Here is a 72,089-nt window from a genome sequence, read left to right as displayed (position 1 = left end):
TCCAGAAGCAACTGTCACTCCAGACTCTGAAGAAATTAAATCTCCAGAAATTCCAAGGAAAGTCAAGAGTCGTAGCAACGTATCTGAAGATTTGATTTTGGGAAACAAAGATGAACCTGTTAGAACCAGATCTACCTTCAGAACTTCTGAAGATATTCCTCTGGGACTAGTGTCTCTGATTGAGCCTACGTCCTGTGATGAAGCTCTTCAAGATAACGATTGGGTGGCAGCTATGCAAGAAGAGTTAGATCAATTTTCCAAGAATGATGTCTGGGATCTCGTTCCTAAACCCAGAGGCACTCATGTCATTGGAACCAGATGGGTGTTCAGAAACAAACTGAACGAGAAAGGAGAAGTTGTCAGAAACAAAGCTCGACTGGTAGCTCAAGGTTATAGTCAACAAGAAGGTATTGATTATAATGAAACTTTTGCTCCAGTCGCAAGGTTAGAATCTATTCGTCTTCTTGTATCTTTTGCTATTAATCATTCTATCAAATTATACCAAATGGATGTCAAGAGTGCATTTCTTAATGGTTATATTTCAGAAGAAGTGTATGTTAATCAACCTCCTGGTTTTGAAAATTCAAACTTTCCAGAACATGTTTTCAAACTTAAAAATCTTTATATGGACTAAAACAAGCCCCCAGAGCTTGGTATGAACGTCTGAGCAATTTTCTTCTGGAACAAAATTTTATCAGAGGGAAAGTTGATTCTACACTCTTCTGTAAAAATCATAAAAATGATCTCATGATATGCCAAATTTATGTTGATGACATTATTTTTGGTTCTGCTAATATCTCTGTTTGCCAAGAATTTTCCAAGTTAATGCAGGCAGAATTTGAAATGAGTTTAATGCAAGAACTAAAGTTCTTTCTGGGAATTCAAATCAATCAAACTCCAGAAGTCACGTACATTCATCAAAGCAAGTACATTAAAGATGTTCTGAAGAAGTTTGATATGTCTGAATGCAACTCTGCAAAGACTCCTATGCACCCAACTTGCATTCTGGAAAAGGAAGAGGTAAGCAACAAGGTTTGTCAGAAGCTCTATCGAGGTATGATAGGCTCTCTTCTCTATCTGACTGCTACTCGTCCTGATATTCTCTTTAGCGTTTGTCTTTGTGCCAGATTCCAATCAGATCCTAGAGAATCTCATTTAACAGCTGTTAAGAGAATTCTTAAGTATCTGAAAGGAACTCCTAACCTGGGCCTGATGTATGAGAAAACATCAGAGTATAGGCTTTCTGGTTATTGTGATGCAGATTATGCAGGAGATAGAATAGAACGAAAAAGCACATCTGGAAATTGCCAGCTTCTGGGAAACAACTTAATCTCCTGGGCTAGCAAAAGACAGTCAACTATCGCTCTATCAACTGCAGAAGCAGAATACATCTCAGCATCACTGTGCACAACTCAGATGCTCTGGATGAAGCATCAGCTAGAAGATCTTCAGATATTTGAGAGTAACATTCCTATCCTTTGTGATAATACTGCTGCTATTTGTTTGAGTAAGAATCCTATTCTACATTCCAGAGCCAAACACATAGAAATTAAACATCATTTTATTAGAGACTATGTTCAGAAAGGAATAGTAACGCTGAAGTTCATTGATACAGAACATCAATGGGCAGATATTTTTACTAAGCCTCTAGCTGAAGATAGATTTCGTTTTATATTAGAAAATCTGAACATTAAAAATTGCCCTGAGTAAAATTTGGCTTTGAACATGTAAAATGAGACTCTGATAAAAACAAATACACTTCTGCCTCTGACTCTGATACTTCTACCAAGTTAAGAAGATATCTGAGTTAGAAATCTTCAGAAATCCTTTGGTATTCCTGAAGATCAGATACATCAACACGTGGGGAACATGCGTCTAACCCTAGAACTTCTAGACAGCTGTCAAAAGAAATCAAAGGTCAGAACGCTTGAAATCTCCTCGAGCAGTGTGCTTACTGTTGGGATTAGACATTCATTAATGAGCTGTAATCATTTTTCCCCCAAACGTGCTATTTTGGTTTTTGTGCTAACGCTGGTATGTGTGTCGTTTTGCATGTGTTTTTACCCTTAGTATATAAACACTTTTCTCACATTTCACACACTTATCACTCTTCACTCACTCTTAAACCCTAAACCCTCTCTCGAAGTTTTCTCTGCAACCTTCTCAGTTCTTCATCTTCTTCATCAATTTTCTTCATGAATCCTCAAGAGCAAGCAGTTTTTAACTTCTCCCAACAAATGGAAGCCGCTTCTAATCCCCTTCCTCTGACCAAGAGTTATCTGATCATGAGTCCTCTGATCAAGAACACTCTGACCCAAACTCCCCAACAATAGCTGAAATCTATGCTAAAAATTTCGCCCCACAAACTCAAACACAAACTGAAGTAACCTCTCCCCTCCAAACTTCACTTCCACCACAACAAACAACAACCTTACCCTCTGAAACTCAACCATCTGATCCCTTCACCTCTAATATCACTCCACCATTTATTCCCGCTGTACCTGGACCAGACTCTGACCCTTTAGACCTAAATCCACTATATGCTTCATCCCCTAGTCTTCAACCAGACGCAGATTCTGAACTTCAAGCAGAATCTGAACCTCAACAAACTGAACCTCAACAAACTGAACCTCAACAATCTGAACCTCAACAAACTGAACCTCAACAATCTGAACCTCAACAAACTGAACCTCAACCTCTAAATCTCAGCCCTCAAAACTCTCCACCTCATTCACCTGAACCTGAACCTGAACTTACCATACCTACCCTTGAGGAGGCCATTATACAGGTTGCAGAAGCCTCAGTCCAGAAGATCAAGTCTCTGGCTAAAAACTCTGAAGTAAGTGATGATCCTAAATCTGTTAGGACACACTGGAACAGAGTCATTAGTTGGATGACCTCTGAGTCTTATAGGCTGAAGAGTATCTCTGAACAAGTCAGAAATGGCTACATCAGAGACTCTGAGGAAAGACTCCAAGAGAGACTGGCTAGAGAAGCTGAGGCCAAGAGATTAGAGGAAGAAAGATTGGCTAGGGAAGCTGAAGAAGAAGCAAAGAGGTTGGAAGAAGAACGCCTGGCAAAGGAAGCAGAACTTCTAAGGATTCAAGAAGCTGAAGCCAAGGCTAAGGCAGATGCAGAAGCCCAAGCTGCTGCTGAAGCTGAAGCTCAGCAAGCTCTGATTCAGGGGGAGTCTTCCTCTGCGATCCCTCTGATTCTTAACACTCTGAAGGAGATCAAGCAAGATCAGCAAGAGATCAAGAAAGATCAGAATGAGCTTCGTGCCAGGATGGACAAACAAGATGCCCTGAATGAAAACATCCAGAACATGTTTGCCATGCTGCTTCAGAGACTTCCTCAACCTCCAAACCCTTAGGCACTTAGGATTTATTTTTGTTTGTTTGCCTAAGTGTTTTTGCTTCTGTCTTTCTTTTTAGCTCTGATTTTCTGTTGAATCTAATGTTTTGACTGCTGTTTGCCTTTGTGCTTTTCAATGAAGTGTTTTTCTCTTTATTATTCTTTTCATTTTTTTTATGCCTTTTTGATTATGCCAAAAAGGGGGAGAAATTATTAAATAGCTCTGATGAAAATTATGTCTAAAACCTTAAGCATTCTGAAACAATTATAAAAATAGTTCTGATATAAATAGCTCTGATTAAATAATAGCTCTGATTAAATAACTCTAACATTAAAATTAAGAAATTGCAGAAAGTCTTCAGAAATCTTATTGCTTGGAAAGCTCTGGTAAGAACTTCTGAACTCCCTAGTACTAACTCAGGGGGAGCTTTTGTCTATCTGATCTAATATTTTTCATGTTTCATCTGATAATTTTATTTGTTTTGTCATCATCAAAAAGGGGGAGATTGTAAGAACAAAAAGTGTTCTACAACAGACTCCATGATTTTGATGATAACAAAGGATGAAACCAAAAATGGCACCCTAACGAAAAGTTTCTAAGTGTGCAGGGTTCTAAAGAAAGAAGAAATAAATCTGATGATGTCATCAGATGCATAACAAGATCAGATGCAAAATCTCAAGTATCAGAAGCATCTAAAGTGGAATCTCGTTTCAAGAAGCTCTGACTCTGGACAAAACTACAAAGTATCAGAAGCATCTGAACATGAAGTAAAGTCTAGAAGCTCTGACTCTGAACAAATGCCTTCTGTAAATTCTGAAGTTATCAGCGCCATCTGAACTTTCAAGAGATAACATCAGAAGCCAGTTTCTCCAGATACACAAAGACTCTAATCAGAATTGTTAATCATGATGAAGTAACATTTAAGCCAAGTTAAAGTTCTGCAAATGGATTTCCTCAATTAGAAAGAGACGTTAATCTCCACTTCCAAGAGAGAAGATACTAATTGTGGTAAGTAGTCACTTCTAAAAGAAAAAGTCTACTGCAGAAGCTATTAATGGAATGGCGTAACTACATCTCAATATCCAACAGATTCAACGCTACTTCAACTCTACTTCAACTCCTATAAATAGAGAAGAAATCTCATTCAGTAAACACACAAGAAGAAATCACTAGCCAAAACTATACTGAAATTATATCACGCTCAAGAAAAACATCTTTGTTCTTCAAAGATTTTCACTAAGCTGTTGCTTATCAAGTGAAAAAATTTGTTCTTAAGTTTGTAATATTTGCTTTCTTAGAAGCACTCTAGATTACACATCTTGTATCTAATTTTTATTTGATTTCCTCAAGTGACTCTTTGTAGTCTGTAGACTTGAGAGGACTAAGAGATTTTCTTCTCTCTTAGGGGTTGTTTGTAATCTTTCAAGATTAGTGGATTAAGTCCTTGTTGAAGGCGAAATCACCTTGGCCGGGTGGACTGGAGTAGCTTTGTGTTATAAGCGAACCAGTATAAAATCATTGTGTGATTTCATTTTGCAAAAGCGCTTATTTTTCAAACAATTCAAACCCCCCTTTCTTGTTTTTCTCACCTTCATATTTGTTTCTTGCTTTTCCAAGAAATCGCACCTCCAGCTAATGTGAATATCCACCCAGTTGTAGATTTATAATCTCCAACACTTGATATCCAACTTGCGTCGATATATCCTTCTAGTACGGCAGGAAACTTACCATAATGAAGGCCAAGATTTTTGGTCTTTAACAAATATCCGAAAATCCTAGTTATGGCCTTCCAATGTTCATCATTTGGATTGCTAGTAAATCTACTCATCTTACTAACTGCAAAAGCTATGTCAGGTCTGGTGCATTGCATTAAGTAAATTAGACACCCAATTGCACTTGCATATTCCAGTTGTGCCACGGTTCTCCCATTGTTCTTTTGAAGTTTGACACTAGGATCGAATGGAGTGTTTACTTCCTTAAAGCTTAGGTGTTTGAACTTTTCTAACATTTTCTCAATATAATGTGTTTGATTAAGTTCATAACCACCACTATTTCGTTTTACTTTGATCCCTAGTATAGTGTCAACTAATCCAAGATCTTTCATCTTGAATGTGGAAGTCAAAAATTTCTTTATTTCCAATATTCTATTCATTTCATTGTTGCTAATGATCAATCATATAATCAATATGAATACGAGTGAATATCACAATATTCTCACACAACTTTGTGTACAAACACTTGTAACAAGAATTAGATGAATGATCTTTTTAGATAATCATGCATGATGATGTAAGAAGGTTTTTAGATGAAGTGAGAAATGAAATTATGAGCAATTTAAATTAGTATAAATTTCAACGAGTACCTTACTTATGTTCACTTGTCACAAATCTTCACTTGAATTTCTATGTTCAACTTTCTTAATCAACTTCATCATTGATGTGCACGAACCTTTTGAACCTTTACTGCTTTGATAATCTTTGTCTTCATCAAAATTGAACTAGATATAAGATTTATTCCTCACAATCTCCCCCCTTTTGATGATGACAAAATATTGTCTCCTCTTAAGTTGTGTGTCTTCCCTAATTAATTGGTGAATCTTACTATGACATTGTCAAACTTTTGATGTCATTGTTTCGGTGCTTGTTTGAATTCATACAAGGATTTGACAAGCTTTCATACCTTTTATTCATAACCTTATGGTTGGTTCATGTAAATCTCGTCATCAAGATCTCCATATTGAAATTTCATTTTGACATCCATTTCATGAACTATAAAGTCATGCAAAAAAGCTAATGCAAACAATGCTCTAGTTTTGTTGTGCTTGCTATTAGTGCATATGTATCAAATGATAAACACATTTTTTATTTAAAACACCATTGGTCATTAATCTAGACTTGTATGTGTTTAGTGTACCATCACAATATGATACTTCCTTCTAAATAAGATGAGTCCCTTGAAGTTGTTGATTCCTTCCTTTTAAGTCATAGGATCATCTTCCACTTGAAGAATAATAAGAATCTTACGAACAAAATTCTTACTATTTCCTTCCATTAGATAAAAGAAATAAATTGATTATCAATTTTGTTTGATCCTAGATCCTTAGCCTTTCAGACTCTCTTTCTTATTTTAATTTAGGATTATGTTTCAGCAATCCATGAAGAAATTCTGGTTTGTGTTTCAACAATATGTGGAGAACCCTCCTCATAAGGGTCTTCATTGTAGGAATATCAAATTCCTTATTCCTTGTGATAAGGTTCTCAAAAATTTCATATATTAGAATTCAATAGTAACATTAGACTTCAAATTCAAAAGTTTATATAAGTCATGATTCATCTTTGAATAATCTTTACATACCTTATTGAATCACAAATTATCCTTTATACAAATTAATTTTAAAAATAAACAAAGGAACATCCCGTATTTTTTTTATTTTTATTTTTAAAATAATTTCATACCAACTTGAATTGTTATGCAACATACATATAATATACATATAATAAGTAGTATTTATATGTCACCAAAATAAGGCATCGTATGGCAATCGATATGCCGGAAGAAGACAACATAGAACCTGTTATATGTTTATATTGTAAAACCTTTTAAAATTGTATATATAATTCTGTTTCCTTCAAAGGGCATAACATGTTTCTCTATTTCTTAAAGTAAAACAACATATTGTCATGCACTTCTATCATGGAACAAATTTACATATCATGAATTCTATATCCCATACTGGAATGAAAACTTTTCTATTATGTGCAATACCGATGTGGAAATGTACATATTTCTTCCTATTATGTCCAAGACCCTTCAATTTCTATTCATATGGAAAATAGGTTACATAATCAAGTATAATATAATTGCGTAATCATGATTTATTCATGTATTGTCAGATGCATATCATTCAACCATCAATATGTAATAATTTGTCCAACAAATGGAAAATCATGATACAGATATTGTTTTTCTATTAAAAATCATGAAAATCATTAAATTAAGTAATACTATAGTTATTAAAGAAATCTAATTCAAAATCATATCAATTAGTTATTATCAAAAAATCACAATATCAATAATCTGACTCTGATCCTAATTGATAGAAAACTTTTATATTTAGATCTTGATATCATGATTTTCACGGTGCTCTAATTAATATGAAGAATAATAAAATCATACCAGATTTCGTAATACCGATTCTTCTTGTGTTCTTTCTTGAGTTTTTCTTTTTGATGCTTGAAACTGAAGCCTTGATAACCATTATTTGAAAGTACTATAAGATTGTCAGAAAATTTTGGAAAGATTAAAGGGATCCAGGCTTGAATCGTGAATGCAACACTTTCCTTATAGTATTTTAAGCACTCTCGATTGTCTTAGAGTTCTGATGCAGGAATACCCAGGATAATTCAGCCTTATCGAGTTTGCGCAAGACCGGCGAAAACCCGAATGCAGCGAAGAGCGTCTGGAATTATTTAGAGGATTTTCGGATTTTATGTATTGTATTCTGAATCCAGATTTATGCTTTTATAGGCCATGTTGATATTGTTTCACAAGGTAGCGACCCTTGGTGAAGCAATGTCCTTTTCCAATAATCATAATGGTTGGCCTGCAGCATGTTTCACCAACAGTTGCATGGTTTCTCCTTTGCAACATCTCATGAAGAGTTACAATCTCCGAATTCAAAATTCAAAATTCAAAATTCAAAATTGATGAAGAGTTATCTCATGCATTTATTAGCATTAACTCACTTCCACCATTTGTCATTTTGGAACACACTTGTATTTAATAAATTACAACAGTTGTTGTGAGAGATCCAACAACAAGTGAATGTCATGATAAAACTAATTGAAAATATTAGGATAGATATATTAACTACATTATCTACTTTAGACATAAAGATCTACAATCATAGAGGACATTCAAAACAATCCACACATGCATTACAGTTACAAGCGAGACTTAGAGATTTGTCCCCCTACTTTACTGTATATGTTTCTGATGCTATAAAGATACACCACAAGATTGCTTTCTGACCTCGTCTAGCACGTCATAACACATCATGTACACACAATACACAAGTTATATTAACAGAGTATTTCCCAACATGCTCTCCGCTATTGAACTCATTTACTCTTATTAAACTGTTTTTGCCATTTTTTACTCCAAATCTAAACATTTGACAATCATAAACAATTATTATTTCTTCCTCATGCTCATTTACAAAAGGAGGTTTTTTACAAATCAATCTAAGATATTTACCACTCTCAGTGGGTTCGACATCCTTACTATTCTATCACTTGCTACTTTAAACATACATGTATACTTGCATGTAACATCATACATTTTCGAGCCACAAAACCTCCAGAATTCAACCTCATATCTTGTGTATAGAGTTATATGTCCAACAATGTACAATTGAGTTTTATGACCATATTATGTGTGAGTAGCATCATTAATCGAAGAGAATCGAGAATGTGGAACCATGAGCTAACAAAGCTTCACGCACAATGATTGAGTCAATGGAACACATCAAGAAGCTGAAGATGACAAGTATGACGTTTGGTGCCACATATCACAAAATAAAGGGAGCACTCGGGCATTATCTGTAAAATAATCTAACGAAGCAACATTTTTTATATGCCATAATTCTATGATAAGTAGGATATATTGTTTATACGTATCACACTTTGTATATTATTTAAAACAGTCAATCAATCAATAAAACTATTTTATGCAATTTATCTTATTTATTTATTTATTTGTTTATTTATTTAGTTTTTAGGCTAATAATTCAACTTAGTTTTTATATATATTATTTAGTAGGATATATATATTATTTAGTTTTTATTCATTATATTTTCTTTATCATTTAGATAAACTATAAATTAATTAAATTGGATTCAATCTATTAAATACTTTGTATGGATATGGTGGACTAAATTTAAATGTCTTCGTAGTTGAAGTTATCTCACTAAATAATATAAATTTATTGAATATTTTTTATTCCTAAACTCTAAACTCTAAAATGGGATTTCATAAATAAAAAATTGAGGGGTGAACAGAAGCCAAACCCAAGAGTTTGGAATGGAAAGAGGTCTCAGCGAAGGAGATGCATTATCTCCTTTCCTCTTCCTAGAAGAAGAAGACCTTCATATGCTAATGACAAAAGCAGTTTATCGAAACCTCTTTGAGGGTTATTGATTTGGAAGTGAAGGAAAGATAGTATCACATTTATAGTATGCAGATGACACAATCATCGTGGATGTCAAAAGTTAGAAAAATGTTCAGGCTATTAAAGTAATGATGCATCTTTTCGAAATGGCGTTTGGGATAAAGATAAACTTTCATAAGAGCCTTCAAGGTTCGAATGTTAGAAAAATCAATTAGGTCTAGTGGAAGAAAGTCCGTCATAAAAAGGAAAACGGGGCCTTGGGATTAAAAACCCGAGGGCCTTCAACTTAGCTCTGTTAGGGAAATGGGAATGGAGGATGTGAATAGAAAAATAGCTTTTGGTGTAGTGTAACAGTGAGTAAATATGGAGATAGTAATGGTAGTATTAATATAAAGGGTAGGTTATATTCAAAATGGTGGAAAGGCATTTTGAGTAAGTCTCAATCGGGATGTTCTGTATAATATGGTATGGCTGAAACCACATCTCATTTATTTTTTGTTTACTAAATATACTCTCTTGTGTGGTAAAATTCTTTCTTGGTTGAATGTCTCATCTATTTTGCATAACTGACTCTACCCTATTTAGACCAATTCTTCGGCCTTTTAGGCAGGGGTAAAGTGAAAGATAATAGATTCTTGGTTATCTTGTTTTCGTGCATTTAGGTTATGTGGATGAGGCATAACAAAAAGATTTTCAGAAACTCTAGTGTGTCGGTGGATGCTTGGAATAATGAAATTCAAGTGTTGGCTTGAATGTGTAAGTTTAAAGGCTTCAACTATTCCCTTAGCCAATGGATTTTGTATCCTTTAGACTATTTTTGATGTGTTAGTCTTGGTGATATAGTCCAGCCCATAGGGGACTATTTTTAAATTATGTATTTGGAAATTATTTAATACATTTTAATACAATTTTTTTAAAAAGATTTGTTTTGCGCTTAAGGTTCATGTACTTGGTACTTCTCTAAAACCCATAAGCTTTTGATAAGTTGCATTTGTGTAACATATATAAACACTAAATATTTTTTTTAATAAAAACAATGTGCACTTCAACTCTAAGATACATGCAATACCATCCATCTTCCTATTATTTTCATATTATTTCCAGCATTTCCTTCTTTCACCGTTCTCACCATAATCAAAGGTATCATCATCATCATTATCTTTCTGAAAATAACACGGAGATAGTAGATAAAAGAGATGTTTGTTTGAAAAGAGAGAAACGTGAACTCAGGAACATGAACCAAATCCTGCAATGCAACAACCGACTGAAATGCACTATATTATGATGACTTACTATTTCTATGCCTTAGAATTGAAATGTTAAATCACATTTCACCATAATAACTCTTCAAGCATTGTGTAAATGTTGCTCCTTTGTGGATGTGAGCTATCTTCATTGAAGAATATATGCATCTTATCCTTAACTTCTATAAATTAAATTAAATGATGCACATCTTTTTTCTTATACATTTAACTCATCAGCTATTATAATTTCCATGTGAACCTTTTTATTCTAACACAGAATAACACTCTATCTAATTAAACCAACATAATAAATATTAACAAAAAAATAAAATATATGTTATACAATATAAAAATACATATTGTGTTCCATAAATCATAACACCCATCCATTGGAGCATAGTAATATTCATTATATAACGTCATTCCTTTTCACACTCCCTTCACAAACAACCACACTCCTCACACCAACAAACTGATACATTTGATATAATTAAACAAATGCATAATTATAACAACCCATAAAAAAAATAGACACGAAATATAAATAAAACTATTTGTTTTTTTTTCAAGGAAGAATCCATTCTTGGCCCTCTCTGTCTCTGAAAACTCCCAAACTCTTTTCAAATCTTTCTCTTAATTAACCCTACATATAAACACACCACCTGGTTAATCTCTTTCTTTAATCAACCATTTAGCACATAACACACCATTCATTATTCTTTAATCTTCAACTAACCCCACCATTGATGCACTGCAACTCCTTCGTCTCTTAACTTACCATACAAAGCCAAACATTCCCAATAAGCTCTTCTATTTTTATTCTCAGTTTTAAAACCATGGTTTGGCTTGCACTCCAAGAAAAGTTCATCCACTAAACCAATAGAATTGCTTCTCATAATCTCTTCCACAACTTCAGCTTCCGCTTTCATCACAACATACTCTTCTTCTTTCACATTCTTATTCAACCAACCCGACATCGACACTACCTTCTTCTCCGACGACTCCGACTTCTCTGGCAACAATGTTGTCTCTATCTTAATCATCTCAAATTTCTGGTTCCTCGTCGGGTAATTCTTCAAAAACCAATCGGTGCCGCTTCCTCCGTTTTTCTCAGATAATCCTACGTCGATGAAGACACGGCGAGAGTAGCTTTCGAGTGAATCTCCCATTAAATCAGGTAAATACTTTGTTCGCTTCAAATACTTTCGTGATTTTCCTGACGCGGCTCTTGGTGGCTCTAACAGAACGTCTTCCAGATTCTGCAATGCAATTTTCTTTGCTTCAGCGTAACTAAAGAGTTTTCTCGGCACGGCGAGGTTAAGTTTGTTAGTAACGATGGCAGTTTTCTTCATCGCCACCGCGACAGAATCAAATTGTCGCATGTAAACAATTCTATAATTCTTTGGCTTATAAAACGAAGCTGGATTATTATCGTTCATTAGAACCGTTACGACGCCTTCAGGTTTCAGAGCCCTCTCGATGAATCTAGAAGCTTCAGGAAAGTTAGTTGTGAAAATAAAATCAACAGTATTATCAACGACAGAGTTCTGTTTCTCAATGTCGTTTAATCGAACAAATTCCATTTCGTTGTCGAAACCGGTTACGCCTTTCAACGACTCGTCGTTTGTGAGGAAAACTGCTTTGTGTTGCGTTTTCTTAAGAAGGCCTTCGTTGGTTAAGTCATGAAATAAAATCGATAGTACTTGCTCGTTGTCCATTGAATTCGCGGTGAAATCCACGATTGATTTTGAAGAAGTGATTCTTCTGGAATTGATTATGAATTGGAGAGAAGCTAAAGCGAAAATCAAAAGAAGTAAGCGTTGGAATATTTTGATGAATTCGGAACTTGGAAGCCGGATGATGAGATACCGGGCTGCCAGCGGGTTATTGCTTTTTCTATTGCAATAGCCTTTTGATAAAGTAGCATCAATAAGATCTATAGACATTATGATAAAGTATAATTAATGGTGATATTGATAAATTATAGAGAGAATTTAGGTGAATATTATATGTGTAGTTTTGGGTTTTGGGAGAGAAGAAAAAAAGCGGGAATTATAGGGGAGGCAGAGAGAGAAAAGAGAATGAGGGTAAAAAAGGAATTTAGCGAGTGCAAAATCGAGCGGCGGTATGGTTTCCACCCACAAGAGCGACGCGGTTAATTTGCAGAGTAGACCATAGGATCATCAATTCCCTCATACGTTGGACCTCCATTTTTGAAAGTGGGACCCAGTTCGATGATGTTTGTTTTTTAATACATCTAGGTGTGGTGTGCTTTTATGAGACCATATCCCGCCCGTGATAGTGGCACGGTTGGGAGATATACCTCGGAAAGCTGTCACCTTTACAACAATCAAAAATATGTATTTTTGTTTTGGTGGGAGGTTTGTGATGGATTGGTGTGAATTTTGGTGGAATGAAAGATTGTATAGGAATGTGAAAGGTTATATGGGAGTGGATTACAATGGAGGATGACTTTGTTTTTTTGGGACTAAAACGGTTGGCTTCACGAAATTTGAGTTACGCCATTCATATTTTGTATTTTTTTTGCATTGGTGCGACCAAAATACGCTGGCTACTTTATTATATTATTAATATTTAATAATAGATGCTACTATTTTATAATTACAAGTTTAACCCAAATACTTTAAATGATTATTATTTCCAGTTCAATTGGATTATCACTCTTCCATAATTTATATTCTCTCTTCATTTTGTTTGTCACGTTAAGTTTTATGTATGTATGTATAATGTATTGCCTCAATTCAAGCTTTCAGATTAATATATAAATGTCACCATCTTTTTCTTTTTATAACAAAATTACAAAGATTTTATTTTTAATATTTTTAAATGTATATAAAATATATTATTAATATATTTTTTATATTTAAATTAAACTAATATTATTAAATTATTTTATTTTATAACTATATTATATTTAAAAAACTTATTTGTTTTTGTCATAATTTAAATTTAATTAAAAGTAAATTTGAGACTTGAATAGACCTGAATTTTAATTAATTAAAAATCATAAACTAATTTCATATTCATATTTATTTAGATATTTAATCAAGTTGGATAAACTTTAGTTTTTTTTTTTAAATAATAAAATTTATTATTAATAATAGTAAAACTACGGACTATTTTACAAAGCCAAAACTTAACACTAATTGAATACATAATCAAGTAAATTTTGTAAATTGATTAAGAAAAGAATAATTATTTTTGAATTTATATTTTTCTAAAATACAATAGTAGATTAATAATCCTTTTTATAAAATAAATTATTACTATCACCTATTATCAAAATTATATATTTTATTTTATTTAGTTATTTAAAAAAATTATAAGAAATTATTAAACCATTTATTTTATATAGAAATAATAAAATATTATTATTTAGAATCAGGTTAAACATATTTGGAAGTTCCAATCGCGAAAATTCGTACTCTAAACAACTAACATATGTCCATTATAAAAACGGGATGTGTGTCATTTTCAGGTACATAATTCAAATTTCATTCATTCATCTTACTTGCATACTAACTTGAGCGTTTGAGTGTTGATTTTGCAAATCAACCCCCTTTCACCGCATCGGAAGCTCAAGTCTAACATTGCATCTCGCAACCTCCAATATCCGATCAATTATGATTCCCTAACGAAACAATGACGTTGTCTATGAGAAACGGTTGGAACATGTACGCGAATAAGATCAGAGTATAGAGAAACACACAAAAGCTTTATTCACGCAGTTCGGCCAAATTGCTTACGTTTGCGACTATAGAGTAGCTATAATTTCTTCATATTGACTCATTCTAAATTTTACACATTAGGGTTTCAATGTTACAAGCATATATAGGGATATTGATGATCATATTACAATAATACCCATAAAGCGTTATGTGGAGAGCTTTCGCCCCCCGCATTCTCACACTCTAGTTGCCCCCAATAAACAATTGGGCCCAACGTAAGGGCAAGGTATGCGGCCTCTACTTCTTGCCCACTTGACATTACCTATGAGACAAACTCAACAATTTCCACCCTTGGCGTATATCAAACCCCAATGAAGATTAACTGCATAATGACATATCCTAGCAATTAGGGGTGCGTAGTTCTTGCTTAACACTGAGAACACATGTAACAAGTTTAAACAGTGTTTGAACTTGCCACTAGTGACTGACTTGGTCAACATGTAAGTTGCATTCTCTGAAGTGTGAACCTTATGAAGTAATATATGTCTACACGTCACAAACTCTTTGTTCTTGTGGAACCTCACATCAATATGATTGGTCCTATCATGATACACATGGTTGTTCTCCAAAAAGATAACACTTTACTATCACAATGCAAATGAACTTCGCTTTGCTGAACACCAACTCATTCACTAACCCTATAAACCACAATGCTTCCTTGAAGTAATATATGTCTAGACGCCACAAATTCCCTGTTCTTATGTGAACCTTACATCAATATGATCGGTCCTTTCATGATACACATGGTTTATCTCCAAATAGATAACATTCTACTATCACAATACAACTGAACTTCACCTTGCTCAACACTAACTCTTTCACTAACCTTGTAAACCATAATGCTTCCTTGGGATCTGGGAAATTTGAAATATTTCCTAGGCATGAAATTTCATATGTCGAAGTAAGGTATGATGCTACATCAAAGAAAGTATGTCAAAGAGATATTCAAGAGATTCATGATGGATGATTCGACTCCTACTTCTTCACCTGTCAAACCAAATTTTAAGTTGGAGAAGACAAAGTCGACATAATTTTATTCAAACAAATTGTCGGATCTCTGAGATATGTGTGCAACAGTTGACCTGATATATGTTTCTCAGTCAGATTAGTGAACATATGCACGAGTGAATCAACGGTGTCACATATGAAGGTTGCGAGAATAATCATAAGATACTTAAGAAACCCGAGGAACTTTACAAAATTGTATGGGACTAAACTTTTTTAATTTTATTTTGGAAAAAATTTAGATACCTTTTAATTTTAGTTGGATACCGATACTCTTAACATTAATTTATATAAATTTTTAATTTTTTTAAAAACAAAATAATATTAAAAAATAATGTAGCATTGGATATCTTCGTTTGATTGGAAAGAGATATAGGTACAGCTAAATTTAGGGATAACGGAATATTCATCTTTTATTTTTCAGTTTTTAATGAAATATATTTTATAAATATTTTTTCTTTTAAAAGAAAAACTATTCAAATGTGATAGTCTATTGTGTCCATTTGGGCGCTCTTCTCTCGCTACCTCTTATAATGGGTGGTCACTTGCCTCAAACATCCGCGAAGATAAAGGAATGTGTGTCTACATATGACTACTCTGAGGTTTTCCAGCTCTTAAAATCCAAGTTGCTGACAAAATCAACTTACCAGGTGTTCCATGCGGCTTCACTCCTGAACCAACTTGTTGTCGACCATAAGGAACTTTTATTCCCCGACGATTCTTCTCAAGGGGTTGAGGATTCGAAGGCTCGTTACCTCCTGGTCGAGGCAAAAGTGGCCAGCTTCGAAAGGGACTTCTTTGGGTTGCATGATCGTTTGGATGAAGATTCTTCTATCTTGGAAAAAGTGAAACACTATGGTACTTCCGTAACCTTGGTAGGTCGCATAACGGAGCTTGAAAAATTGCTCGATGAGAAGAAGCATGGTGTTTCCCAACTAAAACATAAGTTATAGAGTTTGTCTTCTACAACCCACAACGTCCAGTCGAAGCTTGAGGAGAAGAGGGTCGGTCACTCCGAGGAGCTAAAGGCTCTTCAAGAAAAGTGGGACAATTTAGGTAATCAACTACGAGATCTCTCATATGGGTGTCACACCCTAATTTGACCCGTAATCTCCGAATCAATACATTCATCACCTATATAACATATCATACATTTCATTCTGCATGATGCCTAAAATGTCAGTCATAATAAATTTTTGGATCTACAGGCTGGTTGAACCATTTCTCAAATATACGTCAAATTAGCGGGCGAAAAATTTATGAGCAATTAAGATATTCAAACTTTGACTTCCAAAGCTTATGATCATTTAAACTTTAATGTTCTAGGCTTCAATCTTTGACTTCATTTTGTTGATGTGTTTGTCTTCTTCAAAACTATAATCAATGATAACAATAACTCTTCTTCACTTTCTCCCCCTTTTTGATGATGACAAAACATCCTTTGAAATTTTACTTGTTCATTAATGAGTTGCTTCAATATGTGAATTTTTCAAATGTTGAGCAACAACTAGAATCTCCCCATATCTTGTATATCTCCCTATTGCTCTTGTAATTCAAGACTTTCTCCCCTAAAAATATTATGAATAAGAACAAATACAATACCTATTATTCCTCCCCCTTTTGACATCATCAAAAATAAGACAAAGTAGAATAAAGTACAAAGCAAGGTGATAACATAGGAAAGATATACTTATAATTGAAAATTAATAACACAAAATTTAGACACTTATCTCCTTAAGGATTTGATGTCGAAGATGATATCAATGTTGATGCTTCTTCAAAACATCTTTTTAATCAATGAAACTTTTAGAACTACCATTTCACACGGTCTTGTGTCTTGAAGGATAAATCATTATTTGACAATGCTAGCATATGACCTTCAAGTACCTACAAAATAATTAGTTACATCTAGGTACCCAATTTTCTTTGGGTTCTTTTGGCTTAGATACATTCCTCTCCCATACGTACTCACTACAAGGAATACCATAATTTCTTATGTAGCAAGCATTAGTAGTATGACTTTTTTCTTTATAATAGAAACAAGTAAGTCTGAAAACATGATTCCTATCATAAGACCTTTTATGATCAATTACACCATGTTCTTTCTTTGATTCTACGTTGTTGAATTCGTTAGTAGTCTTTATAAATATGGTTTGACTTGTACTAGGATTATCAAAGTTAGTAAAGCCAAGACCACATTTATCATTTGAATTTTTTTACTACTTAACACATTTTCTACGTCAATTTGACCTTTTTCAAATTTCACAATTACTTGTTTTAATTTAACAATTTTAGACTCAAGAGATGAATAATTATTGCATGCTTAAATTTTTGATTAAGTCTAACTCCACTTGAGTGCTATTAGACTTTCTTTCTAGATTTAAAATACTTTTCTTTTTACTTGAACACTTTCTATAAAGTTTCAAAAGTTTATCATGTAATTCATGAAAAACACTTTGTAATTCATCATAAGATGGAATATCATCAGTTTTGCAATCACTAACCTCATGTTCTTCATCACTTGAATGATGTGATACCATTAATGACTTGTATGCATGATCTTCATCTGATGATGAACTTATTTCATTGTCATCTCATGCTACATATGCTTTCTTGTCATAGAGTACCTTCTTCTTATCATCTTCATTCCATGAACTGTTAATCTCCGTTGTACCAACATCATCGACAATACTAATAGGAACAAACATATCATTTTGTACAGCATCCCATATATCTTCTCCTTGTTCTTCTAGATGCGCCTTCATGCGAATTTTCCAAAAATCAAAGTATTCACCACAGAATAATGGAGGCTTGTTATTGCTGCCACCATCTCTGAATACGGGATTTGCGGAAGCCATTATAGACTTGTTACCACGATAAATCTCTAAGGCATCTTGAAGGCGTAATTAATGAAAGGGTCTTGTGAATTTAGGGTGTATACCCCATCAAAGGGTAGAGATGTACCTGAGATAAGCAAGAGTTGAGAAAAACGTAAGTTATCAAGGGATGAGGCCGACAGAGGAAGCACGTTTGGTCGAAAGGCCATTCCGTCGACTGAAATGAAGCTTGGGACTTAAGGAATTTTGGATCGTGCCAAACACATAGAAGACAGCGTCGCCCTAAATACCTGGGCGGGAGAAATTTGAAATTGGAAAATGACTAGCCGTTACAAGAAGAATAAAGCGCCAGAATATGGAGCAATTTTTAGAACATGGATAAAGCAGTTTACAGATCGTGTGGCACGACGTCTGCTAGTTTCTAGGAGTTTTCGCATGTAGGCAGTTTCTTTAGTTTAGTATAAATAGGATATCCCACGAGGGGCTAGAGGTGTTCACCTTGTACTAAAAAATCACTTGTAAGAAACTTCTCATTCCCAGCGCGAGGAAGCAAGAGTTTTTAAGAGTGCTATGTACGTGAATCACCATATTTATTTCAATGCAACTTCCTTACTTTTCAATTGTTCCCGTTGAACATTTTATTTTAATTTCATTTACTTTTGAGTTATCACTTTACATTGTCGTCTACGCTGTCGACACTGATTCTATTACGATAATAGAGTTCACCAAAAGCGTGTTCGTCGTGTACGTCTTTTGAATGTTGTAGTGTTGTATGTCACGAGTTACCCATAGGCTATAGCATCGTTTAAACCTTTCGTGTGGAAAAAACTTGCGCTTGTTCAATACTTTGTCAGGAGCCGTTCCTCACAAAGTTGTTCCGTTGAATTGAATAAGTCACACTTGTACTAGCACATGTCCTAGGATCAACTGGTCGATCCTGCAAGTAACTCTTAAGTTTCAAGCCCTAGGGAGGACCAGCGGTTGTTTACCAATTTCCACAGTAAACAAAATGGCACGCCCAGTGGGACGGTGCTCGTGCAGTTGCGAAATTGCATGAAACTTAGAAGTGGCAAACTATATAGTAAGCCACGAGAAACTTTGAAAATGTCAAATTCCAATATAGATGAAGTGCCACAAGGGACTCTATCTACTACAGAAACAGTGATTTCACATGTTGCCACTTTGCCGCCGATGACAAGTGCAACCCCAACGATGTCGACTACGGGTGCGGTTGGAACATCAACTCTTCTACCTCCACCGGGGGGTTCAGGATCAACGATAACGAAGTTCAGACCTTATGTGCCTCACTTTGGCACCACATATCCTCTTTATGGAATGTCATATTCCTTAATGCCAGGATATCAGTCGACATCAAGTGCGGCATTGTTTTCAGACAACGCTCCAAACAGGAATCCCTCCTTGCAAGGATCAGCGCAAGGAGGCAATGTTAGGAATAATACTCAGAACAGAACCATGCCGCTGTCGAACACTTCAATAGCGATGTTGAGGCAGAAAATGGACGATAGTAACCATGAGTTGGTTAATATGTTAACCAATCAAATGGGTACGGTTTTCAATCCAGTGATACAGGAATCTGCTGAAACGAATAGGCAGGTGGCGAATTAATTGATGCGCTTGTGTAATTTTCTGGGGGCACCGGCTCGATAGATGGCACAAGTGGCTAGGCAAATTGTTCCTGTCCAGATGGATATAGGGGCAGTGGAAGATGAGACAGTCTACGAGGGACAAATCCTTAGACCCCAACAAAATCAAGGCGTTGAATCAGGAGTAGCAGGACGTAACCATATGGTATTGGTTAACCGACACCAAGATGTTGATCAAATTGTCGATCAACATCGACAAGAAGACTTAGCAGTAGAAAATAATTTGATAACTATTGTCGAAAGGATTATGGATAGAAATGGTATGGGTGCCACATTGCAATGGTCACTATACGCCTCCCCGTTGGCTGAATTTATTCTCCAAGCCGAGGCACCTAGGGGAATGAAAGTGCCTAAGTACACTAAGTTTGGGGGAGAATCTGGTGAATCGACAATAGAGCATGTTGCCAGATATCTAACAGAGTTAGGAGATTTAGCTCATAATGAGTGTTTGAGAGTAAAAAACTTTCCCTCCTCTCTGACTAAGGTTGTCTTCACATGGTTCACTTCTTTGGCCTCAAGTTCAATCGATTCGTAGGCCAAATTAGAAAAGAAGTTCCATGAACAGTTTTACGAAGGACACTCCAAAATTAGTTTGGCAGAATTTTCTAGTATCAAGAGAAGGTTTGCTGAGAGCATCGACGATTATCTGAATCGATTTAGATCATTAAAGGCCAGGTGCTTTACGCAAGTGCCAGAACATGAACTTGTTCAGATGGCTGCAGGGGGGTTAGATTATTCCATTAGGAAGAAAATAGACCCAACTTTTGTGAAAAGTATGTCACAATTGGTTGATAGAGTCCGACATCTCGAACGGCTAAGGTTAGAAAAGGTTAGACACAATAAGGCTAAGAGATAAAAAGTAGCGTTTGGCGACTATGACACGACAGACCCAATATATGAGGCTGATTATGCCTCATCGACCGAATTAGAAATTGACGTGGCTGAGTTAAAGCCAGGATATGCCTATGAGTGTCGATCATTACTTTCTGCGCAAGGAAAGAATCCTGTCGAAAACAATCCAAAATTCCCTTCGAAAACTTATACTTTTGATGTGACAAAGTGTGAGGAAATTTTTGATCTGTTGGTCAAAGATGGTCAAATGGTGGTGCCACCTGGTACTAAAATACCACCATTAGAACAAAGACAGAAAAAAGGATTTTGTAAGTATCATAACTATCTTGGTCATAATACCTCTAATTGTTACCTTTTCAGGGACCTGGTTCAGAAAGCGATTCAAGAAGGCAGGCTGAAATTTGTTGGCCGCAGAATGAAGATCGCCGCTAACCCTCTCCACCAGGAGGAAGCTCTATTCGTGGAGCCAGTCGATATCAACATGGTCGAGATCACCGAATACGATGAGGCCGGCATGCTGGAGCAAACTGGTGAAAGCCCGGATATCGACATAGATGAAGTTTACCCAAGGACTGATGAAGACTTGGTAGATTTCCTGTATCGCTGCAAGAATAAGGGTTCACAAGTTTGCCTATGCCCTAGATGTGGTGCTGTCACCGACAAAATAGCCGCGGAAAATTTCCAGAAACTGCAGTTGGGCAAGAGCAAAAGAAACAGGCCGAACAGAGAGCGTCAGAATGAAAGGGGCTCAAAAAAGGCTATGGAAAATGCTCAAGCGAGGCCTAGGAGCTTCGTACCGTCGGCAAGTATCCCTAGAGGCACTTGGGTCAAGCCTCAAGAAAAGCAAGAAACCCCACAAGGGGTTGCTGCTGCTAAAGGAGGTCTAGCAATTAATTACAGGCGTGAGTTCAAGTCTGAAAAAAGGACTCATGTCTCTGAAAATTATTTGGGGAAGAATCTCATGTCGAGGACTCAATGGAGACGCTTTCAGAGGTGTAAGCAGGCCGAGAGAGAGGCTTCTAGAGGAATAGCTGGAAGAGGCATGGCCAGTGGGGCGAATGCTGGAAAGAAGGTTGTTATGAAGGTCGACACAGCAGCAAAAGAACGGATCCGAGAGTATGTCCGTCGACCAATTGAGAAATGTTCTGATGAAGTTACTGATGACTTCAATTCAGAATCTGAAGCAAGTCTGGACATCTTGGCCAACATGGTGTCAATTCTACCACAAGAATATAATTGTATGACTGAAGTGGAGGAGTCGGTAGATGATGCTGACGCTGAAGAAATGGCTTTACACCAGCCAAGATGCTATTTTGTGTTAAACGATGGTTCTGCTGAAAGCCAAGAAGCAGTTTTCGAAAGGCCCACGATGACTATGAAAAATCATTTGAAACTGTTGCTGATTAGGGCCAAAGTGGAAGGCGTAACTATCAACATCATGCCACACCATATTCTGAGGAAGATTGGCAAGTATGATACTGACATCAGATCCAACAACGTGGTCTTGTCTGACTACGGGGGAAAAACGAAAAGCACCATGGGTGTGATTATGGTGAATATCACGGTTGGTTCAATAACTAAATCGACATTGTTTATGGTGATAAATGCTAGGCCAAGTTACAACTTGTTATTTGGTAGAGAATGGCTCCATGGTGTCGGAGTCGTACCATCTTCAGCACATCAAAGATTGGTGATTTGGAGAGAAGATGGAGTGGTCGAAAATATCGAAGCTGACCAAGGATACTTCATGGTTGACGTAAATAATGTCGGCAAGAAGGAATTCGAGAGAAAGCTGGCCAACATTTCTCCTTGTTTTCCAGCCGAGGATGTGTATGCTAATCTGAGTGAAGCTTTTGTTTCTCTAACTCTACACGAGACTCATGGCTTCATTTGGGATGTGGAACGTTTGGATGATCCACCCTATGCAGATATCCGGCCGATAGGCTGGGGAGATGTCACTGATGATGACCGAGCTAGAAGCTCTAAAAAGGATTTCGGCATATGTTGCCGAGAACAAAATAAAATCGGCTCTAGAGGCTGAAGAAAACATGGTTGTCGAAGCCTATGTGTTAAAGAAAGAAGGTAATTTGGCTATTGAGCCAGAACTCCCAGATAAGCCAGTTTTGGCTAAAGGAAACATCAACATGCAGCGTTTGGACTGTATTTATGACGATGAACCTTTAGGGTTTGAAAAAGACCCAAAGGCACCAGAGAAAATGCGACCAAAAGACCCCTTGGAGGAAGTCGACCTTGGCGAAAATGGCGAAAAAAGGCCAACATACATCAGCGCTAACATCGACAAAGAACTAAAATCTGAGGTAATATCCTTACTTAAAGAATTTAGAGATTGTTTTGCTTGGGATTATAACGAAATGCCTAGTTTAAGTAGGGATTTGGTCGAACTAAAGCTGTCAATAAAAACTGGAAGAAAACCAGTAAAGCAGACGCCTAGGCGTTTCGCACCAGAAATCATGGCAAAGATAAAAGCGGAAGTAGAAAGGCTCCTAAAAAGCAAGTTTATACAAACTGCAAGGTATGTCGAATGGTTGGCCAATATTGTGCCAGTAATTAAGAAAAATGGGTCTTTAAGAGTATGTATTGACTTTAGAGATCTAAATGTTGCTACCCCCAAAGATGAGTATGCCATGCCTGTAGTGGAAATGCTGGTCGATTCGGCCGCTGGTTTTGAATATTTAAGTATGTTAGATGGTTATGCTGGATATAACCAAATTTTTATTGCAGAAGAAGATTTGCCGAAGACGGCGTTTCGATGCCCAGGAGCCTTGGGAACATATGAGTGGGTTGTCATGCCATTCGGCATGAAAAATGCCGGAGCAACATATCATAGGGTAATGAACTCAATGTTCCATGATTTTATTGAAGATTTCATGCAAGTATACATTGATGATATTGTGATAAAATCAAATGGTCGGCATACTCATGTCGAACATCTCCGAAAGGCCTTTTTAAGGATGAGGAAATGTAGATTAAAAATGAAACCATCGAAGTGTGCTTTTTTTGTGCAGGCAGGCGATTTCCTTGGCTTTGTGGTGCATAAAAAAGGTATTGAAGTAAACCAAAGCAAAACAAAAGCCATTATAGACGTCAAGCCTCTGTCAACCAAAATGGAACTACAATCTTCGTTGGGCAAAATAAATTTTCTTAGAAGATTTATATCAAATTTAAGTGGCAAAACAAAAGCCTTTTCACCACTACTTCGACTGAAGAATGGGGATTTTAAGTGGAAAGAAGAGCACCAAGAGGCTTTTGACAAAATCAAATAGTATTTGACTAAGCCTCCAGTACTGGCCCCTCATGTTAGGAATAGGCCAATGAGGTTGTATACTGTAGCCTCAGAATCGACTATAGGAAGTATGTTAGTCCAAGAGGATGAAAAATGTGTCGAAAGACCTGTGTATTACCTTAGTCAAATACTTAATGATCCTGAAACTAGGTATAGTGATATAGAAAAACTATGTCTATGCCTGTATTTCACTTGTATGAAACTAAAGCAATATATTAAGCCTGTTGATGTGTACGTATCTTCTCACTTTGGTATTATTAAGCACATGTTATCTAAACCAATTTTGCATAGTCGAATTGGTAAATGGGCTTTGGCGTTAACTGAGTACTCTCTGACATATGTGCCCTTGAAAGCAATGAAAGGGCAAGTGGTGGAAGATTTCCTTGTTGACCATTCAATGGTCGAAATGGCACAAAATTACGTAGACATAGTGCCATGGAGATTATACTTCGACGGTTCAATGCATAAGCATGGATCTGGGATAGGAGGAGTCATAATTTCTCCAGATGGAATTCCAGCAGAGTTCAAATATAAAATTGAAGGGGTATGCACAAATAATGAAGCAGAATATGAGTCGTTGATTACAGGACTTGAACTACTGCTAGAATTGGGGGCAAGGAATGTCGAAATTATGGGAGACTCTGAGTTAGTGATTAAGCAGGTATCAAAACAATACAGGTGTGTTAAAGAAAATTTAATCATGTATTTTGTGGTTACCATCAGATTACTTAAGAGGTTTGAGCAAGTCAACCTCCAGCATATACCACGGAAAGAGAACCAGAGAGCAAATAATTTGGCGCAAGAGGCTTCAGGGTACAAAGCGTCAAAAGACCAGGATGAAGAGGTCCAAGTAAGAGAGAAAGTATGAGCGACATTGTTATCACCATCAGATTTGTCAATCATAAAGTTGGGAGTTGTAGATAAATATCATTTTGAAATTTTGACCGTCGACGACGAGGGAGAAAGTGATTAGCATAAACCGCTAGTCGACTATTTACGTAATCCTATAGGGTCGACTATTTACGTAATCCTATAGGGTCGACAGATTGAAAGGTAAAATATAGGGCCCTTAGCTACGTCTTGGTGAATGATGAACTATTCAAAAAGACAGTTGAAGGAGTTCTACTAAAATGCCTAGGAGAAAGCGAGGCATATGTGGATGTGTCTAGTGTACATAGTGGAGCGTGTGGGGCGCGTCAAGCGGGTTTGAAGATGAAATGGCTCTTGATGCGCTCAGGAGTTTATTGGCCTTCAATGTTGAAAGATTTCATTGAATTTGCTAAAAGCTGTCAGGAATGCCAATTGCATGGAGGCATACAGCATGTGTCTGCAAGCGAGTTGCATACAATTGTGAAGCCCTGGCCTTTTCGAGGCTGGGCACTGGATGTTATCGGAGAAATAAAACCAGCCTCGTCGAAACAACAAAGGTATGTTTTGGTCGGTATCGACTATTTCACAAAATGGGTCGAAGTCGTAGCATTAACAAATGTAGACCAAGAGGTTGTGATAGATTTTGTCCAAAGTCATATCATCTGCAGATTTGGCATCCCAGAAACAATCACAACCGACCAAGGGTCAGTTTTTACTGGTTGAAAAGTGAAAGATTTTGCAAAAGAAATGGGAATCAAATTACTGACGTCTACCCCCTATTACGCACAGGCGAATGGCCAAGTCGAAGCGGCCAATAAGGTGATCATCAGCCTAATAAATAAAAATATAGGCGAGAAGCCAAGAAATTGGCATAAGACGCTAGATGAAGCTTTGTGGGCATGTCGAACGTCACCAAAAGAAGCAACTGGAACAACTCCATTTCGACTGGTATATGGGCACGATGCAGTGTTACCAGTAGAGATTCAGGTTCAGGAAGTCAGAACCCAAAGGCAATATGAAATACCTTCTGAAGATTATTGGAGCATGATGACAGACGAACTGGTCGATTTAGATGAGGAGAGAATGTTAGCCTTAGATTCACTGCAAAGGTAGAAAGAGAAAGTTGCCAGAGCCTACGATAAAAAGGTGAAAGGAAAAATGTTCGCTGTCGACGGTCTAGTTTGGAGAGTGATCTTGCCTATGGATAGAAATGAAGAGTTTTGGGTAAATGGTCCCCTAATTGGGAAGGACCGTTTAAGGTTTTGCAGGTTTTCTCAAATAACACCTACGAGGTCGAAGAGTTGGCACCAGATAGGCGGATCTTGAGGGTAAATGAAAAATACTTGGAGAAGTATAGGCCTCTCTTTCAAGAGGTTAAGATTTTGTCAGACTAAATGATTGTCGAATAAACTAGGTTGGAGAAAATTATGTTTGAAACCAGCTATAAAGGGCACAGAAAATAAATATACACAACGCTAAAGTAAAATAATAACATAAAAATTGGCAAAAAGCCATTGTTCAAAGTGTTACATTAAAATAAAGTCGGTCAGAGTTGGCCGAATCTAGAGCGAAAGGATTGAAGCTCAAAGTTGTAGTGGAGAGATGTAGGTTCCAAGGTGTCAGCCTGGACTTTAAGCTGTTCAAGCTTCTTCTCAACAGTGGAAAGCTCTTCAGCTACCGCTAAGGCATCACCATTGGTCTGCTCCACAGTGGCTTGGGCAGGTTTCATGACTTCATCGATAAAGCGCGACTCCTCCTTAGTGATTGACTCCAACTCATTCTCCAAAGCAGCAATTTGACGCCGAAGGGCATCAATTTGCTGGCGTATCTCAACAGCCCTTGTGTGTTTGGAGGCCAGCTCTTTTTTCTTCTCCTCAATAGTCCCCAAAAATTTGGTGACCTCTGCGTCGGCATTCATCACCAATTCCCACTTTTCCTTCACAAAGGCCTCAGTAGATACAATATGGCGTTCATTTTCCCTAACGATGTCGAGATGGCGCAACATGGGAACCAGAAGTTGTTCTAAAGCGGTCGTTGCACGCTTAGCATATTCTGAGAGCTGAAGATCTTTAAGTTGGGCAAGCACGTGCAAGATCTCTGGGCCGACGGCAGGTTCATGCATGAGCACAAAAGGGAGGTCCGGATTCAAGGCGTGAAAGCGAACCTTGTCCATTAAAGCCTTGGTCTTCGTCGCCTCAGAACCCATTTTTCCAGAGTGATGAAGTTGCTCAGAGTCAGAAGAAGCATCACGCGATCTCACTAGGTTACGAAGCCTAGCAATTGCTTCTAGGGCAGAAGGCTTTATCTCCACCCCCTGGAAAGATGAAGGGGAAGCAGCTGACAGAGGAGTAGTTTGAGAAGGTGGATTTTTAGTGGTATCGACATCCACTGGTCCCCTTGAATCCTGCAAAGGCAAGGAAGCTGAAGAAAGACTAGAGTCAAAACTAGTCGAACTGGAATCCGTGTACGTTGTAGGACTAGTGACTGAGTCAGAGTCACTATCACTAATCTGGATAGGGAAGCCAATGAACTCACCAGTAGTGTCGACAGATTGTAATGGGTGAGTTGGAGAAGAAGTCGACGACGAAGGAGTATAGTCGGCGACAGGGTGAGATGGCTCAGCAGAAGCATCAGCCTGTTGTAAGGAAAAAGATGTTTGTAAGAGAAGGCCGGTAATCCAAGGGAAAAGACAGTAAAACAAGTGAATGGAAGTGCTAGTCGACTTCGAAGCCCCCACAACTAGATCAGGGGCTTTGTTAAGAATGGAAGTGTCGACCACAATAGTGTCGACATCTAAAGCAGGAGCCTCTGGAGTGAGCACTTTATGGTGTCTCTTTTTCTTGGGATCACCACTCCTAGAGGAAGAATCGTGCTTCTTCCTTTGTGGCCCTAATGGCCTTTGGATTTGTGGGAGTGCTGAGAAGATGGCTGGGAAATAGGCTGAAGACATGAAGAGAGGTTACAAGTAGATATTCTAGTCAGAAGATCAGACAAGCCGACAAGAAGTACCTCAGATCCTGTGGCGGCAGAGCGTTTGTGTTTTTTGGATTTTTTTGGAGTGAGAGGAGACAGTTGGGTCTGTCGAACGTGGTTGACCCTGCACATAAGTAAGAAGTTAGAGACCACGTAGTGTTTCCCTTAAAAAATCACAAGGATGAGTGAGACCGCTTCATATAGGTGTATACCGAAGAACTGGGTTTTTTCAAAACTTGAGCAATAGGGCGCTCATCATCATCATAGGATTTCTCAAGAGCAGCCTGCAAGAGGGGAAATGACGGTTAAGAATAAAAAACCGAGGCAAAAGAAAACGGCAAGTCAGCCAGAGTCGAACCTGAGTCTCTTGTGTCGAAAGGGTGGGTTCGTCGGCAGGAGCGTGATCCACAAGGTCTAGAGGGATCGCTGTAAAGAAACATAGAAAATATAAGTGAGCGGTGAAATCCAACTGAAATGAGGTGTTAACTTTCCAGAGAAGTGTTACCAAGTTGTGTGGATTCGAACACGCTAACATATTGAGGATCAATATGAAGTGGCCCTGAGTAGTGGGGCAGATAATGCTTCGTCGGTACCACTCTGTCGACCTTTTTCTTATAAGCATTTTGTATGTGTGAAACAGGATAATAAAACCACTCTGGAACCAAATTTCCAAAGGCCAAAGCCAATGGGCTAGATGGCAAAGGAGGGAACTTGATGTTTCCAAAATGAAGGGCGTAAAGATACTTGTCTTTCGCGTAACCAGGGATTTTAAGTTTTGGGAGCCTGTCGGTTACCTTCTCCCTTAATTCGGCTGCGGCCTCAAAGATGGTCCAACGAAGATTATCAGGTCGATACACAACTTGGAAATAATTCTGAAAAACGCGAATTTGTTTGACATGGAGAGCCTTACACTTGGTCGATTTTGCCTGCAAATAAACAAAAGCCTGAGTTAGTTCAGATAAGTTGGCCTCAGGAGCGCCAATATAAACAGCTAGATACGACTGCCACCAATCATCAAACTTTTTGGTGCAGAAGAAGGCTGGTCGAAAGGGAGTGGAATGAAGCTTTGGTCAGTTTTCCCAAAGAATCTCAAGATCTTCTTGAATCACACTCTAGGGTTGGTCACAAAGGATGTTGGTGAGCAAGTCAGGAGAAGAGTACAAAGATTTGGGAATAAGTTGACAAAGGCCAAATTTCCTGGCTACCAGGTTAGGTTGGTAAGCAACTAAGCCAGGGTTGCTGCCGGAGGTTATAGCCGACAGAAATCGAGGGACCAGAAGATGTCTCCAGATAAGGAGGGTTTCATTTTTATGTTCGTCTTCAGTTGGAGGAAAAGCCCTGGTGAACCATTCGGGACCTTCGGTTCGACAGCTGAAAGGGGCCATGGAAGGATGAAAGTCGGCCTGGGTCAGCAGGATGTTGAACAAGAGGCGAAACACCTTGAGGTCAGGGAAGGTTTTGTCGATGGGCGTCAGAGGGATCAATCGCTTCCAAATGAGGTATCGTTCGTCTGGGGGACACGTAACCCTTCTCATCCCATAGGGGGCTATGTCTTTGGAGAAAGTGGCATTGAGCCACAACTGTAAGAACCAAAAAGGTTCATGGACCAACACATTTTTCTTCTTTGAATTCTCAGGGTCAAAGAGTTTAATTTGACAAACGACTTCAGACAGAGATTCATAAAGAGAAGCTAAAATTAATTGGCCCAGGGCGATGTCGCGCTCTTGGTGCAGCTGGGTTGCTAGGAGAGCAAAATGTTTGGCTATCTGCATGGATCTGGAGCAGAAAACAAAGCGAGACAACCAAAGAGTTAGGAAAGCCACATGTTCTTCGTCGGTCACAGGACCTGAAGAGGTGGCGTGGTGATCAATGAAGTTGTTGTACTTCGACTTGCGAGAGTCACCAACGTCAAACCGCAGAGAGATTGGTGCTACGGCTTCACATTCGAAGACTTCGCCAGTCGGTTTTAAGCCAGTGATGGCAGCAATATCCAAGAGTGTCGGCGTAATCATGCCACACTTGGTATGGAAAGAATTGGTCGAACTATCCCAAAATTGGAGGGCAGCCAGTAACATGCCACAAGATTGGGGAGGGCCACAACGGGTAATCTGTAGAAGGGTGTAGATACCTGTTCTTTTCCAATGGTCGGTTTTATTTGTTTCCAATCGATCCATCCAGGCGCAAAACTTAGGACAGTTCTTGGGAGGAGAAGTCCTAAAATTTCTGTCAACATAACAAAGGGAAAAAGGCTTTTGGGCAAAAATCACGGGTTCAGAGAGATGACTGGTGGGGAAAAGGGAATTTGTTATGGTTATCTCAGGGCGGCGATTTTCTGGAAGAGGACCTAAAAACGCTAAAGGTTCGTCAGCCAAGGAGAAAGGGATCAATACCTGAGAACGCCAGATTTTTTCCTTCTCTTCTGCAAATGGAGGCTCAGGAACGTACTCCTTACCATCAATGGTGAGAGGATGCGTGAGTTTAGCAGCGAAGGGAAATGCTTTACTTTTACTTGAGCTAGCCATGGAAGAAGTGGAAGTTTTTTTTTTGGAGAAGAAGGGTCTTTTTACTAAAACAGAGTGCAGGAGATTATCGTTTGCTAAAGCAGAAAGGCGAAAAAAGAAAAGAAGAAGAAAGAACAAGGGTTTTATAGGGGTTAAACCCTGAGAAAAGAAGAAGGGTGAACGTTTGATCTTCTACTTTCGACACGTATACCCATGTTCCCACATCTGCAAACAGGTGGAGGAGAGAAGGCAGTTATAACGGTAAGCATGTTTCAGTCATAAAGACGTGAAGTGATGGAGACGTGATTTTGTGCGTCTCGAGGAAAAAAGGAAACGTTCGTCATGATTATATGGCGTAATCAGTGTGGGGCAAACAGGTATCCCACTAAGTAGAAGTGGAAGCAGTAAGGAGCAAGTCGACATCTCAAAGATGCCATCATCTCACAAACGTCGACATTCGAAAATGGCATCTCTGGGGGGCATTTTGTTACCATGATAAATCTCTAAGGCATGTTGAAGGCGTAATTAATGAAAGGGTCTTGTGAATTTAGGGTGTATACCCCCATCAAAGGGTAGAGATGTGCCTGAGATAAGCAAGAGTTGAGAAAAACGTAAGTTATCAAGGGATGAAGCCGATAGAGGAAGCACGTTTGGTCGAAAGGCCATTCCGTCGACTGAAATGAAGCTTGGGACTTAAGGAATTTTGGATCGTGCCAAACACATAGAAGACAGCGTCGCCCTAAATACCTGGGCGGGAGAAATTTGAAATTGGAAAATGACTATCCGTTACAAGAAGAATAAAGCGCCAGAATATGGAGCAGTTTTTAGAACGTGGATAAAGCAGTTTGTAGATCGTGTGACACGACGTCTGCTAGTTTCTAGAAGTTTTGGCCTGTAGGCAATTTCTTTAGTTTAGTATAAATAGGATATCTCACGAGGGGCTAGAGGTGTTCACCTTGTACTAAAAAATCACTTGTAAGAAACTTCTCATTCCCAACGCGAGGAAGCAAGAGTTTTTAAGAGTGCTATGTACGTGAATCACCACATTTATTTCAATGCAACTTCCTTACTTTTCAATTGTTCTTGTTGAACATTTTATTTTAATTTCATTTACTTTTGAGTTATCACTTTACATTGTCGTCTACGCTGTCGATACTGATTCTATTACGATAATAGAGTTCACCAAAAGCGTGTTCGTCGTGTACGTCTTTTGAATGTTGTAGTGATGTCGGTCACGAGTCACCCATAGGCTATAGTGTCGTTTAAACCTTTCGTGTGGAAAAAACCTGCGCTTGTTCAATACTTTGTCAGGAGCCGTTCCTCACAAAGTTGTTCTGTCGAATTGAATAAGCCACACTTATACTAGCACATGTCATAGGATCAACTGGTCGATCCTGCAAGTAACCCTTAAGTTTCAAGCCCTAGGGAGGACCAACGGTTGTTTACCAATTTCCACAGTAAACAAGATCACAAAACCAGATTACTTGAACCTGCTCTGATACCAATTATAAGTTTATGCACGGTCTCTAAAGAGGGGCTGAATTAGATTTATTGGACTTTTCTCGATTTGAAGCATTAACACTAGTTTTTTATTTTTCAGAACTGATATGAAAGTAAATATGCTAAAAAATAAATGCAGAAAGTAAAGGACACAACGATACATACTGGTTCCCCTCACAATCCGAGAGTACTCAAGTCCCCTCACTCCCCGTAAGAGATTTTTCACTATGTCAGATCTTTGTACAAGTCTTCAACCAAGATCAATTCTACAATATTCTAACATAAGCAACACAAGTGAAAAAAAGAAAATAATTATTTCTTTTTCACTCTCTTCTTTCCAACAATTCTGGACAGTAAGGTATACACAAATCTGAGTTTGTAACAAAAGTTATAACTCTTTAATCAATCATGTATTAATTGATTTCCTTTTTATATTGATCAATCCAAACATATACACCTAAGTGCTCAGAATAATATGAATGAAACTTTAATGAATATGTATGAAAGTTCATGTTAAAAGTTTCACACTTGAAAGTTTATAAATTAGTTTGAATTATGAGATGTGAGAGTTGTATGTCAAAGAATCTCTTTTGAAATATGAAAGTTTTGTGTCTAAGAGTCCTTATTTTGAAAACTGAAACCATAGATATATATACATGCAATATACCCTTCTGAAAGAGTGTATATTCATGAAATATTGTCATGTTTGATGTATGAAAGTTGCAAAATATTGAAAATGCCTGCTCCTCGCCTGTTTTGGGTAAAATAATGTTTTATGTAGATTGCGACAAAATAGTTTTCGCTAAAATCGACCAACAAATAAATATTTTTTATCCAAAACCACGTAAGCCTTGAGTTCTCTATTGCACCCGGAGATAGTAGGAGCGAGATTTAAAGTCTCGTTAGGCACCCTAATAAAAAATAAACTTTTTTGTCCTAATCTTTTCCTTTTAATAACTTGAAAAGCCTAACATTTTAAGCTTACACTAATGCGCACAACTAACCAAATGGTTCCCGTTGATTACAACGAACATGGGGATGTTAATATCTTCCCCTTGTGTAATCGACTCTTGAATCCTGATTTGGTTGCGACGACTAATATCATAGTCGTTCTTTTTTGGGTTTTATCGATATTTCCTTTTATCCTCTTTGGGAATAAATAAAGTTCGGCGGCGACTCTGTTAAGCCCATTCTACGAGCGTACGATTGTGCTTCTGAGCGTCGTGTTCTCATTTTTCGAGGTACGACACCCACCATAGGACTAAAGCACACTAAAACTGGACCGAAGTCTGTACACCATGATGCATGATTCACCATAACATGCAATATCACCAAAAATATTCACCATGCAATCACCATAATAACAACAACATAATCGTCATAACAACAACCTAAGGAACAACATAATCACCAAAATAAACAATAACATCATTGACCATACAAACATGTGAATTTAATTCGAAACAACATAATAAAAACATCATGCATTTTCAAACAGCAGCCAATCATGTGCCTGAAGCATAGCGTAACACCAAAAATCGAAACAACAAACCAATTCTGCACAGCAGAGCGAAGAACGCTCATTCTGGTTGCGTGACGGGTTTCCCGTCACCAAGATGAAGCTTGTTACCTTCCATGTCATACATGCGACGACCATCCCAATCAAACATGTATGGGACCACTACGGTCTACCCGTCAGGAAGCTTACGTCCGTCAACACCTCCTAACACGATGACGGACAAGGCTTTATCAGGGTGACACCCGTCACCTTGAACCAGAATAGAAAAATGTGTTTTCTGTAATGGAGTTCAAAACAGAACTCTGATTTTCATCCCCCATACCCCAAATCGCAAAATAACAACAAGAAGTATGATATCTAACATCAAAACAACATTTATCCATCAATTAACATGCAATTTCATTCATTTAGTCATGGATTTGCATGCTTTATTTATCAAGCTTATCACTCACATATGAACAATCACACGTAAAAACTTTCAAAATTCTCTTACTAACCTAATCTCCCTCAATTAGAGACTTCCAACACTACTCTCACTTATTCTCTTATTTATCACCATACACCTCTTGACTCTAATTTTATTTTAATGAAAATACTACTAATATTCTCCTTATTTTCTATTATTTCTATTTTTCTCATTTTCGATCAAAGATCTCCTTCTCTATTTATTTTAATAAATTAAATTAAATACTACTAATTATTTTAGTAATAATTCTCATTATTCTAGCATTATCAACACTATTATTTGGTTAACTAATTAGAACTAAATATCACCAATCCAAAACACCAAATAGTACCCAATGTACATAGAATCAATTTAAATAATTAAATACAACAATTTTAATTAAATAAATAATTTAGAAAAATGGGGTGTTCCTGTCATCATGGTATTTCTACTTCAAGTGCACGTGAGAAGACATGACATGCAGGACCGCCAGAAACGGCCGACCTATGATGTCGTTGTAGATGTTTTCACATGGAACCATGAAGAAACGAGCATTCAGTGTCTTCAACAATTCTGCAGACATATGTACTTAACGGTCACCTTGGGAGAGCGGAGTAGGAGAAAGACGTAATTATTTAAGTCTAAGTCCTCTATAAATTGTAAGATTTTCTGTGACTTATGAATCTTATTCATATAAACTTTTTTGTTATAAAATAAAACTTCACAAACCTCGATTTTTTTCTTCTTTTATAACCAATTAAATTAACTGACATTTTTGTTTTTGTGTGTAATTCGTGGTGTTTTAACTGATTATATGAAAACATAACGAGACTACTTACTCAAAAATTGTCAGAAGAAAGAAACTTGAACAAGGGGTTATCAGCCTAATAATGCTTTGCCAGCTTATACCAAACTACAGAAGCTATTGTAGTTACAAATTAAATAATGTAATTGCAAAATCATCATGCTGTTCACTGAGTCAGTAAAATCCAGCATGTTAGGCTACAAAACATTTCAGTTTATCTAATCTTTGCACATCCTGTTTTCGCGGGTAAATGGACTTCACCGCCGCTCTCATTTGAAAAAAGGCTCTTGTGCCAACCTTAGGAAAGAAAGATTCTTCTCACAAAACATTGCTGAAGACATAAATAATGGCAAAACAACAACTGATTACAATAGCCCCGCATCATCTCGATTTCATGTGTAACAAAAACCTGGCGTGATCATCATCGACCTTTATCCACGTTAAAAGACTGATGATGCCCTTCTGACCTTCCTCTTTCTAAGTAAGCTGTATGTTGATCCCATCCTTCTGAGTGGTAGCCTGGCTGACTATCTGACTTTCTAAATTTCTCTGAACTTTGTTGTGATTTACCTTTGCTCGATCCTTTTTCCAGTGACTTGGAATTCTCCATGACTTTACCTTTTTCTGGGTTCATTCTCGGGGAAGGAAGTGGTTGGTGACGTTCAGATCCTTTTCCTTTATCTTGGTTGCGCGAAGACTGACTCGACTCTCGGCCTCTATCCGCGTTTTGTAGTTCATTTACAGCTTGACTTCGGCCCACCTTCAAAAAGTTCAGCCTGGATGTCAGTTTTGTGAGTGCAGAAGTATTTGCTCCCTGTTGTGAAAGCATTTAAATAAATAAGTCTATCTACTCCACTAGTCCTATGAACTTGCATTATGACTTGTCACATTTCTCTTATTGAACCTTGCATAAGTAATTTGATTCCTTCATCCCATTACTAAGCAATATCATAAAAGTAAAACTGATGCAACAAGGTTCTGATTTTTATGTAGATTCATAGCAAAGTTTATGATGCCTACCTCACCCCTTGAAGTAGCTCTCTTGGATGTTGGTGGCTGTTTGTTTTGTGAAGGCGTCGACTCTGGCTTTCTCTCAGAATCACTTTCTCCTCCGCTAAGAATAGAGTCCTGTCGAGACATTGCCAAATATCCATGGTTTAAGAAAAGTTAGATTGTATATTACTATTAATCTTAGGTTTTTAACCACGCAAAGCTTGAGAAATTACGATATTTGTTTTCTATCCGCTAGTATAAACTGCGGAAATAAACTTGGGAGGAGAAAAGTTTTATAGAATCCTTATAACATTGACACTAAGGAACAAATCCTTATGAGATTTACCTTACTCATTGACCTTTCATATTGTGATGTCGCAGAAACTTCAGCATCTCCCTTACGTTTCCTGTCGTAAAGATTCCGTAATAAGAGTCAAATTTAATTACCATAGAAAGAAACAGGCAAAATAAAAGGCGCCGAAAAAGGTAATAGAAGCGATAAAAGTTCCAAATGGGCTAGTGAAAGAATGTAAGATTGTGAAAACTGATACGATAAACATACATTTTTCTTTCCTGATTTGATAATTGTCGCGATGTCTTCCTGATACTTGAAGTAGATAGATATTTATGCTCGATTTTAACATTAAGCCGCTGCGCAAGCTCCTCAACCATCCGCTCTAAGTTGGAAAGATCCACTTCTACCAGAGCTAATTCCTGAAGTTCTACCCTAGTCTGTATAAGATGTAGAGATTGTGAATTAGTTGAATGATCAAGAGACGTTATTAACCACCTTTGACTGAATTTGATGACACTCTTCACCCTCGTCGACATTAGCTAAATCAGAAACTCGAGTCCTACCTCAAGAGTTGCCCGAGAACTCTTCTCCTTGTGTAACTGTTCTTGTAGTTTAGCCACCTGTGGAAAGAAAATCTTAGTGACAGAATCTTAAATTTATTACGGAGAAAGAATGAATATCTCATTTCGCAATGAACATACATCTTGCTCAAGTGCCAAACGCCGCTCTCGTATGTCTTGCTTTCGTTCATCGATCTTTGATTGCAGCTTTTCATTCTCCTTCACCTACAACAGAAAGTAAAACTATCTATTGACTTCGAGGAAAATAATTCAACGCATAAGCAAAGTTATTCATAAAGGAAATCAACAGATACCTCATCTGCAATTTGGTTTTGTAGTTCTGTCTTAGCAGCTTCAAGCTTTTCCATTTCATCACTATGGTTAAACATGAAATTAGTGGACAGAGAAACATGAAGAAACTAATATCAGCATTGTACACATAGATGTCAATTACTTACTCCTCTTCACTAGGAAGGTCAATGGATTCCATAGATAAGTTCTTCCTTGCCTAGATGAAATACGAAAGACATAAAACCCGAAACTGTTTAGTAAATAGACAATTGAGCTCTCAAAGAAAAGTAAGAAAGACAAACTAATGGCATAAGCTTGAGCCAGTTTAAGGAAAGTGACAGACATAACTGGCAATACAAAAAATTGCATCGTTAATTTTGAAAAGAATTACTCACAGAGGTGCGCCCCAACATGTTTCGGTGCCGAGGTGCTGGGCCATTGGACATGGTTGCAGACTTTTTCATATGTGATTGACTAGAAGAATTTGAATCATGCATACCATCTAGATCAGTAGAAGTTTCAACGGGCTTATTGGATTTATCTGCATTAGCTGCCGTCTTAGGACTTCTGAGATTTTCACTACCTTTGGCATTTTCATGTTCAATCGGTGAGCCTTCGCGTGACTGTGTTAACATTTGATCGACTTTAACTTCATCACTCACATCTGAGGATTTTGAACTTGAACGAGAATGATCACGATCCTGTCCATTACAACCTTTTGTCACTGACTTGGAGAAAATCACTTTTAGAACATCTCTCGTTAAACATTTTTTAACGAAAAACATTGAATATAATTGCTCATAATTGACATGAAATAAATATATCTAGCATTAACCTTGTCATCGTAATCGTCAGCCTCAGAATCTCCAGTTTCAGTGTAGGATTCGCTGACAACATCATCTTCATCAGATTCTTGCACTGATTCATCGTCATAATCATCATCATCATCATCATAGGATAGATCATCATCAGTACCTTCCTCACTCTCAGATCCACTCTCTTCTGAGTCGGTGTATATATCAGGGGACTCGGAACCTTCCTGCTACAACACTAACAAGTTAGGATTCTGAAAATAATCTCATCATGGTTTCATTTTATGAATGGAAACCATGCAAAATGTAACATTGTGAGACATGATTACCCCAAATATGCTGGTATATTCTTCTAATAAGGTTATAACAATTGCTTGGGCATGATTAGCAGCTGCAGCTGCTTGTAGAAGTTGAACAGAACCATCACCACCTACATCAAAATCATTATCGATCTCACACTCTCCGGCTAGAAGGGGACGAAGAAGTAATGGTGCCATGCAAGCTGCCACAGCTGAGGAACTCATTCTGTTTACAGCTTTTTGTGAAGCCACAGTTTGCATCATCAACAGTATTCTGGAGAAGAACGAGATCGTTAATATAGATGGCCATTAAAACCTGATTCGAGTAATGGCCATAAAATCTGATTTGAGTAATGTAACAAAGATAGCAATCAATAAGTAATCCCAAAAGGAAAGAAATGGGAAAGAGAAAATTATTACTCAAACACCTTTGCAATAAGCGGCGATTTGGTTCAGGAAAAGTGTCATTTATTGCTGCGCGCATAGAAGCAACTCTAACACCGCGTTCAGTTCCTAATAGTTGTGCCAATTTTCAACAATGCAGAGTTAAACTTCAAGAATATAGATAGAAGTTTTGAAAACCTTTTCATTTGACAACAATCATGGAACATGAATTTTGATTAAAAGACATAAGTCCTAGATTTCTATTAAATTAGAATAATATGGAAACATCAAAATGAAACTTACGGCAAGCTTCTAACAGTGCCTTACAGCAAGATGCAGGGACCGGAGAAGATGGCAATCCCCGAATAACATGCTGCAAATTTATAGAAATACGAAGTTACTATAATGTATGAGCTGCAGGAAGAAAACAGCACTTTCGGTTATCACGAGTATACCTTAATACAATCACCAATGACATGTGCATCTTCATCCGGAGCAAACTCAGATTTTCCTGCAACCATGTCGCATATTCAAGAACATGAAAACTTACCGAGTAACTTTGATAAAAAAAAGAGTAAAGAAATTGCACATTGAAAACTACAAAAGTTCACAATCTTCAAACATTTAAAGAGTAGCCAGGAACAGAAATGCAAACCTTGTTCATATTCCCGAACACGGCGTTCAACATCATCAACATCAGCTGCTTGTCGCAAGATCCCTTCTACGCTAGCTCCTATTTTATAATATTTATTAAATTAGATTTGTATTCCATGTGAAACACATAAACTAGATGTGTGTATGTGTAAGAAAAACCACCATGCTCTTCCATGAATTTCAGTGCTTTCTCCAAAAACGATGGAGTTCCATCAGCATCCTCCAAAGCAAGTAAAATCGGTCGGCCAATTACCGTAGATTTGGCTGGTTCTCTATCCTTCACTGTAGAAATCATATCAAATGAAAGAAAGTTTGTTGACTTTTACAACATTATATACACGTATAATCACTCAAAGTTCACAACAAAATGTATTTTGCAAATGTCATAACTCATAACTGTAAATCACATTTCTACAGAAGAGACATTCAATCAGATGGTACAAATTAAACACATTACCACTCTCAAGCGCTATTATACAAATGGACAAGTCATACTCATGCAAAGATCAAATCAGAAAAGCGACGATTTTAACAATAGTTATTTCAATAATTGTTTGCGTGCTGATCTTTAAGTTGTTATGGGAAGTAACGTATGTTGATGATGAACGGTATTTATAGTGTATGCACCGCTAGGTCCAAACGGTGAGATCAGGTGACATATGCAAAGCACAATCATATCAAGAGCATACACTGGTCCAAAGAAATATCAATTGGATCAGTCTGATCGTTCCTAAAGATACCATTTTGCTCCGACGCATTGGCAGCAGTTGGCGCTTGTGCTAAAGCTTTCTCGAGTGCAATCTTCCACTCGTACAAGTCCTCCGTAGTTTCAGCCTATTATATAAACAGATGAAATGATACGTTAGCATCAATAATATCAATTCTAACACTTTAGGAGAAAGACATCTTCTGAGAGATGTATTACATCAAAGGAGAAGATTTAAGCACCTTAAGTGTGAATGCTCGTCCATCATGACCGTCGGGAAATTGTACAGTCAAAAGTTTCTTATCTGCTTTAACAATGACGCTACAAAATTCAACAACGCATGTTACAAGAGATAATGAAACCTCCCGATTTTGTGAATGATAATAATGTAAAATAGTTGGGAGAAAACAAGCCAACCTGCCTGAATTGTTGAGATCAATGCCACCAAGGGTCAAATTCACTTCATTTCCCTTTAGAGGCACAGCATTCTGAAAAACATTAAACGAAATGATAAGAATATATGATAACAAGTTTGTAGTTTGCACATCAGATGAAACACGTAAGCGCATTAGAGTTATAGGTGCTCGTGTGGGTATGCGCTAAGGTTATGTCAACTCTTTCTGTCAAAAATACAAATTATGAGTTCATTATTAGATATAATTATAATGGTACGAAAAAAATCTAGTCTAAACCGAGGTAAGGTTTTGTTTACTTTCGATCAGATGCCAAAACAAAATTACTTACCGGATCACTTCTGAAGAAAACAAGTGAAGTTTGTGTTAAAATAAACCACCTTTTCTTCCACGATGTCCATCCAATTCCTACTCATCAATAAATAGATACAGTTCAATAATAATAACAACATTGGAGAAGAGAGTGATTTATTCTACAAATAGGGAAAGAAAACCATAGTTAATCACATTCTGTTACGTTCGATGGTTACATTCACATCCATTGTCTTACATACCATTGAAATGCATAAAAAACACTATATCTATCTACACTTACTCCTCTTTCATTTGAATTATGTAAATAATATATAGTTTCTTCGAGGAAAACACGCGAAGTGATGGAGCGAAACACACCTTTGGAAGATATGAAAAGCGGTCCACTCTTGAAAATCTGCAAAATATAGTTACAGGATTCAGAATAAGGTATATAAGAGAGACATGGAAACTATAATAAATAGAAGCTAGCTACATTAACATTTAACAATGAAGACTTTTTATACAATTTGCACGCCTTTTATCGTATCGATACGCTGATACGCTCAATTAGGATATGTTGAGAACAATTCCCAAAATGGAATTGATCATGAATAATACCACATTGGTCCAAATTAACATAAATTCCCATGTTGTGAAGCAAAGGAAAAGAATCATACCGCATTGTTTCCGGAACCACGAGAAGTCTGATGCTCTGGTGGTCCAGACTGGGGGTTAGGAGGAGGAATAGAAGCACCGCCATTATTTCCCTGTAAAATAGACACATCGATACCGATAATGACGTTGAAAAACGGAATGATTAAATGTAATAATCACCATCTGTCAGATACCAGACACGCCTTCAATTCGAAGCATGAGTGTTACATAGCATATATGATATAACATAACAAGATGAAAAAAGTAAGTGAATGATTAAAAACCTGAGACAATTCGGCACTTGTGTTGTTCATATCTGTGATCCAAAAATCACAGAACTATCTGAAACGATTCACCAGAAGAAACCAAAACCGCATTGATGAATGGACCAAACCTGCATCCCCATATTCATGAAAACTACAATGTATAGCTAGCTCAATGCATGATCAATCGAAATATTGGATAGTGACATACCTGGAGGTGAAGAAAATGGATGAAAGAAAAGTATGAAGAGAGAGAAAGGGAGAGAAGGAAGAAAGGAAGAGCAATGGAAGCGTGAAAATTGGGAAATGTTTTGTGTGATGTAGTTTCTCTGTCTTCTCGAAATGGAATGTGATGAGAAATATTAGGGTGGTAAGGAAGAAAATTGAAAATCGATTAAGAGCGGGTCTTGTTCCTTCCTAATATATGTGTACGTTAAACAACAAAGCACCGTGATGGAGGGAAAGAAAAAACACAACACTATGTACAAGGAACGAACAATTGTCTTTTTTGTCATTTTATTTCATGCCACTTTCTAAAAAACAAGATGCTATATTTTGTGTGGGAACCAATTTTTTTTCTTTGCTTATTGTTATTACAACCTTTCTTCTTTTTTTTCTTTCTCACAAGCTTTGTTCTTTTGTTCACTACATGCAAACATGTGGCCCTACTTGTCTAAATTTTTACTTATTCATTTGTAAAATGTAGGTTTTTTTTTAAAAATTCATATTTGGGTTTATAGATTCCCTTATACATATGTTCAAATTTTTTTTAATTTTTTAAATTATACATTGATAATTTAATGTATAATAGATGTTTAAAAAACATAATTAAATATGAATGATTAGATTATATAATTTTAATTTTATAAAAGATTTTGTGTTTGATCACTAATATACAATATATAATGGTTAGATTATTAAAATTCAATCTCTCCGCAAAGTTGCAAATGGTCATTTTTATAGAGATTGAAAAAGTGTTTGAATCATTCGAAGTAGCCTTTATAATGTAGATACAATAAAGGTTTTGGAGGTTGTTTCTTCCTGTAAGAATGTTTCTTCTCATAGGAGAATATAGTTAGATTATAGAAGTCTTGGGTTTCAGGATATGTCTCGTCTTGGTTGCTCGGTTGATTTGGTGGGAATTGTACTTGCAAAAACTCTAACATTCAAATCATCGATTGTCAGAAATGAGAGGCATAAAGTTTTAAGGAACTTTGTGTGTACTTTAATTTGATGTCTATGGTCCTTTATATATGGATCTTATAAGGTTTTATCCCATCCATTAACTTCAATCATAGTTGTCCAAGATGACATCTTCCAGGCAGATAGATGTTAGTAACTTAGTATATAATTCACTTTGCTATTTGACGGGCTTACTTTCATTTCTTGTCTAGATCAAGTACTTTTTAGGGTAGGCCTATGTCGGCATACCAATATCAAAATAGATATTTTGTCTTTTGACATCAATGTCTTGATGTCACTTATGTATAAATATATTTATCTTTATACTTTATCACTATATTGGACATTTTCTCATTTGGCCAATTTTGGGGTCGAGATTGGGTAGGAGCAGTTGCCCTCCAAGCCTACTCTGGTGTAGCGAGGTAAAGCTTGCGATTTTGTATTGTTCTTTCCTACTTTTTTTCTTTTAAAGTTTGAGATTCTCTAGTTTCTGCTGATTTCCAATTGCATTTTCTCGTCCCAGAGTGTGATATGGACTAGGCTTCCATTTCCTGTGTTATATTCTAGTTTTGCATATCGGCCTTGATTTTCATACTATTTCATGGAATTCGGTCGGGCTCCCCACAGTCGGGGTAACTTGTTTTCTTTTTCCGTCTACTATGTCGTACCTCGATTATTTCTCTAACGATTGTAGGCATGAGGCATTTCTCCCCTGGGTACTAAACTTAATTATTCCGTCGTGGGGAATTTAACTAGTTTACCTCAACAAACAAAAGAGAGTTTTTCACATGGTTTAGCTTATAATGAAAACAAAATTTCTTCCAATAAAATTTTAAAATATTTTTCTTACACTAAAACACCTCACAAATATAAAGATTTTAGTCTCAAAAGTATTAAGGCAAATGTGAGAAAATAAAGAGAGAAAGATGAGAGTGAGAGAAAGGTATTTTAAATATGATTTTTGGTGTGTTGAGAAGTGAAGGATAATCCTTTATTTATAAGACAAAAAAATTATTTAAAAGGAAAATGACCCATGAGCCTTTTAATGTTGATAAACGATTAGGCCAAACACATAATCGATGTCAAGTCCAAAAATAGAAGGTTTTCAAAAGAGTCGTCGTTAATCGACTAATAACCATTAGTTGATTATGAGGCATTACAAAAAGGAATAATCGATTATGCTTAAGGGCTAATCAATTATACCTAGTGAAATTCTCTCATAAACAACTTTTTGAACTTTTAATCAATTAGTTAGGCACAAAAATATTTTATGGTGGTTTTAATAAAAAGAGACAAGATTTCCAAAAGTTTGAAATTGTGTGTATGATTTTCCTTATTAAAATTGATATTTAGTCTTATACCTTTACAAACATGGATCACTCGACCCCGATTCGATGAGCTTTCATATTTCCTCTCTTTCATAATTCTGAAGTTTCTAGTTTCTTGTCATTTTATCTTTGACTTTAGCATTTCACTAGAACCTTGAATATTCTTTGCATGAGGCTTAAGATAACTCTTCAAGATAAACATCTCATCAGATAACTTTTTGATCAAAGATCTTCACCGACTTCACCAAACGCTTCTTAACATAAGGTGTTGTCCTTCACAGATAGATTTTGATATATTGATCTCCAAACACTTCATCATAACTTGATCATCACAATTGATCAATACAACTTGATCATCACAACAAATGGCACCTTGATCTTTAAGAGTAGCCACTAGATGACATGAGATCTTGATCTTCAAGCATTACCACTTAATCACGCCAAATATTTTTCTTCAAGCACCACTACTTTATCACATCAGGTTATAGCTTTATTTAATATCATCTGAACTAAATCTCATCTTATGAAGACTTCTCTTAAGAGTGTCGTCAACATCAAAACCAAACAGGTTATTGCAGAAATCATACCTACAAACACATAGTTCCACACACATGATAGAATTTACGGAAACTTTCCTCTATATTGATTCAATATGTCTGATATAACTTTCAAAGATTACATTTTTCGCCTGCCCTTAACATTGTTTAAACATCCATGTTGTTCGGCCTAATGTTCGCTCTCCTATGATTTTCCTTCCTTATTAGAGTTATATTCCATCTTTTCAAAAAAAATGTGCTCATCTTCGGATAAATCAATGTCGCAGTATTATGTGCAATTTTTCAAATCACTTCGAAATTCTCTTGTAATAACCATGATCTGGTTATTTTTACATTATCTTTTTCCTCCTCTTTAATATTTTTCCTTCGTTTATTGAGGGATTTTTGTTGTCGTTTCGTAGTTCTTTACCCATTTTCCCGAACTAGTCATTAGTTCATGTCGGTCGCATTTCCTTCATTGATGGACAAATGATTAATTCACTTCACTTTCAAAGGAGTTGCAATTTGGTCCTGAGAAATTACAATGTGATTTTTTGATTATATATATCATACGATTAGAAGTTACTTTTATTCTTTGTTTAGGCGTGATCCATTGCATCTCATTGATTCTTCATTATTACTTTCCGCATAGATGGATAAAGATTTTCGCTAACTCTGGTGTGTTTCTAATTATATGGTATGCATTTCCCTTCATTCTCTTTGTTAATAACTTTTTTCTTGAATCATGGAAGGATATGAAGTCTACTCCTCAAGATAAAATGTGACATGAAGATGCTTCACACAGTTCCAGTCTTGTTCCAGCGTATCTTGCTTTATCTTCTGCCTCATAAAAAAAAGTGGAAACGCAACAAACATGGCTCTTGAGAAAAAGATGGCATCGTCTCTGAAGTAGGCTAGGATTGATGATTCCATGGCAGTTGATGAGACTTTTTACATTGCTTCTTCTGAAGATCAAAAAATTAGCTAGTTTTCTACCTCATTTAACCTGATCGTTCCTTCAAATCCATCTAACTGCAACTTCTCAAAATGAAGGTAGAAATAATAACAGGTTTAATTCGATTGTGTTATAATCATCAAGATACATAAAGATATGTCATTTGTATGCCTCCAACGAAAACTGTGTAAACAATTAACACAGTGGTATGATCTATTGACTTATAAAATTAAATTGTTAGTTTTTGTTGTTATATCATCACTTCCATATACTCTCAATGATAAAAATGTTGGTCATTTCATTAAAAAAAATGAACTTCTTATTAGTACTACTATATAAAAATCTACATTTCATAAAGATACATAAAAATCTACTATAAAGATGTTATATCTGTACTGCAACATATTGTAACAGATTGTAACATATTTAAACGGGAGAAACCAAAAGAGTGGACGGAAAATTTAGAAAGAGGATTATTCAACGTAAATTTTTATAAGAACTAAAATTGAATGATAGGATATTTCTGAGAATCCTAACATATTTAATCCTATTTGAAAAATGATTATACAAAATATGAAATAAACTCATCCAATGATATTAGTGCAATCATAAAAAAATATATTGAAATGTCAGCATTCAACTTTTTTATATTGTATTTCTTTTCAATGTCGTTCAATTTCTCAAACTCATTCGATCTATAAAAAAATATCTTTTCACTATCGATAATCGACCATCTGGAATTTTTAGAGGGCAGCTTCACAAAGGGAAAAAGGTTTTCAAAAAATCAATCTTGTTAGTTCACCTAAATTTCAGGTATCGTTTGGTCAAACTTTTTTCGATTGTAAGAAGTATTTTTAAGCTAAAGTTGAAAATAAGAGTTTTATAAACAAAGTTAAAGGTTGTTTGGTAATACTTATATTTTTTTCAACTTTAAAAATTATTTTAAACTAAAAATCGTTTGATATATATCTCAAAATATTTTATTTGATATATAGATGAACTAATGTAATAAAGTGAAAAAATAATAAAATATAATTTTTTTATAAATTTAGTGCAAGTGTTTGATGTATAATGTTTACGTGTGAAAATATTGATTTCGATTCCTACTTATAAAAATGATTTTTTTTTTTAAATAACCATGTTTTTCAAAAATAATACGAAAATAACCAACTTTTCAAAAAAATTTCCAAAATAACCATGTTTCCCCAAAAATATAAGAGGAGGCGCCAGATGCATTGGCGCACATGCATTGGGCCTTATGAAGAGGCGCCAATGCTTGTGGCGCCTGCATGGCCCTCCAAAGGGAGGCGCCAATACAGCTGGCGCCTGCATGGCATGTGTGAGAAGGCGCCAATACAGCTGGCGCCTGCATGGCATGTGTGAGAAGGCGCCAATCCAGCTGGCGCCTGCATGGCATGTGTGTTTTGAAAATAATACGAAAATAACCAACTTTTCAAAAAAATTTCCAAAATAACCATGTTTTCCCAAAAATATAAGAGGAGGCGCCAGATGCATTGGCGCACATGCATTGGGCCTTATGAAGAGGCGCCAATGCTTGTGGCGCCTGCATGGCCCTCCAAAGGGAGGCGCCAATACAGCTGGCGCCTGCATGGCATGTGTGAGAAGGCGCCAATCCAGCTGGCGCCTGCATGGCATGTGTGTTTTGAAAATAATACGAAAATAACCAACTTTTCAAAAAAATTTCCAAAATAACCATGTTTTCCCAAAAATATAAGAGGAGGCGCCAGATGCATTGGCGCACATGCATTGGGCCTTATGAAGAGGCGCCAATGCTTGTGGCGCCTGCATGGCCCTCCAAAGGGAGGCGCCAATACAGCTGGCGCCTGCATGGCATGTGTGAGAAGGCGCCAATCCAGCTGGCGCCTGCATGGCATGTGTGTTTTGAAAATAAAATTTATTTTTGCAACAAACAAAAATCGAACACACAACCTTTGGATCAATAGTAAAAGACATTACAATTGCACCACAGATCCTTCACGTTAATTTGTTTCATCATATATTTAATGAGTATTGTTCAATTGTATTTTTTAAATTGTATTAAAATAAAACACAAAATAATTTTATTAATAAAACACAAACTATATATATATATATATAAAACTATATAAAACTATATAAAACTATATATATATTTATAAAACTATATATATATATATATATATATATATATAAAACTATATATAAAACTATATAAAACTATATATAAAACTATATATATATATATATATATATATATATATATATATATATATATATATATATATATATATATATATATAATATAATATATATATATATATATATATATATATATATAACTATATATATATATATATTAAATATTTAAGTATTATTTTATATAACTTAACATGTATTAATATATTATATTATTTATAAAAAGTAATATAATATTTAAAAATATATTATATTTAAAATAATATAATTTTTCAATTGTATTTTTCAATTATATTTAAAATATTATGAAGTTTTTATATTAATTTTTACACAAAAATTCAAATAAAACTTCATAATATTTATTATAAATACAATTGAAATATTAATACATGTTAATATATAATATAAAACACAAAATATATGATGAAACAATTGAACAATGGCTCATTAAATATAAAATAATATATTAATATATAATATTTTAAAAATTAAAGAATAGAGATAAAATTTAATAAAATGAAAAAAGAACAATATATTTTTTATATTAATACAAAATAATTGTTGCCTGCAGGCGCCAAAATATGTTACTCCTATTTTATAATGTATTCAAAATACATTATTAATATATAATGTAGTTTGTGTTTTATTAATAAAATTATTTTGTGTTTTATTTTAATACAATTTAAAAAATACAATTGAACAATGGCTCATTAAATATATAATGAAACAAATTAACATGAAGGGTCTGTGTTGCAGTGGTAATGTCTTTTAACTATTGATTCAAAGGTTCTGTGTTCGATTCTTGTTTGCTGCAGAAATAAATTTTATTTTCAAAACACACATGCCATGCAGGCGCCAGCTGTATTGAGGCCCAATGCATCTGGCGCCTCCTCTTATATTTTTGGGGAAACATGGTTATTTTGGAAATTTTTTTGAAAAGTTGGTGAGTCAATAAATCACTAACTCAAAAAAGCTTACATTTTTAATTTAAAAAATTTTAAAAAATTAATCTAACAAATTTTATAATTCTTCAATTTAATTAAATATTACACAAGATTCATAAATAAATATATTTTTTAAATTAGATAAAATAAAATAATATGAAAAAACTTATAAAAATGTATGTTGGTGCAAAAAATTGAAAAATAATTTATAATAATTTGATATTATAAATTGTCTTCAATGGGAATCGAAGATATATATAAGTAAATGTTCTGGAAAAAAATTTTAAGTTTGTTTCAACTACTTCACTAAAGTTCCTTAAATTATATTTTTAATTTTTAATAAAAAAGTTTCTTAAATTAGGATTTAATTGAAATATTAGGATAGTGTAAAAGGATTTTACACCGTCAGTTAATTCTAGAAGTTGGATATTGAAATATATTTGACTTTTATTTTAAAAATCTATAATTCATTTATGACATTAATCATTTATGACATTCATTTTACTTTTTCTCTCTATAATAATTACTTATGGGTAATTTTGACAAAAGTCTATTCAATACTACCTTAAATTTTGTAAGTGACAATTAAAAATGAACAATCTTTTTAAAAAAAATACATTTAAAAAGGAACGGAGGGAGTAGATTGTTAATAAATTGTAATTCGTTCGTTTGTCTTATATATCCACATGTAATCATTCTTTTTATTTTTTAACTCTTTAATACTCCCTCTTTTTCTTTATAAGTGTCATTTTTTAGAAAAAAAATTGTTTCTTTTTAAATGTTATTTCAAAATTCAATGTAGAGTTAATTGTAGGATTGTCAAAATTACACCTAATCATTTATTATAGAGAAAAAATTAAATAAATTATTAAAAAATTAAGGATATTGTAGAAAAAAAGAGTATCATTATTTAAAAAATAATAACAATTATTAGTTGTCTTAATACGTATAAAAAATTAAAAAATTACACTTATAAAAGAACAAATTAATTTATAATTTTTTACATTAAAAAGTGGATTTGTTTAAGAGGGACATTTTCTGTCGTAAACTTTTCCAAATATGACTATCGTTGTTAGAATTTAAAATTTCAGGGTCTTTGTGTTTGTTTCAATCTTTAATAGAGTGGTATCATGATTTAAAAGTGTAACAACTAGATTTATCCATGGCCCGACTATAAGAATCTTCATTTGAAGTAGACGATAGGGATAGGTTAAGAATTTGGTTAGGTTCAAAATAGAGAAAAGTATTATCAATGATGTATTGGTTCCAAGTCTTATTCTTAGAGATAAGGTCATAAAGTCTTTCAATATCAGAATCAATAGGTTTCTTAGACAGTCTGATAACAATGTTGAAATGGTAACCAATTATCATGCCAACTGTTATCTTTAGAGCCATGAACATATAAAGAAGAGATATCTTAATGATGATCGGTAAGAGTCACTATTAAATCCAAGAGTACAAGATTCTTAGATGCTCAAAATATTATTTCAAATCAATAAAACTCCAATAAACTGAATTTTGTATTTTTCTCAAACACACGCATACAAGGCGAGTAGTTAAAATCGTGAAAGGTGTAAAAATACCTTAGCAAAACATTCGGAAGTATTCACGTAACCTCGATAATAGAAAGTAAAACATTCAATACATATCAACACGTTAAGCATTTATAATATTTTAACCGCGGAAGAGATATGTGAGTAATGTCCATTAATGATTCAATCACAATGTGGAGTGCCGCGGGCATTTGAAGGATGAAAAATAAATAAGTTTTTAGTATAAGATTTTGGAGAGAGAATTTGGAAAGTACAAATAATATGTAAAATAAGATGGCATACGTGATTAAAAAGTAGTTAAAATAGATATTGAAGAATCAAGAGGTTTGAATTTAAAGGTAAAGAATCATGGTGGTGGAATGAAAGTTTTTTAGTAAGGTTAGAGTAAAGGGTTAAATATATTTGTGATTCTCTTAAATATCTCAAATTTCGTTTTTAGTCTCTCAAAGTATTTCTTTAAAAAAATTGTCCTCCTAAAAAATTTTATCCAACTTTTGGTCTCTAACATTAAAATTGTCGCTAAAATCGTCGTCAATTCAGTCACTAAATGATAAATCACCGTTAAGATCGTCGCTAATTATGTCGCTAAGTTGTAAAAATCGTCGTTGAGTTGCAGGAGGGGCCAAAAATGTAAATGAAAAATTTTATGAGTACCATTTTTTAAAGAAAATATTTTGAGAGACTAAAAACGAAATTTGAGATATTTAAGAAGATCACATACATATTTAATCATAGAGAAAAAATAGATTATTTTAAAAAATGGTCTAGATGTAAAAAGGAAAAAACTTTTTAAAAAAAGTATAAGAACGAAACCAAAAAGACAATGGGTGAAGCATGGATTAATCCAAGTTTTTGACAAATTATACAAATCTTTAGAAACTAATAAAGGAGAAAATTTTATATATAGATTTGCAAAGAAAGAAAGACAATAGAATTGAATCAAATAAAATGTGTTTAGAAAAATAAATATAAAGGAAAGATGAAAGCCATATTTCTATAACTTATTTAATAAAGAATATTATATTTTACCAGACTCTAACAAACTTGACATTAGAGAAAATGATTAAAACTATAGTTACTACACTCAGATTAAAAAATAATAGTTAAAAGAAGTGTTGAAAAGAATGAATAACAATAAAGCGGTTGTGTTAGACAACATACATATTGAAGTATGAAAATTTTGTGGAGAAAGAGGTATTGAATGGTTCATCAAACTCTTTAATGAAGTCCTGGTGTCTAACCAAATGTCGGGTGAATGAAGAAGAAGCAGTTTAGTTCGAATCTATAAAAACAAAGGAGATATACAAAATTGTGAAAATTATAGGGGGTTAAACTTATGAGTTATACCATGAAGTTATTAGAAATAGTGATTGAACGGAGATTAAGAAAAGAGACTCAAATCATTGACAATCAATTTAGTTTTATGCATGGGAGATCGACCATAGAAACGGCATATCTACTATGACGCGTAATGGAGCAGTATCAGATGAAGCAATAAGATTTTATGTGACACAAATGTACCGCTCAAGCTAAAGGGAAAATTGTGAGACTGCGGTAAGACCTACAATATTATACGGGACATAATATTGGATGATTAAGAATTAACAAAGTAAATATGGCAGAGACGAGAATGTTGTGTTTGATGTGTACTATGACTAGATAGAATATGATTAAAAATGACAATATTAAAGAGAGTTGATGTATAACCTGTTATAAAAAAGATGGTGGAAGGAGAGTATATCATATACATGTCAAATAAATAAAGATAAATTAAGATCTAAAAAAAGTATAAGAGAAATTATTAAAAAAGATTTTGAGATTAACAATTTGGATAGAAGCATGATCATTGATAGAATATCATGATAAAAATTGATTCATGTAGCCGACTTTATTTAATGGGATAAAGTTTGATTGATATTGTTGTTGCAATGTGAATGCACATCATGATGCATAAAACACAAGACACTCATATACATGTGACACTTGTATCTTCCCTGAAACATTTGACATGCAGAGTATTCACAGGATATAACGCAATGCAATGTGAGACAAATAAATGTTCACAAGACACATTTGAACACATTTGGTACCATCTATTCTGAAGCACTTGGTGAGAAAAATGATACTATGTTCACTTGGAAGGCGAGCACACTCACCCTGGTGAGGTTTATTCATGTTACACATCAAAATACAGGGTTCTGTGGTAGTGTGGTAGCTTCCAATAATTAGATGCTTCTCCAAGTGACTTATAAAATTCTTCCTCTATATACATTGTGATCTTACAAGTAGATCTCCACCATTAAGCTGAATACAAATTTCCACAAGTGATTAGGCTCGTCACACCCTCATATATGATGGTGAAACATAACACATGGGTCATATAGATTCTAACATTTTCTTTCTCCCCCTATGGACACAAGTAAAAATATTACTGAAAGTGGCATTTAAAATAACAAAAGAAACTTACCAAGATGAACAATAATGTCAAAATAGGGACTCCAATGATAAACGTTGACCTTCAATAATCTCTGTCATTAAGGATTAACAAAGATCAATGAGGATTTTTATAATTATTCAGAAGAGAAAAGAGTCGAGAAGGAGGCTAAGGTTTGGAGGTAAATTTGTGTGTGAGGATGAGAGAAAGTGGAAGAAATATGATAGAAATCATTTATAGAAAAGAAAGTGGAAAGAGAGCTAAAGAGGGTCGTTAAAGAGGAGTATTATTGTTTGAAGAAAAAGAAAATTTCTCTCAATATCACTGATGAAAGCAGAAGCTATGTATATGTACAAGAGTTCCAAAACAGAAAAGGACTAAAAATACTAATACAACTTTCTTAGAAATTAATCAGTTACATACAAACTGATAAAACTAATAAAATAAGATATCATTGCTGCATGTTACATACATTTAACAATCTCATGTGACAGATATTGAATACCTTGTGCGTTCTCATATAACAAGCGAAAGACATTCTGAATCACTTCCACGCTTTTCTTGGTTTTTTGGTTTTTCGGGCTAATGGTCTCAATTTTATTTATCACCCGTATCTGACTTTCTTTGCAGGATATATGAAAACCATGCTATTCTTGGAGCTGCAACTAAAGCATTCTAAACTTCTTGTAATGTTATATCAAAGCTTCTCTGATTTTCTAATGCATATGGGAGCTTGGAGTAGAATTTGTGATGTATTTTCCTCTCCCTTAAATATAAGTAAGATAACTAAAGGGCTTTATCAAATCAAATTCTTTTATTGGAATTGTTGGTAGAGAATGTCTATTGCCTGCCCATTGTTGTTTATCTGAATTCACTTTTGTATCATCCTTTGCATCAAGTGACGGATTCCAAACCGAAATTGCTTGAGAAATAAAACATCATTCCACAATGCAGACATCAGGAATTTGCAGTTACCAATTCATCAATTAGCTCAAAAACGTACAATAATTTTCTGTCTCTGCAGATTAATTCGATTAGAAGTTCCCAAGAATCAAGTTGTGGCTGGAACCCCATATCCACCAAGTCAAATAGAGCTGTAGCAGCATCATCAGCCATCCCGTCCTTACAAAGACGAACCAATAATTCATTTGAGGTAGCATAATGGGGTACAAACCCTCTACTTAGCATTAATCCTAATAATTTATTTGCCTTCCTCAACTCACATTTTTGAGTTAACGAGTTTAGTACAATCCTGTAACTACCTTTATTCAAATAGACACCTTGGTGTGGGAGTTTCTCAATCATATCCAAAGCCTCGTCAAATCTACCTTCTCTGCACAAGCCTCCGAGTATCACATTGAATGTAACAGTATCAGCCTCGCATTCATTTTCCTTCATTTCTTTAAGCAACTCTATAGCCTCATCAATTTGCCCATTCCTACAGAAAAAATTGATCAAAGAAGTGTAGGTAACCGTATCAGGTTTCAAACCAGAGTTCTTCATCTCAGCCAAAACCCCTTTTGCATCTTCCGGTTTTCCCGCTTTACATAATCCATCAACTAGGGCTGAGTAATTGAATACATTAGGACAGCATCCATTATTTTTCATAAACTCAATAACATTTCTAGCACGATCAGGTTTCCCTCCACGGCAAAACCCATTAATCAAAACATTGTAAGTAAGGGGATCAGGCACAATCTGATCCTTCGAAAGCATTTCCTCAAAAAGATCAAAAGCTTCTTTGAGTCTTCCGTTTCGACAGAGACCGTCCATCAGGGTTGAGTAGGTAATAATGTTAGGATAAGAATACTTGGAGTTCCTCATTTCTTTAACAACTTCAAAAGCAGACTCAAGATCCCCCTTTTTGCAATGGTACTTCACCAAGATATTGAAAATGCAAACATTTGGCTTATAAATTAAACTCCTCTTGGCATGCAAGAGTAACTGCCGCGCCAAATCAACCCGGTTGGAATCAACCAAGAGATTGAGACAAGAGCTGATAGCTTTGGGAGAGGGCTTTTCACGAACAATTGTCTGAATAGAGAAAAAAGTATCAAGCACTTTTTCATGAAAAGAACATTTTGAGTAATGCTTCATAAGGTTGATAAATATACCCTCGTGAAATTTACAAGTTTCATAGGTCATTTGATGCAAAACCCGTTCAACAGCTTGAAACTTCTTAAACTGAGCAAGCTTTTGAAGAATGGATGCATAGGTAGCATTGTTGTGATAAAACCCCTTTTGTTCGGATATCATGTTAAATATTTTCAAGGCATGTTGCGGATCTTTCTCTCGTTTGATCAAATTTATAGCAACGTCATGAGTGATATATTTGTTCTTCTTCCTCGTTTCAGAGCCTCTGATTTCAGGAGGTGGGTCTAGTTTAGGTTCTGCAGGTTTTGTAAAGTTAAGAGGAGATATCCATGGTAGCGAAGAAGATGAAGTCGCACAGCTACGTTGTCTGTGCCTGCAGCAGTGAATTGCTGAGATTTTCATGAAATCCAACTCAGTGGTTGATTATACCCAAAACCCTGCCATTTTGCAACATTAATCATTAATTAACTAATCGTGAGCAATGAATTAGAACACAACCAGTATATACTCATGATCAAAATTTCCTATTACAAGCAAAAATGGTCTTTTTATTATTCGGTTCAAATGCTAAAGTTCACCAAGAAATACTCTAATTCAAATCAAAACATAGCATCAAAGGCTACTTTCATATATTACTCCAACAGCTAATTTAATCGAAACATAACAATAGAACAATTTCCAAAATGCACAGTTTTCCTTAATTAGGATAATCCACAGAGAACATTTTACAAACATCTTATATGCACATAACAAAAGAGTAGAAAACGTAGCAATGCTGGGCATGAACAGAGTAGGGAAAAAATGAAACCTTAGCTCTTATATGTTCTCATTCGTAGGTGCAATCAACGGGAGAATAATAGAATTTGGAGGCGCTTTTACCTGAGACTGAGATGCATGCGGACAGTGAAATCTGTAATAATATCTAGCTGCAACAAGGAAGGATTTGTTTCAGTCTCTCTATGTGGTTCGAAACGCATCGTTTTCACTTTTAATAGAATTTGTATTCACCAAAGCTTCAATAAAATGGCCCAAATAGCTTAATGGGCCAGGTGTGAAAAAAGGTATGCTTAACCAAAAAAAAAAAGAATTTCTTATTCATCATATTGGGGAGAAAAACATTCTAAGAAAAATCTAAAATGTTTCTTAGATTTTAAAGATGCATCTCCATAGACACTTTGTCTTAAGTCAAAATGTTAATTGTTCTAGAGATTCATCTCCGAAATATTTCAAAATACACCTTGTGCACCTGCCCCTCTCTAAAAGGCTCATTTTAACATTTATTTATTCGGAGATGCATCACTGTTTAGGATTTACGAAGATGCATCTCTGTAACGTATCAGAACAGTGCAAGTCAAGTTAGTTTTATGGTTACTCATATGAAAATGATGATTTAGAAATGTTAAGGCTCATGTTATGTGATGAGCATTAAACCATACAATCGATATGCAAAAAATAACATATATAAATTCAGATGGTCAAAATAAGTCATTAGCTGATATACAATGAAGTAAAAATACACAATAAAGTAAAAATAAGTCGAAATAAAATACAATTGATGATAAATCCAAAGTACAAATACTATCAACTACTGTGTATGTCGGACTAGAGCTCATTGGGCTCCTCTCCCCCCATCCTCCAACGTTGTCTCCAGCACATCTGTCATAATGGCATCTACGACCTCCCTCACCTTATAACCAACAGTAAAGATACCTCTATCAATGTCTACATGCGCAATCTCCACAATGCGACGATATCTACGCATGACATCATGAGCATGATCTAATCGTGTGTGCTTATCCTCTAGTATTTCTTGATGAGTTGGCCTCGGTGGATCTTCTGGAGCAGCTTGCACCATATACGAATATGACATCCTGAAGAACCATTTAATGTACCCATCGACATAGCTCCAATCGCTCTTAGATATAGTACTTTGTTCCTCCTCCGGTACCAGATGACTAAGATAATTATCAAACATGGAATCCATATCTCTACATGTCATAGTAGAAGGAGCATAGACATCAGGGTGTTTAGAAATAGTTTGAGTGTAGCCGAACTGCCTCATGACGCGTTCAGGCAGATGAAGAAATGTCAGACGTGAACCGCAAGTCAATCATCCTGAGTATAACATTATGTCATTAAATGATTGTGTCTCACGGTGATCGACATGGTTGTTAAAGTGCATATCCTCAGTTATCAAATGGTCAAGATAAACTCGAAACTACTTTATCGCTAGGTTCCTTTTGAGCGTGGAAAATGCATAAGCATGCGACATATCCTCAGTATAGGTTGGTATACACGATCAGACTGAGATGCACGGGAAGTGCTGGAGGATCCAAGTCTGAAAAGTGTTGGAACACACGAATCATCAGTAAAGTGTTGCAAAAATGCAATGGAAATGACACACAAATACTAAAAGACCAATATATATTATCGTCAAAAGTGTGATGTGTCCTGTCACATGCTTCATCTTCCAGCTACAACCCTTAAATATCTTAGAGTACAAGTAAACCAAACAAGCATTCCCCCAGTTGTACTCATGGATCCTCTCAAAGTCCTCGAAGTACCATAAGTAAACGAGATCCATATAAGTGGCACTCTTGTCCACAAAAATGGCAGTGTCAATTAAATATAATAGGTATGCTCGCATATCATACGCTTTATGCATCCCTACCTACACGTCATCACTTCTAGCTTGATCTACTCTAAGGATCTCATATGTATATACCTTTTTTAGGAATTCAAACTTAGCATGAGCCCCTATGATATTTTCCATTTCCCTTAAGGCAGCCTCTAGGTCAACTCACATAGGAGTTGAGAGGACAGTCGCATCCTAATCCCTCTTTTTCATCCAAAGAGTTTTTGTTTATGAAATTGTTTGGCGAGTTTAACCATTGGTACTTAGAGGGAGACAAGTATTTAACCACTGGCTAAGTACGACCAACAATCAGAATACTCAGGAGTTGAGAGGACAGTGGCATCCTAACCACTTTTTTTCACTCTCAGAGCACCAGATTAGACTCGTTTAATTGTTAAGTATAATGAATAGAAGTCAAGTATTGGGCCACAAGATAGGTACGACCGATAATCCAATTACTTGAGAATGTTGTGCACAAGTACATACACCCCATCTTTTTCTTCCAGTTTATTGTGAAAATATTTTGAAAAGACATTTGATGTTGGATCAAGTGTTTGAAATTTATTTGTGAAAGGTGAGAAAATGGGATAGAGATCGAGATAGAAGTGTGAGAATGAAGTGGAATAGATGGGATATTTGGTGTTGGATCAAGCACTCGCGTTGCTTTTAGAATGGATTTTATTTGGAAAAAGCACTTGACGTTGGATCAAATGTGTTTTTATTCTTTAGAAAAATTCTTTTTATCATTCCGTTTTTATCTTGTTAGTTAACATGTAAAGGAAAGCAATAGAGGAAATTAAATCCTAAACTATTACATGTTCATAGGAATGGGGGACACTTTACCCATAATGGGGGAGGATATTACAAACCAATCCATGAAATGAGAAAGGTATAGCTTACAATAATAACATGCCTAAAACAATCAAGTGGTAATGGTAAATAAAGCACATTCAACTACACAATGCAAATGAGATAGATGCAACAAGAATGCATATTAGAAACTAGGTCTAAAGTTATACATGATCAAAGTTAGGCAAACTACATATCATCTTCCTTGCTTATTTCTCCTCTATTAGAATCTAACAACAATTTACCAATTACTGAACCTAAAGCCTAAACCAAAGTTGATTGTCTCAAGAACCCTAGGCATGAAAAGTTAAAGTAAATCATCACCTTAGGGAATCAAATCCCAAGATGTTGGACTTTGATTCCCCACACTCTAACTAACATCTCGGTAACAAAATTGAAGTAAGAAGGTGAAAGAAAAAACTTACATTACCGAAGAAGATGCAGACGACGGTGAAACTCCGGTGAGTTCTTGTCTATAAGCTCATTTCGTACTTTTGAGTTCAATTCTTATTCTCCTCATTCTCGTGGCTTCTGTTGTTTTCTATTGCCTTGTGTTTATGAAATTTGAGAATGACCGAGGGATTGAAGAGTGAAGGTTGAAGATTGAAGATTCTGATCAATTGATGAGAGTGGGATTATGAGGGTGATTCAGAAGTTGGAAGAGTGGGAGTGATGAATGGGAGAGTGATAGTGGTCAATGGAATCCCCCTTGAGAGAGTGCAACGTATATGGTCATTCTTGTGTTGTAAAGTAGACCATTATATAATGTATGGGTGATGATCCATTTCTTTACACCGTGATAAGGACATAGTCACGTCATGTCCTTATATCATTCACATGCTTCGAAAATTGATTCTCCTTATGTCTGTCTAAACGTAGGTATATGATTTCTTAGTATTGCGATTTTGCTCGGAGGGCTATCTGGCTAAAAATGCCTTCTTTAGTTCGTTCTAAGTACTAATGAAGTTTGCAAGTAGAGAATGTAGCCAAACTCTGGCTCTATCTCTTAGGGAAAAAGGAAATAAACATAACTGAATTGCTTTTGGATTGACTCCACTGCTCTTTAATGTGTCTGCATACTATACAAACACTAACAAATGAAGATTTGGGTCTTCGATGGAATTTTCTGAGAATTGGTTATGTTGCACGATTTGTAGCAGAGAAAGTTTCAATTCAAAGCATATATATATATATATATATATATATATATATATATATATATATATATATATATATATATATATATATATATATATATATTAAAATAAAGTAGTGCATTGAACAATAATAAAAATAATAACAACAGAAATAATAACAACTCAAAACTAAAATAGAAAATAAAAACTTGCAAATAAATTGGAACCTGCAAATAAAATATGGAAATAAAATAGAACTCTGAAATTGAAATTGAATCAGGCAAGATTGTTGTATGATCGATCCAAGTACACACAGAAAACTCCTAAACTCATATGCTAAGATGCAGCAGTTCCTCAATGTGAAAAACAATTACTTTTCCAATGGTAGAATTTCTGCCTAAAATTAATGCTCTAAAACTTGGATAATGAAGAACTAAGACATAGGCCTATTTATAGAGCTGGAAACTGATGAAAAGCGTCTGAAATCGTGTAGGAGGCATGGGAGAATTATCAGTTGAAGTGGGAGAAGACTTGGTTTATCAGTTGCTATTTTTTTGCCTCAGCCCATGGCATATGCCATGGCCTCATGGTGAATGCCATGAGTGCAATCTGGGTAGAACGTGGGGCTTGAAGTTCATGGAGAATGCCATGGCCTCATGGAGAATGCCATGAGTGCTAAGTTTCAGCTCTTTTGACTTTTCCTTTGTGTTAAAGTGGTGTCATGACTGTCACATCATGGCAAATGCCACGAGTGCAGAACTTACTCTTTTTCTCCATTCTTTCTCATTTTCGTCTCGATTTCTCACACGGATGCTCCTTCTTGGAAAATACCTGAAACATACATAATATACCAGCATAACACCATAAAAAGGAAATAAAATGTCATGTACATCGAGTTAGAAATGTGATATGTTTTGTGGTTATCATATATATATATATATATATATATATATATATATATATATATATATATATATATATATATATATATATATATATATATATATATATATATATATATATATATATATATATATATATATATATGTGTGTGTGTGTGTGTGTGTGTGTGCGTGTGTGTGTGTGTGTATGTGTGCGCGCACGTGTGTGTGTGCGCGCGGGTGTGGAATGAAACAATATGACAAACAATTATATAAGAATATGAAGTAGTAGTAGCAATATATATAATAACGATTTAGAATGAAAACAAAAATGAAAAACTGGTAAATAAATTTGAACTTGCAATTAAAATTGGAAAAAATGAAATTTTAAAATTGAATTCCAGAAAAATTAGTCTGGCAAGATTATATCACAAATGATTCAAGTGAGTACAAAAGCTCTATAAAATCTGATGTTAAAGTGCAGCAGTTCCTTAGTGTGAGAAACAACTTCTTTACAAAAGTGAATTTTCTGCTTACAATTACTATAGAAAAACTTGGATACTGAAAAACTAAAACCTAGGCCTATTTATATAGCTAAAACTGGTAGAAAACGTCTGGAATTCGTGTTGGAGGAGAGGTAGAAGTATATGCTGAAGTGGAAAAAAAACTAAGTTGTTATTTTTCAGGCCTTAAATCCCATGGCGGACTCCATGGAGAACGCCATAAGGTCAAATTGTGCAGAACATGGGCTTAAGGTTCACGGTGAACGCCATGGCCTCATGGCAAACAACATGATTTTAGAAACCTGTCCCTTTGACTTTTCTTTTATGCTAGGTGGCGTCATGGCTGCCACATCATGGCAAGTGCCATGGTGAACATCATGAGTACAAATCTTGATCTTTTCTTTGTTTTTTTGTCATTTTCATCCTGATTTCTTGCACGGATGCTCCTACTTGGAAAATACATGAAACAAACACAATATACCAACATAACATAACTAAAAAGGAGACAAAATAAGTTAAAATGTCATGTGCGTCGATTTAGAAACGTGATGTGTTTCGTGATTATCATGCCACCCACATGGCACCTTAACATTTATAATAAAAGGGAAAGATTCCCCATGTCAAAGATATTCATAAGGAGCAAGGCCAAATTTGGCTTCCCAAGAAAAATAACCATCAATTGTACCCAATACAACACACATTTTCCTCAACTGACATTTGATTTGCCTTAACAAATTGACATTTGTCTTCTTTCAGCCGACTGACATTTTATTTCCTTCAGCTAACTGTCATGTGATTCACCTAATTGACACCTAGAGGTATATCCCAACTCTCCTCATACATAAGGGACTCGTGTTATACACGAAGGACTCACCTCATACAAGAGGGACACATCCCATATAGAAGGGTTTCACCCTAGATATGTCATAGGGGTTTACCAATATAAGGAGAGGAAAAATAAGGCTAAATCACTTTTCTTTTTCATACATGGATTTTTTATATTTTGATTTACATTTTCTCATATATAAAGGAGACTTCTCCTCACGTTATTTCACACTAGAACTTGTTATTTTCCTAATTCTTTACAATTTATCTCTCACTTTTCTCTCTTTAAATATTTTCTTTCACCAAAGTTATCTTAGTACCTTGTGAGTGAAAACTACTTCTGAGGAAAGAGTTGTACTGGTGTCGTGTCACTATTATCATTTTCAAGGGTGAAATACTCTTGAAGAATTTATTTTGATTCTTGAGATCAATCACTTATAAAATCTCTGTTTGGTTATAGAACTCTGCCTGAAAAAGTTTTATTTGGTTATTGAGATCAGTCTGTCAAATATCTATTAAGTTTGTGAGTTCATCCCATGGAAAAACTCTTTTTTGGTGGGGGGATAAGCCAGTGTGAAATATTACGATTTGATTGTTTCAAGGGTTCATTGGCCAAACCTGTAAAAGCTCAATATTATAGTGAAATCTCAAGAAGATCTCTTTGGGACAGGACTAGGCCAACTTTAGACCGAATATGGATAACTCTCTGGTTCCATCTCTCTAACTCTATCTCATTTATTTATTCAATTACTTTATTTATTTTCCGCTGCTTTTTCTCTCTAATTTTTTTAATACAAACACAATTTTCCTCTTAAGTAATTAAAATTTTAAATTAATCACGAATTTTGAATACCACAATACACCCATCCCCCTCTTGTGCTTGGAGTCACCTGTTCAACAACTCCAAGCCCTATAACAAACCCTAAAAGCCCATAACAATCCTTAATAACCAGGTGTTGTCACATATTTTAATTTTAGCAAGTACACATTTGTATGGTGGTTTTTGTTTTGACATGTCTATCTTTGGTGTGAAGATAAGATCAGATGTTACAAAATAATGCAATAAGTGAAGATGACCCATCAGGTCGTCCCTCTGCTAGCAAGCACTACTAACATCCTCTTCACCATAAGAGATCAAACTATAGGGCTTTCTTCTGACTGGGTCATAATAGAAGATGCTTTGTTCTAGTCCCCACATGTGGCTGAGGGAATACAACTATTATTTCAGAGCTTCACGATGAGGGATATGCATCGACACCAATTGCATTACCCATTCGATTTATTGTTTAGGTCCGCAGATGGTCGGGGAGTTTCAAACTTATATCTATGAAGAGGATTATACATATTTTTCGAGCAAGGTTGAAGCTACTCACCAAAGGATATAGAAAATTTAGCTTATCATACCCGTTAGGTGTTATCCATATTGGCATTTGGCTTCTATAAGAGGGATGAAGTCTTTTTCTCAGTTTGACTTCAAAAAGAAAAAGAAGCGATTCAAGAATGCGTCAGTGCTATCACAATCGAGCGGGACTGGTACCTGGAAGAGCTCCAAGGGGCATCTATATTGCTTTTGGGAATATGGGCCAGTGTAGAAGCTTTTGGGTACCCTAACATATCTCATGAGAAGCTACAGTCACTTGCACATGAGGTGAAGAAAATGGATAAAGTTATATCCCCTGTAGAGATAACACTGACCAAGGCTGAGGCCGCTTTTGCTAAGGTAAACAAGGCACTGGGTTATTCTCGTAATACAATAGAGGATCAAGAAGCATCTTTGAAAGAGATATGAGAAGTATGAAAGAAGACCAAGAACAACTTTCTGTAGACGCGTCTTTAAAACCTCGCTTTATCAAAGGAGTATGCAAAGTCAGTTGAAGATGATTTCTCTATTTGCATGTTTCTTTTGAGAATGCATTACAACAAGTGGGGTATTTTTATCCTATCATGCATATTTTGCGAGAGTAAGTTTGTCATGATCAATAAATGGTGAATGGGGAGCCGGTCTATATTATGGATGATCTAGATGTGTAGTCATTTGTTATTTTTTTTGGAGTGTTCCTCTTCGGTGTACCTTTGATGAATGAGTGAAATTCAAGGTTTATGTTTGGAAGAGTATATATTAATTTTGTTTCTTACCATTATGTTTACCTGTTACAATGTTGCATTAAGTCTCAAGTTTGTTTTTCTGGGAGATAGATTGTTATGTGAGGTCGTCCTGAAGTTTTATTGGACGTCTATGAGGAACATGTATGACCAAGGTTTTACTCCTCTTCTGTTCCCCCGAGTTTAGAATTGGTTTGAGGGCGATGTTGGATGGACTCACCATCCACAATCTAGAGTTGATAGCTACATACACACACACACACAAAGAGAGAGATGTGAGCCCTTATTTGTCACTTTGTGGTTCCTCATATTTATCTGTGTGCTTTTTCAACAGGTTTTTTATTGCTATAGTTGTGCTCCAGTGGTGCCTGCAATAACACCTATGATTCATTATCCATGGGGTTTTTATTGCTTTAGTATTGTGCTTAAGGAGTTGACAGTTCCACGACCCTGTGGCTATCCTTTATGATCAGGATGAAAAAAATTATTAAAGTTTATTCATTTTGGAATAAATGAATCACATCCTGGTAACAAGAGCATTTTACATGTCATAATAGGAAATTTAACCAAGTAATGTAATCGCTGCTTATTAGCCGATATGAGAATTGGTAGTTTGTGCGGTAATTAGCTTCAGCGTTCATCACGAGTCTTCCCATACTGCAATTAGGTTAGAATTATTCATTTTACATATTGAGGGCTTAACTGCCATATCTCTTAATAATATGATGAGGGCCTCTACATTAGTCTCCATCATATTTTCTTTGTCCTCGTTTTGATCGCTTTGTAAACCTTTATGTATTCTTTGTGCCCGAGATAGGTTGGCACATATTATTACTGACTCATCGTAATCATTGTGATGCTTTCGTTTGAGATGGACAGGGGAGGCTATTGCGTCTAATGTTGATGCAAAAGTCCTACCCAAAATACAACTATACATGCTTCTATGGGGAATTACCAAAAAATATATGTCAACCATCCTAATATCTCTCCCTTATCTCAAGGTGACCATCAACTCAATATATCCCCATGGACGAGTTACAATTCTATTGAAAGCTTATAGGTCGGATATCTTATAGGGCCACAACTTATTCTTTTTCGATCCTAACCTTTCAAAAAGTTATGTCTACATGATGTCACAGTAGCTACGCCATCTATAAGGATCATATACACATCAAAATTGGCTACGATATCCATTATGACCATGGGAAAGACCATGTTCGAAATCCCGCTTAGTTTTTCACTATCTCAGAATTCGAGGATATATCTTTCTTCTCCCTAATCTAAGTCATTCTCACTTATTTTCTTACATCCATCAACTCAATGATTATCCTCTTTATGGTTTCATTAGATGAGTTCTTTGCTCTTGGAAGACCATGAATAATGGATGCAATGTATTGACGATTTCCTTTCCTATCTTCCTTTTCTTTTCTACTAATGTCTTTTTTCCTGGCTTTAGTCACAACCTCAATAGCTTTATTAGGGGACGATTTCTCCCAGCGAGAAGATTGTTTCTTCCTTGGAAATTATTCTCGACCATACTATCTCTCTCCCCCCCTCTCTCTCTCTCTTAAAATCCTAATGAACTTTCCGACCACCTTCCCGTGTATTCTCGATAATTCTCCCTTTTTAATTACTTCTTCTATTGTATCCTTAAGATGGATCCACACATTAGTATTATGGTAGTGACTTTTGTGAAAACAAAAATATTTGGACTTATTTGTCCTAGATGATTCTTTTACCGGGTAAAGTTTCTTGATCTCGGCTTCTTTAAACTCAAATTTGGCATACTCTCTCCATATTATTTTCCCTTAAAGTGTTCAAAGGAGTGTAGGAGGAGAACTTGGATCGGGTTCGCAGTCCCCATTTTTTTTGCGATAACTATTGTCTCTTTCTAACACCTTATCGTATATGGAGTTCCCTGCTCCTCCATCCCTCTCCCCCTCTCCAATTAGGAGTTCTTCTTTGTAATTGATATAGGATGTGCCCTATTCAATAAATCACTTAAGTTACAGGCCCCATCGAGCTTCAACTTTTCCTAAAACATGCAATCCAACCTCAATCACTTCTTGAACATCCAACCTTTTAATATGTCATTCATGTATCATGCTTCCACTGTCGTTTTCATGAATCGATCAATGCACTCATGCAAGGTTTCTTTCTTTCTATGCGTGACTCCACTGAGTACAACCATTGTTATGGGTTGTCGATCAGGAGATAAATTGGGTAATGAAGGAGTCAAAAACACCCTTCCATTAATTTATACTCCCGTCTGGAAGGGTTTTGAACCATATCATCGTGGATCCCATAAGGGTAAGAACGAAAAGCTTGCACATCACGAACTCTTAAGCATGGTAGTAATCTAACATGTTATCTACATGTTCAACATATTTGTTTGGATCTCCAATTGTGTTGTAACCTTGTAGCTTTTGAGGTTTCTCCAGAGACCTCATGATTCTACTGTCGAGGATGTAAATATTTAACAGGTTTTTCTTTCACTCTAGGGATAGAGTGTTTGTGTCATTGTTTCCCTTATCCAGAATTGGTGTACTGGTAAATGATAAGGGCGACAAACTTTGGAAGAAGTGTGACTACCACTTATTCCTTCATAATTGGGATGAATAGTCCTATGTCATTGGCGTCAGTTGAGATATGGTGATCTCAAGGCCTCCCCCATGGAGAAATTATGCCAATGAGAACATAATTTAGTGTAACAACTTGGTTGCCCCAATAGGATACCTCCCGTACAATGTTGTCCCTTGGTGGAACGCATTGTAGGTCACCTTTAACTTTGAGTATCCTATCGACCAAGAATTATGAGTTTTGTTGGTGTACTAGGTTGTAGACGCCGTCGACAAGTCGGTGGCTCCATGCACTCCGATATTTACTTGCAATAGGTGAAGACTTGGGTGCATTTCTTGTCAAGGTACAACAAGTTGTGAAAGAGGTCAATGTGATAGTTCACACTAGCAAGGTTATTGTATAAATCTAAAGAAAATGAATGCTTTGCATGGAACAAGATGGGGATTCTACTAGAATTAGATCATATTACACAGGAAAATGGGAGGAAGAGGTGAAGATTTATAACTTCAGCGGCTGCAACATCAACTTGTCATTAAGAAACAAATCGAGTGACTTTTGATGTCACCATACTCGATGTGTTTGATAATGGATTTGTCGTAGGTGAGGATTGAAACTTCAAAAAAGGAGATCAATGATCTGGATCTTTGAGTGAGAAATAATAATTTTTCTGGTCAAAATTAGCGGGAATTAGAAGTTTATTCCCAAACAGAATCACTATTCCTCTAGGGAATAAAAAATGCTTGGTGAGATGGTGATATATAGTCTTAATGTGGTGGAACAATACTTTTGATGCGCGATGCAATGAGAAAGACTTGTAAGTTTAGCAATCCAACGTTCAAGTAAGTGAGAGAATGAAAAGTAATGTGAGAATGATAATGTATTTTCATATATGAAATGATGCGTTTTCCCTTTATATATCAAGAATGGTTGAAATCATTCACGCGTGATTCAACATGTTGTATAGACAACCGTTTAATTGAATTGAGTGATGATTAATGTGTTATAGAGCATAATTATCTCTTTTTAATTAGAGTGACTGTCTACCAACACAATACACCTTTCTACTTAAAATTTGTTCTTAACACTTTGCCAAAATCCTTGCTTACAATACATATCGGTTCTAATAGTCGCAACATCTATCTCCAAGGACCTGGATCCACTTTCCACCACAAAGAGTCTACTAGTTCTAATTAGGCATGGCAACATAACCCGAACCCGCGGGTACCCACTCGAACCCGCCCCAAAGTTGACGGGGAAAATCCGCTTTGATTGGGTTTGGGTTCGGGTTTGCGTTTTCCCCGATTTTAAAATATGGGGACCGGCCGGGTAATGGGGATACTAGTACCCACCCTGAACCCGCCCCCGAACCCGTCCCGTTTATTTCATTATGTACATTATTATTTATTTTTGATAGTTAAGAATATTAAAAATATGGCCAATATTTTGATATTTTAATTTTAATTTATTATTTAAAATATTTGAAATGTATGTATGGAATTTTTTTAGATGGTTTTATTTTATTATTTGTAATGTAATTTTATTTTGGAAAAAATAACTATTTCTATTAAAAAAATTAATTTCACTAAACGAATGGTGGCGGGGACGGGGATACCCGAATCCAACCCGAACCTGTTTGAGACGGGTTTGAGTTTTGATTCTCCATTCCCGTATGGATTTGGGATGGGGAACGAGTTTTATTTGAGGATTCGGGGGAGGTAAAAATCGTCCCCGACCCGCCCGTTGCCATGCCTAATTCTAATAACTGAGAAGATAAGTTCTAATACTAGTTATAATAGAGTGAGTCACACCCACACAAAATAAAGTTGCATCATTATGATTTTTTTTTCTTTGCACTTAAGTAAATAGTATTACTCATTTTGATTTTATTTATATGCAAAAGTTTTTAAATTTTTTTTTGTCTTAAATATAAATAAATTTAACAAAACTAAACACATTTAATTTATTTAGTTCAAAATTATTTATAAATAATAATTGTGTTATTTGTTTATCTTGCTTTAAGAAAAAAATTAATTTTAAAAAATTAAACACACTTAATTATTAATTTTAATAAACGTAAAAATTATTTTTTAATTTATAAATAAAGATCCGTACTAATTAAGAATTTAGTTTAAAAAATATATTATTTATTTAAAAAATTTCAAAAATGTAAAACACAGATCATAAAGATGAGACGATAAAGGGACAAGACAGCTCAATCCCACACATCATAACTTTTATTTATTTTTGGTCTGTCCACACATCCTAATACTTATATTATTAAATATGACTAAAATAATAAAATTATATTATACTTATATTACATTATTCGATTCTGTTCATTCATTCATCCATATCGGTATCGTCTCAAACACAGTCACACACACCTTAGAAAAACACCACACACAACACAAAAAACCGAACCAGAAAAATGGGTGTCACGGTTCCACAAAACCTAACCAGAAAAATGGATGTCACGGTTCCAGAAAACCTAACCAGAGAACAGTACGTGTACCTCGCAAAACTCGCAGAACAAGCAGAGCGCTACGAAGAGATGGTATCCTTCATGCAGAAGCTAGTGGTAGTGTCCACACCTTCCTCAGAGCTTAGCGTCGAAGAGAGGAACCTAATATCCGTCGCTTACAAGAACGTGATAGGGTCGCTACGTGCGGCGTGGAGAATCGTTTCGTCGATTGAGCAGAAGGAAGAAGGTAGAAAGAATGACGACCATGTTGTGCTTGTTAAGGATTATAGATCTAAAGTTGAATCGGAGTTGTCCAATGTTTGTGCCAGTATTCTGGAGCTCCTGGACTCGAATCTTATACCTTCGGGTTCTTCGAGTGAGTCTAAGGTTTTTTATTATAAGATGAAAGGGGATTATCATAGGTATTTGGCTGAGTTTAAGATTGGGGATGAGAGAAAATCTGCGGCTGAGGATACTATGTTGTCTTACAAGGCTGCACAGGTTTGTGTTTTTTTTTGTTAATTTTTTACTGTTTCGAAGATTAATTAATTAATTAATTGTTGTTGTTTTGTCTTGAAGGATATTGCTGCTGCTGATCTTCCATCTACTCATCCTATAAGATTGGGTTTGGCTCTCAATTTCTCGGTTTTCTATTATGAAATTCTCAACCAGTCTGACAAAGCTTGTGCCATGGCCAAACAGGTTTGTGATATCTGTGATGATACTAATAACTGGATTCTTTCTTCAATTTTTAATGTATTTATTATTGAAATTTTCAAGTCAATTTGATTACAATATTTTTGACTTGGGTGTTTGTCTATGTGTATGTCTTACTTCCATACTGAATCGATAAAATAGGGGAACAAATTCCCTGTTGTCAGAATTTTAGTCGGTTATCGATTCAATTTCGAGATTTCTTTTGAAGTCTGAATTAGAGAACTTCAAATATAAACTATTTGATGTTTTCCATCCAATGATTTAGACTCTGGATCTTTAAATAGTTCATAGTTCTTTCCTTTTTGTGCCCGTTTTAGCTCATGTGGATGAACAATGAACTTAATAGCAGTCTAATTGCCAATACTTGGATATTGGCAGTTTCTTAATTGTAAAATTATTGTTGGAAAAAATTAACAGCTTTTGAAAATTGTCTGTTAGAGTTAGTGGTAGTCAAGGTTTGCTCATGAATAATATTGACATATGTTATTCCTTCTGTGTTTTTCTCTTATTTTCTGTTCATGTTTGGCTTGTAATAGTACTGAGTATGCAGTAGGAACATACTAGCTTATTGATTCTAAAATCTACCCTACTGAATCAATTTTCTTTTCCTATTTTGATAGGCTTTTGAGGAAGCAATTGCTGAACTGGACACGTTGGGAGAAGAATCCTACAAAGACAGCACACTTATAATGCAACTTTTGAGAGACAACCTCACCCTTTGGACTTCTGATGTCCAGGTAAAATTTCTCTAATATATAGAACCTACCCTTTTCGGAACATTTATCTGTCCAAGCATTTTGATTAATAATCATCGACCTCTCTTCCTGATATTGCGGCAAATTGATCATAATCTGAGTTAAGCTATATTTTACTTCTTGCAGGACCAGCTAGATGAGCCCTGATTTCCCTTATAGGTTGACGGGTCGTATTCTTCCCTCTTGAAGGAGGTGGGCTATGAATGTCATTTATATGTGTTGATTAAGAATCATCCTAGTTTATACATTTACCGGTAATCTGTGGTATAGTGTCATATGGACCTGTCTTGTTTTTTTATGTCTTGTATGATTTGGATCTGTTGTCCTAATGGGAGATCAAATTAAATTATATTGTTGCAATCATCTTTTTCCTATGGTTTCTTTAAAGATTATTCCTCATACTTGGTAAAATGAAGTTGTTTGACAAGTATGTTTTTAAGGAAAACATGAGTCAGAGAGGTAGATCTACTAGTGTCAACCGCGAAAGTGTTTGCCAACTTTGACCGAGTCCAAAGTTCACAATATACAGCCCTCTGAGCGTGAGCTCGGAGAAAAAGACGGTCGCTAACTCCGCCCGAGTATTCTAGTCCGGTACAAAATCCACCACCAAAAAGTCTATGTCCACTAAACTATCCTCTGGTCCCCTCATGTTTTTTTGCATACTCTAATCTCGATCATTCATCCCAGACTCTGCATGTGTGTCTTCCATCTCTGACAACTCTCTTTGACTAAACCCACCTTGTCCGAGATAACTTCCATGTGACCATGTTTCCACTATAAGTCTTGCTTTAGTTATCTAAGATTTTGTTTATTTATGACTGTAGGGTTTAATGGCTTTTGTGGGGTGATGTCGGCCATGTATTTGGTCAAGATAGACTCCATCGAGGATGAACGGTTGACTATTACTTGACCTAGTAGTTGACTGTATCTAAACTGTCTCGGACAACAACATAGTAAGTCCTTGCATATACATTAGCCTCATCCGCGTATCTCTTACTCAGTCAAGTCCTTGCGTATACAGTAGCCTTATCAATGCATCTCTTCCTCGGCCACACGCCGAGTTAAACCACTGAACAAATTTGAACTAAATTTGTTTCCAAAAATGTTACTTCTCAGTTTCTCTATCTAAACTAGATAGGATCACAACTAGAAACTAGCCAACTAGAGTACATACAAAACAAGTGGTCTTGTTTTAAAGTATTGGTCAGCAGGCATTTAAGGGTGTGGTCCTGTAAGAACTGTGGTGATTACTATTCTCATAGAAGAAACATTATTGGTAATGGCCAAATCTATATCATCTGTCAGCACATGATGATGCTGATGGATGTTTTGTTTGCAAACGTAAAATATCACATATCAAACAAACATTAATGAAAAATTCCAAAGAAGAACGCTTGATGTTGTGAATTATTTGTCCACCAATCATCTTTTGTTTCTTCTTATTGGGAATATTTTCCTACTTGAGTTGAAAATGTGTCGATATTTTCGAAACATATAGGAGCATATGCTGACGCTGCTATTTACCACTTGTATTCCACCAGCATCAACAATTGTTTATGCTAGTCACCGTTGTTAATTTTTTTTAGAATACATATGCTTGAATATTCATATACTATATCAGAAATTTGTACAAAAATATGAATAATTACGAAGTAATGATGAATTCACCCTCGACTTAAATTATTTTTTATTGTTAATTGCTTATGTTTTTAGTGCTTGATTATTATTACACCATACTATGTATGAATAACAAGTTAGTGAAGATAACTTGTTATACAAGGCATCAAGTTAGTTAGAAGATAAATGACGTGTCATGGTAGTTAGTTAGAGGTAGTTAGCTTATATGATTGTATATAGCTACTGTACCATAATAATGCTAGATTAGACCATTGTATATAAAATCTCATGTATAGTTCTACTCGATCTAACGAAGAAAAGATTTCACATAATATGGTATTTAGAGTTCTCATGGAGAGATTGATTACCTTCTTCATTCATATTTCAACTTTCTT

General features: G+C 35.6%; 4 protein-coding genes and 1 non-coding gene across 9 annotated transcripts; 2 read left to right on the top strand and 3 right to left on the bottom strand.

The window, feature by feature from the left end:
• Positions 1–11,088: 11,088 nt before the first annotated feature.
• LOC127088241 (uncharacterized) lies at positions 11,089–13,183 on the bottom strand. Its single transcript, XM_051029155.1, has one exon. It carries the CDS (start codon positions 12,712–12,714, stop codon positions 11,500–11,502), a length of 1,215 nt encoding a protein of 404 aa, XP_050885112.1. The 5' UTR covers positions 12,715–13,183; the 3' UTR covers positions 11,089–11,499.
• Positions 13,184–34,912: 21,729 nt separating this feature from the next.
• Positions 34,913–41,912, bottom strand: LOC127088239 (rho GTPase-activating protein REN1). 3 transcript variants are annotated; one of them, XM_051029152.1, is made up of 24 exons: positions 41,622–41,912; positions 41,432–41,541; positions 41,171–41,260; positions 40,872–40,908; positions 40,531–40,607; positions 40,204–40,274; positions 40,029–40,107; positions 39,821–39,914; positions 39,243–39,362; positions 39,082–39,159; positions 38,882–38,937; positions 38,730–38,799; positions 38,471–38,555; positions 38,073–38,316; positions 37,767–37,973; positions 37,327–37,632; positions 37,099–37,148; positions 36,955–37,015; positions 36,782–36,865; positions 36,644–36,700; positions 36,348–36,517; positions 36,132–36,192; positions 35,813–35,920; positions 34,913–35,606 (listed from the first exon to the last, which is right to left on the bottom strand). In XM_051029152.1, exons 2-24 carry the CDS (start codon positions 41,459–41,461, stop codon positions 35,214–35,216), a joined length of 2,628 nt encoding a protein of 875 aa, XP_050885109.1. In that variant the 5' UTR covers positions 41,462–41,541; positions 41,622–41,912; the 3' UTR covers positions 34,913–35,213. The 3 variants fall into 3 exon arrangements, with proteins under 3 accessions (XP_050885109.1, XP_050885111.1, XP_050885110.1); XM_051029154.1 differs by having other exon boundaries at positions 34,913–35,552; positions 41,622–41,910; XM_051029153.1 differs by having other exon boundaries at positions 37,767–37,970; positions 41,622–41,910.
• Positions 41,913–51,964: 10,052 nt separating this feature from the next.
• Positions 51,965–55,614, bottom strand: LOC127088238 (pentatricopeptide repeat-containing protein At5g18475). Of its 3 annotated transcripts, none has more exons than XR_007790155.1 (4): positions 55,512–55,614; positions 53,044–55,069; positions 52,572–52,632; positions 51,965–52,408 (listed from the first exon to the last, which is right to left on the bottom strand). XR_007790155.1 is itself a non-coding variant. In XM_051029151.1 (2 exons), exon 2 carries the CDS (start codon positions 55,032–55,034, stop codon positions 53,496–53,498), a length of 1,539 nt encoding a protein of 512 aa, XP_050885108.1. In that variant the 5' UTR covers positions 55,035–55,069; positions 55,441–55,605; the 3' UTR covers positions 52,914–53,495. The 3 variants fall into 3 exon arrangements, 1 of the variants encoding a protein (XP_050885108.1); XR_007790154.1 differs by having other exon boundaries at positions 55,441–55,605; XM_051029151.1 differs by lacking the exons at positions 51,965–52,408; positions 52,572–52,632 and having other exon boundaries at positions 52,914–55,069; positions 55,441–55,605.
• A 3,293-nt stretch (positions 55,615–58,907) lies between these two features.
• On the top strand, positions 58,908–59,014 carry LOC127090126 (small nucleolar RNA R71). The gene has a single exon (XR_007791657.1). It is a non-coding gene; the product is annotated as a small nucleolar RNA R71 (small nucleolar RNA).
• Positions 59,015–68,452: 9,438 nt separating this feature from the next.
• On the top strand, positions 68,453–70,440 carry LOC127088237 (14-3-3-like protein B). Its single transcript, XM_051029150.1, has 4 exons — positions 68,453–69,106; positions 69,185–69,307; positions 69,943–70,059; positions 70,204–70,440. Exons 1-4 carry the CDS (start codon positions 68,573–68,575, stop codon positions 70,222–70,224), a joined length of 795 nt encoding a protein of 264 aa, XP_050885107.1. The 5' UTR covers positions 68,453–68,572; the 3' UTR covers positions 70,225–70,440.
• The last annotated feature ends 1,649 nt before the right edge of the window (positions 70,441–72,089 follow it).

The sequence above is a fragment of the Lathyrus oleraceus genome, chromosome 5 (genome assembly GCF_024323335.1).
Source record: "Lathyrus oleraceus cultivar Zhongwan6 chromosome 5, CAAS_Psat_ZW6_1.0, whole genome shotgun sequence".
Taxonomy (NCBI): Eukaryota; Viridiplantae; Streptophyta; class Magnoliopsida; order Fabales; family Fabaceae; genus Lathyrus; species Lathyrus oleraceus.
This window is presented reverse-complemented; position numbering and strand designations above follow the sequence as displayed.

Coding starts and splice junctions, on each gene's coding strand:
- LOC127088237 (XM_051029150.1), top strand. CDS start 68,573: ATGGGTGTCACGGTTCCACAAAACCTAACCAGAAAAATGGATGTCACG. Junction 69,107..69,184: donor TGTCTTACAAGGCTGCACAG/GTTTGTGTTTTT, acceptor TTTGTCTTGAAG/GATATTGCTGCTGCTGATCT. Junction 69,308..69,942: donor CTTGTGCCATGGCCAAACAG/GTTTGTGATATC, acceptor CTATTTTGATAG/GCTTTTGAGGAAGCAATTGC.
- LOC127088239 (XM_051029152.1), bottom strand. CDS start 41,461: ATGAACAACACAAGTGCCGAATTGTCTCAG. Junction 38,938..39,081: donor TGTTCGGGAATATGAACAAG/GTTTGCATTTCT, acceptor ACATGGTTGCAG/GAAAATCTGAGTTTGCTCCG. Junction 36,518..36,643: donor GTTCTCGGGCAACTCTTGAG/GTAGGACTCGAG, acceptor CATCTTATACAG/ACTAGGGTAGAACTTCAGGA.
- LOC127088241 (XM_051029155.1), bottom strand. CDS start 12,714: ATGTCTATAGATCTTATTGATGCTACTTTATCAAAAGGCTATTGCAAT.
- LOC127088238 (XM_051029151.1), bottom strand. CDS start 55,034: ATGAAAATCTCAGCAATTCACTGCTGCAGGCACAGACAACGTAGCTGT.